The 72,089-nt window shown below is 44.7% G+C and overlaps 2 protein-coding genes across 2 annotated transcripts; both read right to left on the bottom strand.

Moving 5' to 3' along the window:
- Positions 1-14,611: 14,611 nt before the first annotated feature.
- On the bottom strand, positions 14,612-45,586 carry LOC306660330 (ventral anterior homeobox 1-like; the record flags this gene model as incomplete). Its single annotated transcript, XM_079138433.1, has 2 exons — positions 14,612-15,146; positions 45,582-45,586. The coding sequence occupies 2 exons, from the start codon at positions 45,584-45,586 to the stop codon at positions 14,612-14,614; spliced, it is 540 nt and encodes a 179-aa protein (XP_078994559.1).
- Positions 45,587-47,216: 1,630 nt separating this feature from the next.
- LOC306660329 (ventral anterior homeobox 1) lies at positions 47,217-51,280 on the bottom strand (the record flags this gene model as incomplete). The annotated part of the gene is made up of 4 exons (XM_079138432.1): positions 47,217-47,222; positions 47,436-48,026; positions 49,764-49,951; positions 51,040-51,280. 4 exons carry the CDS (start codon positions 51,278-51,280, stop codon positions 47,217-47,219), a joined length of 1,026 nt encoding a protein of 341 aa, XP_078994558.1.
- Between the last annotated feature and the right edge of the window lie 20,809 nt (positions 51,281-72,089).

Here is a 72,089-nt window from a genome sequence, read left to right as displayed (position 1 = left end):
CTACTTATCTTACCAACAAGGAAAGTAAGACCCACATACGTTGTAAAGTGCCATACCCGAAGCCAAACTACTACCCCTCCGAATCTTTAGGTATTAAAAAGTCAGCGTCTTTTATGATGTTTTGAGTTATTTGACCCTCGTTCAAAATCTTCCAGAATCTGACTCCAATTCAAATTGTTGGGTACTTAAACAAATTCTTCCTTCCCACCAAAATTTATTTTCCAACTTTTGAATGATGGGGACTTTACTCCTCTAAGGCCAAGACTGGAGCTGCCCAATCACTGCATTTCCAGTACCTGGAAGTGACCACAAGCATCAGCAGCGACTCTGCTCAGTGGCATTTAGGGATCAGTTAAATCAAATTACTCTTCCATTCCAGCATTCATTTGACCTTCATAATCATCGTGTCATTATGTCAGTTATCTTTTTTATGTTATTTAGCAGCCAGAAAATATTGGTAGAGCATCTACCATGTGCCAGGGACTATGTTAAGCATATATTTCTTTATATTCCCCCATTTTATCTATCTTAGTATAGACTACCTACCAGGAACTCGGTAGAGGTGGGATAATTATAATATGGAACTAGTCTCTTCCTCAGACCAATTGAGAAGATAGTTGCAACATATCACCTATGAAATATTCTGGCCAACTATATCTAAGAAATATGGTAACAAGAAATACAGGGGATAGAAAAACAAGTTAAATGACACCATGAGGAAACTATCAGACAAATCCGTCTGTGACACATTTTATTCTGTAAGACAACTGATCTGGACTTCCCCAAAGTCAATATTATGCAGGAAAAAATAAATCAGACAACTCTTCTAGGGTAAAAGCAATACAAATGTCATACCAAGCAAATACAATCCCTGAACACATAGTGAATCCATACTTCTGGATTAAAAGACAAAACAAAGGGCTGAGGGCATTGCTCAGTGGTAGAAAGCTTGCCAAGCATGCCCGAGGCCCTGGGTTCAACCCTGACACTGAAAAATAAAAATAAAAGAGACATTATTGACCTTGGTGAGGCAATCAGGAAACTTAAAATATGTAGAGGATGTGAGGTGATATCTCAAAATTATTAATTTTTTAGATTTGATAATGGTATTACAGTTATGTGGGAGATACATTCTGACCTGTCCAACATGAAGTGTCATGATGTGGGCAGCATATTCTCAAATAGTTCAGCAGGGGACATGGAGAGTGATGTATGCTGTGAGGGTGAGGGAGATTATGCACATGGACAATGTGTTGAATTTCTTCCTCCAGCTTTATTGAGACATAATTGACAAATAAAAAGTGTGTATATTTAAGGAGTGCAACATATTATTTTATATTCATATATATTGAGAGGTGATTACCACAATTAAACTAATCAACGTACCCCTCACGTATTTTGTTTTTTCGGTGTGTGTCGGTAAAAACACTTCAGATGTACTTTCTCAGCAACTATCAAGTACACAATATATTACCATGAATTACAGTGACCCTCTTTACATTCAATTTCCAATCAATGAAAGTTTGTACCCTTTGATCAAAATCCCATTTTCCTCACCCCTGACCCTGGGGAACCACCCTTTGGCTGTTTCTGGGAGTTCAAATTCTTCAGATTCCACATATAAGTGACATCACACAGTATCTGACTTCCTTTGTCTGATTTATTTCATTTAGCATAATGTCCTCTAAGTTCACCCAATTTGTCAGAAATGGCAGGATTTCCTTCATTTTTAAGGCCGAATGATACTCTTCTGTGTGTGTGTGTGTGTGCGCACATGTGCCTGTGCACACATGATGTTTTCTTGATCTGTTCAGACCTGCATGCACACCTAGGTGGTTTCCTTTTCCTGGCTATGGTGAGCAATGCCTGGCTGGATGTGGATTGCCGATCTCTCTTCAAGCTGCTGATCGTCAGCGCTTCTGTACGCTGCATATTCAGAGCTGGGGTCAGTGAATCCCAGGGTCATTCTAGTGCTAGGTTTTTGAGGAATCGACATTGTGTTTTCCGTAATGTCTACCAATTACAATCCTACAAACTGTACGGGGGTTCCCTTTTCCCCACACGCTTGTCAATAATCATTAGCATTTGTTTCGTAATGGCCATCCTAATGGGTATGAAGTTAACTCATTTTTGACAAAGTCACTAAGAGTACACAAGTGGGAAAAGACATTCTCTTCCATACATGGTGTTGGGAAAACTGAATATCTGCTTAGAAAATAATGAAATTAGACCGTACACAAAATCAACCCAAAATTTGTTAAAAATTTAAACATAGACCATAAAAATCCTAGAAATAAATGGGGGAAAAGCTGCTTGACATTGATGTTAGCAGTAATTTAATGACTGTGACCCTCATGACGCGGGCAACAAAAGCAGAAATAAACAACTGGGACTTTATCAAACTAAAAGGATTTTGCACAGCAAAGGAAACAGTCAACAAAATAAAAAGGCAACCTACGGAATAAGAGAAAAATATTTACAAACTGTATGTCTAAGAGAGGGCTAATACCGCCCCCAATATGAGGAACTTCTAAGACTCAACAGCACTGAACCAAAAAAGATTACAAAATGGTCAAAAGACCTGAACAGACTTTTTTTTCAAAGAGGACATTCACCTGGCCAACAGGTGTAGGGGAAATGATCCAACAGGGGGCTGGGGTTGCGGCTCAGTGGGGGAGCGCTCGCCTAGCAAGTGTGAGGCACTGGGTTTGATTCTCAGCACCACATAAAAATAAATAAAAAAATGAAAGTCCATTACAACTACAAAATATTAAAAAAAAAAAAAAAAAGAAAATGATCCAACGATGCTGGCCATTAGGGAAATTTGAATCAAAACCACAAAGAGAAATCACCTCACACCTGTCACGAAGATGCTTTTTTTAAAATACTTTTTTAAAAAAAATTTCTTTACGTGGTGCCGAGAATTGAACCCAGCGCCCCACGCATGTGAGGCAAGCACTCCACACTGAGCCACAACCCCGGCCCCATGAAGATGCTTTTAAAAGTATAATTTCATACTTAGAAATCACTGGGACCCAAATAAGCTGTCCTAATAAACTAACTTTTTCGTTCCAGACCTAGGCATAGCAATGTGAACTGTAAGAACAAATTCAGGAGGACAGTGAGAACTCTCAACCTTTCTGTAGATCGTTAAACTTAAGATGGATAATAAATTAAAGCCCTTTATTAGAGTTCAGTCAATGCTTCTACCACTTAGGGAAGTTCTGCGAGAGGCAACTATGCCTCTGGTCCAGAGAAAAGTGAGGATGTAGCCTGATAGGTGAGGACTTCCCTGGGTGCATCGCTCTCCACCCTTCTTTCTACCCTTCTCCACCTGTGACTGGATGGGTCAATTCAATTCCAGATGGGAAGCTGGAGTCAACCTTGACAAGTTGAAAAAAAAGAAAGAAATGTTAACCGAGAGTGGGGGGGGCGTCAATTTCAAGAGACATTTGCTGTCAGTTATGTGTGGAGCTGTATTTGGCACATAGTTTTCAGCTGACTTGAGTCCAAAGGGACAGGAGGTGAGCAGCTAGTATCATTGGCCTCCATGACCCCTGACCTAGGGCCACCCAGCATCTCCTCCTTTCCAGATGACCTCTACCTGATTCTGCATTCCACGTTGCTGTTCCAAACATGTCACAGAAACATAACTGCTAGAGAACTGACTTGAAAGAATTGCTAAGCTTCAATGTAACACTGATGGTCCTGGCTCCAACCTGGGCTTAACGGACGTTGGACATTGAGTGAAGAGAAATCCAATTTAAGGCAAAAGCTTGATGGCAATAGCAAAACTCCAGGCGAGCAGGATCTTTGGAGTGGTACTGCGTCTCAGAAAAAAAAGTTAAAGTTATGCTGGCACACTGATTCTTCAGGTCTCAGGATCTGCAAGTTTAAAACAAACAGTGATTTGCTTTTCTCACTGAATTTCTCATGTTTACATGTGTGGGGTGGGGAGTTCTGGTTTGTTAAACAACATATGCTAAAGTGCCTATACACGTACATATATGCACACTTGTCCATACATACAAGTAATACATAATTTTTCACCTAGTATTTATTAACAATTACTACGATCCAGGTACTCTGTAATGGTGAACTAAATTAAATAAGATATGATTCCTGCTTTCCCAGGACTTATGGAATAGAATATTAGGGAAGACAGACAAGGCAACTAATAGTTACATTAAAGCATGAACAGTGATAGGAAAAGTGTAGGGTTCCAAGAGAAAAGCATCTGTTGCAGACCTGGAGAACGAGAGAAGGTTTCTCAACAGAAGAGACATCTAAGTGAGTCCTAAAAGAGGGTCGGAAACCATTAGATGAATGGCAAATGGGTGAGGGTGGTAGAGGAGTGAGTTAATAGAGAACAAGCTCTGCCACTGGGAGACGTTTGTGCATAATCCGAAAATGTGTTTGAGTCCATAAGACTGAGGTATAAAGCGCAGGGGTGTCGAAACAGAGAGAAATAGCCAAGGCTTGGTCGTCAGTGGACTTGTACGTTGGATTTGCACTAAAGTCAATGGGAAACCACTGAAGAGTTCTGAGCAGAGGAGTAGCTTGACTGCATCCACTCCTGAGAGGCATTTCTGGGGCTGAAAAATGGGGGACAAGTCGTGGAGAGGAAAAACTAGAGACGAAGGATGAGACGTCCACCCAGACCCAGACACTGCAGTGATGGCGGCCTACGCATGGTGGGAATAATGGGAATGAGAGGTGGTGTCCTCTCCTCAGAGACGTAGAAGGCGAGTTACAAAACCTACCACCATCCCTTTCCAGTGAGTTTTCTGTTGCCTTTTGTTATCTTGAGGAGAGAATTTCCTTTAGTCACCCAATATCCCTCCCTTCTGAGAAAGAGCTTACTGGATAAGGAGGATGCTGGCTCTTATAGGAAAAACAACAAAAAAAAAGAAACTCATTTCATTCTTCAGTAAATCCCAACTGCACTCACATTTTTTCATGAGGTGTCATAACTCATCTTGAAAAAATGAAAACATGACTTTCCACCCCAAATAAACTATCAAAACTAACATGTGGGGCTGGGGTTGTAGCTCGGTGTGGAGCACTTGCCTCGCACATGTGAGGCACTGGGTTCCATCCTCGGCACCACATAAAAATAAATAAAATAAAGATATTGTGTCCATCTACAGCGAAAAATATTAAAAAAAAAAAACTAAACAGATGAGTTCATCAGGGTTGCAGGGTACAAGATCAACACACGAAGAAGGTAGCTGGATTCCCACTTTGATCCTCTCCTCTACTCTGAGTAGCCAAGGGACAGTTTTTCTGTCACCTCGGCAGAAGATTAGAGGTTTATTTTCTGGACACAGTGAGCCAGTAATACTACTGAAAGAGTTATAGAAAAAAGACCATGTGAAAAAGAGGGAAAGAAAGCCAGGGATGATGCTCATCTGTAATTCCAGCAACTCCAGGGGTGGAGGCAAGAGGATCACAAGTTTCAGTTGGCTCGGCAAGTTAGCAAGGCCCTATCTCAAAATAAAAAATAGAAAAAGGCTGAGAATATAGCTCAGTGGTAGAGTAACCCTGGGTTCATTCCCCAGTATTGGAGAGAGAGAGAAAGAAAAGAGATATCATGAAAAAAAAAAAAAAAAAAATCCAAGAAAAATTTCCAATGACTTTCCAACCAAAAAGGCTCACTAAATAGTAGCACAATATAAAAATGACCAAATCTGAGCTATTTGGTGAAATTGTAAGATACTAAGGACAAAGAAAAGACCCTAAAACTTTCAGAGAGAAATAATAGTCATATTTAAAAGATCACAAATCAGAATAGCATTGGATTTGATAGCAAACACTGGAGGGTAGAAGACAATGAAATGATATCTTCTAAATGCTAAGGAAAAAGAATTTCCAACCAACTATTCTATATTTAAGTATATAGTTCTGTAAGTGCAAGGTTAGAACAGAAATATTTTCAGACATACAAACTTAAACAAAACAAAACAAAACAAAACCCTACCATTTCCCAAGGAACTATGGAAGGAAGTTCCCAGAAAAACACAGGAGTAATCATCAAAGAGAAACAAGACTTCCACCCCAGAGAAGATAACGGTGCTCAGAAAAAATGGTGAAGAAAATTTCTAGAAAAACAGCTATGTGGCAGGGCAAGTGAGCCAGAAATCTCAAACGGTACAGGACCAAAAACATCAAGATAGATGTCTCCAGAAGATGGAACTGGAGGATATTTGATGTGTATGAGTTTAAGAGAGGAGATTTACACTCACAGCAGAGTTGAAGAAATGAATTATGTAAATAATTTGAAACACAAGGAAACTATTATTCTAGGGAATACAAGAAAATAAATGGATTCATAAGATACATGGTACACAGCTCAACTGTGAATAGGCTTGTATTGTCATAATAATGTGAAAAGTGGAGGTTGATTAACTCCCCTCCCCAATTCTAAAACTAAACTGAGGTGTTTGGAGGAGAGGAGCTAAGGTAGAAAGAGGAGATGAATAAGAGGAATTAAGTCAAGGAAAATAGTTGATAAACTGTAGATTTGTTGGCCTCTTTAGAATGAGGAGCCAGAACAGCTTTGTCTTGTAATGAACCTTGGAAATTAGACTTATTATCACTTTGAAAATAAACCTTTTTAATTTTAATGGGCCTCAATTATATACAAGATGAACAATGAATCTAGAAAAGGAAAGGAATAAGCAGGTTTTGCAATAACTTCAGGAAATTTATGTTGCATGCATTTTGAACACTAATTTTTTGAGTAGATAACACAAAAGAGCCTCAAATGAATAATATCAAAACACTGCATCTAATTTTCAGAAACCGTGGGGTGAGAATATAAATGCATTCAGCTTTTGGTAGTACCTACTAAAATTTAAAAATATATATCCTTTGACCCTATAACTCCACTTTCAGGAATATCAGTATTTAGACAAGAAAAATTCTCAGAAATATGTTAGTAAAGGCAAAAAGGGGAAAGGAGGAAAGGAGGAGGAGAAGAACAAACTATGCCAAGAAGTGAAATGGCTAAACAAATTACCATACAACCGTACTCTAAATACTGTGTTTAATGTGATAGATACTTCTACAAAACAATAACAAGATCTCACAAGACACTCTCGGTTAAATGGGGAAAAAAAGTCACAAAATAATACATATAGTATGGAATCTATTTATATGAAAGAAAAATAGAATCTTAAAATGTGTGTGTGAGTTGTGTGGTGTGTGTGTGTGTGTGTGTGTGTGTGTGTGTGTGTAAATGCATAAAAATGCGCCGTGGAAACACCAAATTGGTGCAAGTATGTCTTATTCATATCTCCCAATTTGTCATTCTGTCTTGCTCTACTTCATAGTCAACAATTTAGTGACCTTTCACACATGTTGCAGAAAATACCAAGCTAGAGACTTTTATTCTGTAAGCCAAAGGAGAGGTTTCTGGCAGGACAATGATGATGGAATTAAATGCCTAGTTATGGGATCGTAGGCTGCCGCAAGGGAGAAAGGTTGGTGAACAGGCAGGTGTTGAGGTCAGAACTCAGCTCCAGTTGGGGAGAATGGAAGCTAGGGAAGGCATAGATGGCTGTGGTCCTGCTGCCTTCCCACAGGCCTCTGTAGGAACTCACCACGACCCTCCCCAGCCTCAGAGTCCCAGATACCTCACCCGGCCCTTCTTTGTTACAGGTTCCGCATCTAACTCCTATCTAACGCCAGGGAGACAGTCTCCAAGTTCCACCTGGACCCAGTCTTGAAACCAGTCACCTCCAGGCTGATCCTAAGCTGTGCTGATTTTATCTCAGCAAAATGCCTTGAGCCAGGCACGGTGGTGCACACCTGTAATCCCAGGGGCTACGGAGGCCGAGGCAGGAGGATCGAGAGTTCGAAGCCAGCCTCAGCAACTTAGCAAGGCCCTAAGCAACTCGGTGAGACGCTGTCTCTAAATAAAATACAAAATAGGGCTGGGGATGTGGCTCAGTGGTCGAGTGGCTCTGAGTGCAATCCCCAGTACCCACTCCCTCCAAAAAAGCCTTGAATCTGCCTCTCATCTCCGTTTCTGTCACCACTGCACCAACTGACCCACTGCCATCGTCATCATTCTCTCTTGTTCTTATGGGAGTGGATCCTCCAATGGGTCTTTGCCTCGGAGTCCTCGTGCTGTTTGTTCCCATACCTCTCCTGGAATTCTCCTAAACGGCCAGCGCTCTTTCAAAATGCTGAACTACGATGATTTCATGATCTTCCCTGGAGAACCTGTCAATGACTTCCCATCATCTTGAGGGTAAAATCTAGATGTCATCAACATGGTGTTCCCGGACCCACTCTTCTTCCCTTTGCTTTCAGTCACCCCATGCCGTAGGCCCCTCTGTGCTTCCTCCCCGCTGCACCACCTACCATGCTATTTCCACACCACTTCATTCAGCGCCGCTTCCCCAGGAAGCAAGGGGATTAGCACTCCGGAGGTTGCTCTGGAGTGCTTCACTCCAAGGGCTGAGGAAGGGGGTGGAAGGAAGCAGCAGGGAGAGAAGTCAAACTGCTCTGGGGTCTCAACAGAGACCTAGCCCACCCTTTGTGCATTTTGGAAGATGGGGTGAAGCAGTAAAGCTACCCAATTCAGGATGCGAGGCTTTCCCTTGCCTATCAGTCATTGGAAACTCTCCTAGGAAGTGGGACATGCCTTTGGGAAACATGGCTCTCTCAGATGAAGCAATCCTCAAAGGACTAAGCATGGTCCAATACCTGCCAGCCTGAAGTCTGTCTGACAAGCCATTAAAATAATATCATTTTTGGTAAAAAATAAAACAACCCGTGCTTGCTAATGGTTGTGATACCCAGTCTAAAGGCAAGGGGAGTAAATCCCATCATGACTGGTTCAAGCACATTCCAAAAGCTTCTACAGGAAGCCAACCCCCTCATCCCACAGATGGGAGACTGAGGCCCAGAGAGAGTCTCAGACGGTCAGCTGCCACACTGTTACACTCTTACGATGTTTGAGGGTCTCTACTAGGCTTGTGCTAGAGGTCTTATCCAATTAAATACTCCTGACAATCCTATGCAGAAGGAGCCTTAGAAGGAACAGGCTTAAGAGCAGCAAGATGAGTGATTTATCTGAGATTATACTCAGTGTATCTGAGTGGTGGATCTAGATTTGAACTCAAGTTACTGTGAGTCCAGAGCTCACAACTAGTACTCATTAAAATGAATTGCTTTTCCTCTGTGCCCCAAACAAGCATCCTTAGCTTCGTGAGATACAGAGGAATGTGTATGTGTGTGTAATGTGTATGTTGTTGCAATATAGATTTCTACCCGCCTAGCAAACTTTCATATGAAAAAGTCATGTGAAGTTTTGTATGAAGACTTTATATGAAAAATTATATATACATAGTGAAGTACATATATAAGATGCAATTTATTTCTAAGAATTGAGTACAGCACTACCCACATAGAGCACAATATTTATTTTCTGTTTGGGGTTAAGAGGTTCAGCAAATATGCTTCTAAATGAAAGATACATGTCATATGGACTATAAATCAGAGACTACCCAAGTGATTTTCTGCTTCCATTTTCACTCCATGCCAGCTTCCAACCAGAGTGGTGCATCTGAGTCCTTCAGCAAACCTGAAGACTTGTCCCTTATCCTCTCCAAGCCACCGGTTCTGAAAGGAAGCAGCCTGTCCAGCAAAGTGGTCCAAGTTAAATTTATAAAAAGACCCATTAAACCTGAGAACCACCAAAGTTGATCCCTCTTTTCTCTCACTGCTCCATTAAGATGAAACATATTCCAGTAAAAAGACTCCAAGATGTAAGAATTTCCCAACATAAAAACAGTGTTAAATTACAATAAGATGATGTGTCGCAAGAAACTTGAAACCATGTCAGAAAAGTGAATTCATCCATTCAAAAAGCATTTGTTGTATTGTTGCCAAATGCCAGGCCCTGAGCTGGAGGCTGGAGGCTGGAGGTTGGAGGCTGGGGGCTAGAGCTGCTATTTTGGGACTTGTCATTTAGTACACTGGTTCTCAATTGTTAGTGCAATGAGAATCACTTTGAAAAACTTGTTTTAAATGCACATCCCTGAGTCCCAACCCAGAGTTTGTGATTCCTCAAGTGGAGTTGAGGCTTAGGAATCTGCCTTTAACCTGTTCAGGTGATCTGAAGTGGTCGGTCTTCAGGTTGAATCTTTAGAAAGCTTCTAGCAATTTTAAAGCTCTGATCAGCTATTTAATTAAGTCACTTAAACTCAAGATGTCAGGGGATTGGAAGGCATGATTTATAAATCCTTCAGGGAACCTTAGAAAAACTTTCTGAAATGGTTTTCTGTGGAACAACAGGCCTACCAGTAAGATGCCATCTTAGCTGAACACTGTGTCATCATGTGGGAGATGCTAAAAGGAATTCATTGAATGAGCGTGTATGGTGTGTAAAGATTTATCAACTTGTGAACTTATGTTTCATGTACTTTACCATAGGGTGTTTACAACATGAATGCTGTACCTCAATTTAAAAAAAAAAAAAAAAAGGTGTTTTTGTTTTTGTTATTGTTGTTGTTTTAAAGGAAGTATAAGACCAAAGAGAATATGGGGTTTAGAGAAGCTGTTCCAGAGAGAAGTGAAGGAGCAATTAGGAGACTGGCAGGGAGAAATTCATATGCCTTGATAAAGGCACCAGGTGAAACTCAGGAGCGGCATGGTAGAAAGAGGGTGGGGGAGGGGGGATGGAAGCAGGTAGGTTAAAGGTAGCATGTGTGAGGACATCATGGGCAGGGAGGGAAGGAAGGAGAGAAGGGAGGAGGGAGAGACAGATGGAGGGAGGAAAGGAGGGAAGGGAGGAAGGGAAGGAGAGAGGGAGAAAGAATCCAAAAGAGGAAGGCTCTGTACCAATAGAGAGCTTAAAATCTTGTGGCTGTGAATTATCATGTGATTTTGAGCAAACAATTTGCTCCAATCCTGTATGTGGATCTTTAAAATGGGGTTGGACTTCCCAAAGCCACCATTAGGAATAAAAGAATGGTGTATGTGAAATGCTATTTGTAGACCATAGAGAGTTGCTAAATACTACTTTGTAGGAATCTGTTCTGACTCAAGGTTAAGCCAACTGCAAGTGTGAATATGAACAAGTGCCATGGCTCAGCTCCTCAAGTGACTTCCCATCTTTCCCACCTGACCACCAAACTGCACAGGGGTTAATGAGAGGATTTCTTTCTTTTTCTGCTTTGAAACAACTTGGATGTTGCTTTGTGCAGCCTGAGTGAGAGATTCCTTTTAGCTCCACCCCTCCCGCCTCCCAGGCAGAGCCAGCTGTTGCCACAGAAGCTCTCTGCCTCCTCCTTGGCCTGTGAGTGTCCAGTTAGAGGCCAGCGGCCTCACCAAGGCAGCTTTCTGGGGCCCTTGGGGAAGGAGGGAAAATAAGACTGGCACTAAAATTAAATGAATTGTCTACAAATGTTTTCTAATTAAATTGTGATTCTTTTTCTGGGCAGAAGAGGCTCTTTAAGAACAATTGCTCTTCCTGAATGGCAGATGAAGAGCTCAGCAGTTCTGCCCAAAGCCAGTGAGGAAAGGGAGGTGTGCATGGAGAGGTGACAGGTGATGGGCTGATCTGCTTAGAAAGGTCCCAGGCTCAAGCTCCTGAGAAGGGAGGCTGAGCCGTTTGGGAACCCAAAGCTGGATTTTGTTTTTTTGTTCCATAAAATTATACCACCTTCTCCCTCCCTTCTCACCACTGGAGGACCCCAGAACCAACCTTGAAAATGCAGCCAGAGTCACCCACTGACTTGGCCTTGGGGCCACCAGGGCAGAAGAAGCAGGAGAAAGAAGAAATCCAAAATGGTGTGTGTGTGTGTGTAAGAAAGAAAGAGAGAGAGAGAGAGAGAGAGAGAGAGAGAGAGAGAGAGAGAGAGAGAGAGAGAGAGCTCAGAGACACTGGGGAGAACCAAGGAGGAGGGGGGGAGACAGCCCACTAGAGAGGAAGGAAAGGGGACAGGAGTAGAAATAGAGTAGAAATGAGAAGCATTTTCAAGAGAGAAAAAGAAGAGGAAAGAGAGGACGATCCAAGAGCAGCAAAGAAAAATAAGAATCAACTGTAGGTGGATGGCTGCTCTGAGATCAGCTCAAGGCCAAGACCCCAAACCAGCAGTGTCCCAGTCCCACAGAAGGATTCCACTGCCCACACTGTGTCGCAGCCACCTTCTGGATGCCTCAAAGTGGGGGTGCTGGCACACTACGCAGGGACTATGCAGATGCACCCAGATGTGCAGAGGTCCAGAGCCGGGTCGCTGTACCCTGCTCCCGCTGCACGGGCAGTCCGCCGGAGCAGAGTTGTCCAGGAGCACCCTGCTGCGCCCTCCACCTTCCCCAGATTTCTGTCTACATCCATTACCATCGCTTAGGTCCCAGGACCAAGAGGAGGGAGAGGTCTTCTTGCAGGAATTAATATCTATTTCATTCTCTTACTCTCAAAGTTTCTCTGATGACAGACTTTTTCTAAGTCAGAAGAAAAGACCATCTAGCCTGTTCTCCGCCCCCCGGTAATTGCATAATTCCAAAGGCACATGCAACTGGAAAACTCTAGAAACTGACAGTGTTAAGAGGCAGGAACTTTTGGTTGTCCCTAGACAAATTCCTAAATAAACCAAGAAACTTGTGGGGTAGGATCCAAGGGGGTAGGATCTAAGGGACCCAAACCACAGGAACAAATAGAAGCCAGGAAGGAGACAAGAAGTGGACCAGGTCCTTGCAGCCAGGCGTCTCTGACTCTCTGGGAACCGAAATCCTCCCCAGACCGCATCCCGCGAGTTCACGGCACTAGTCGCAAGGCCCCGGTACTGCAGGGACTGCCACCCTCCGACCCTGGAGTCCCTACGCCGAGACTCATCATTTGCTGGGTCTTCTTTTTCTTCTTCTTCCTTTTTTGGTTTTTGTTTTTATCCTTCAAATATAAGACAAAAGTACACCTCATTTATCTCATAGATATATATATTTCACTCTCACCACATAAATACAAAACATCCAAATATCCAAAACATTCAGAACAAAGTTAGTAGCCAGGATTCAGTGACACCTACCCGCGTTTGCAACGTCCATTATTTTCTTCCGCAAGAAGGGGGGGAAGAAAGAAAGAAAGAAAAAAAAAAAAAAAAAAAAAAAAAAAGGAAAAAAAAGGGGGGGGGGAAGCTTCCGACGTAAATAATTTACAATAAAGTTACTATTTTTAAAATGTTTTGCGTTCGCTTGGGATGGATGAATACATTCTAGACACTGCGGCAACTCGCGGTCTGGGTCTGTGATTTTGGTTAAAACGCGTATGGCTGTGGCTGTGGGGACTGCTGCTGCGGCGCCGGCTCATGGGTGAGACCGCGCCAGCGCCTGGCGGTCACGGTTCTGACTTGGGACCATTGAAGCCCTGGGGTTAGGGTGCGGGAGGGGACGCCTTTCCTCTCAGTCACGCAGGGAGGCATCTGGACAAGGAGACTAGGACAGAGGAGGCCAGACCACCCGGCGATCCGGGCTGCGTCCCTACCTGCCCTTCCGCAAAGATCTGCTCTGAAATCCAGGCGTTTCCTGCGTGACTGGATTGAAAGGTTTCGTGAACCAGAGGGTCTGACACAGGAGGCAATGGGTGTTGATTCGTTTCCAAACCCAGCAATTCTGCCCTGAGCCACGCGTCTGGGAGGCGGTGGGGCGAAGCGCTGGTGTCCAGGCCACTGTTCTCCCAGAGGAGCAGGAAGCTGTCGGCCACCGCCCCGAACAGCCTTGGAGAAAAGATTCTAAATTTTCTTTCATTAGCGGCGTTTACTTTTCTTTTGCTTTCCCCACTCACAAATTTTTGCTTAAAAAATCACAACACCCGGAACTTTAATTTTGCATTGCCCCGTGGCGCATTTCCTATCCTGAATTTTCTTACCCCTTCCAAAAGTCATTATCATCAGTATTTAACTGGTTCCACTTCATCTATTTTACGTAGTAATTATTCTTTATTGCTGATTAGATTAAATTTATTACCACCATGCCTACCATGATGCTCAGTTTATTGTTTCCTGGGGTTAGGGGACACGGTGATTGGAGTTTTCCTAAAGGGGAGAAAACTCGGCAGGATGTGTCTCGCCAGGAAGCTGAGTGTGCACGACTATCCAAAGAGGTCTGCAAAGTGGGGCCCTGGGACTTCCGAAAGCCCTACTTTCTCTGGCAGGAGGAAGGAGTGTCCTCCTTTTTTGGTCTAAAGAAACCTGTAAGCTTTTTCATTTGCGTGCAGATTTCCTCTCAAATATTCATAGGAATAATTCGCTCGGCGGCAGCAGCCCGATCTAGACCAGGTGTCCTGTGCCTTGGACTTAAAACCAGTCTCTTCCCTCCAGGGAGTGGCATTGGTTGGCTAATTCGGGCATTTTCCCCAATTCTTTGGATCACTCCTGGATTCAGAAAGAAGTTTGAGGGACTGGAACAGGGAGGAAAGGTGGGGGGGAGGGGGCCTAAGTGAGATGAAATTGGTAGCAGAGCCTGTGGGATAGATGAGCTGTCAGAGGCCTGGTGGGAGCCAGGAGGCCTGAGCAGGAGCCCTGGGCGCCTAACGCGCTTCAGTCCATAAATAATCACCACAATAGATACTATAAATATAAATACAGGGAAACACTTAAAATCAGTCCAGCGCTTTTTTCTCGGCCCCTTCTTTATTGTTGGTCCGGGAGTAAGGCTCGAAGGCCGAGGAGCTCAGATACCGGGCGGAGAGTTCTTGCAAATTCCCGGCTAGCGAACCGGCCATTGTCAATGGGGCGGAGGACAGGCGGCTGGCGACCGAGCCAAGCAGCGAGGGCACCGGCAGACTGAAGAGGCCGTGGCCGGCGGCCGGCGCTCCTGCGTGCAGTCCCCCCGGCCCGGCAGGCCCGGGCCCGGGAGCGCCGCCCACAGCCGGCGGGTGCTGAGATGTGGCGCCCGCGGGGCCTGGGGCGGCGGCAGCTGCGGCGGCTGCCGAGCCCGCGGTAGCGCCCGCGCCCAGGGCGGGTAAGCTAGGCCCGCGCAGCGCGGACCCCAGAGCGCCGGTGGCACACGGTGGCAGCAGCGCGGGCAGGCCAGGCGGCGACAGCAGGCGGCCCTGCTCCAACAGCCGCAGCACGCTGCACGTGGCCGCGGTCTCCGAGTTTCTGCCTTGACTTATTTTGGTGTCACAGATGTTGCTGCATGGTTGCAAACCGTATGATAATATTTGCTGATTACAATGGCAGGTTACAGACTTCAGTTTGGATTGAAGTATTATCAGCGCTGCAGGAAACTACAGATCTTCCGCTGCAAAAAAAATGTTGAAATTCAGTCCAATCTGTTAGTTCTTCCTAGGGTTTCACCTTCCCCGGTTTTCCCCTCCTCAGGAGAAAATCTTTAAAACCATTTTGTAGATAAAAATGGGTTTGGAGTTTCACAGGGGTAGCCTTGTAATTTTGTGCCTCTACACTATGCGCACATCTCTTTAGAATACTTGGGTCAGTCGTCTAATTGAAAAGCTCAGCCGACATCCCAAAGCGTTTGTTCTGATCATTGCTTAACACGCTCCTAAGAAGCTCCCTAAGATAAGCCAAGTTCCAGCCTCATTTCTCTGGTTTGCACTCGGAAAGAAAAAGTAAGTATTCGTTATCATTCAGTGAGTTGCGATTTTAATTACTGGAAAAAATGTTATTAATTCTGATCAGGTTTACTCCAAAGGTAATAAAGATAAAAGCTGTCAAAATTAATTAAGCACATATTCATTAAATCCAAGGTAGCGTCAGTTTCTTTATTGCTCAAATACGATTAACACTTAATCTTGGTAAGTTACATAATCATGTGCCTGAAAATAAAGGGAGGATACAACCTTGGCCTTCTCCGTTTTACATGGGAAAATATTAATGACGCTGACATCAGAGACAATTAGACAGTGTCAGGCGATTGTTTTTAGCCAGCTTTCTCTCACATCTGTGGTGTCTACAAGCAAGAAGGCTCATTGTTTCCACAGGCCTCCTTCGGGCCTTGGCTTTTTGTGTAAACCGTCAATCTCTTGGCGAATATCAAAGCCGTAGGAAATTAGAACAGACCAGCTATGCTGGCCCACACTAAAGCTTAGCAGGGTGCATCCACTATGCTACTAATTAGGCAGTGACCAACAAAATAACCTGTCAATGTCCGCTAGCCATTTCCCACACACCTGCATTTCATACCCTAATAAGCATACAGCAAGAGAGAAAAAGGCATAACTGTTGAAGTGTGAAAAATGAACAAAATATAACAATGTTTCCATCCCCACCTATACTTCTGGCAATTACCATTTAACATTAGGGGGACTCAACACGTCTGAGGACTCACAATACAGTATCTGAAACTAGAACCCAGGGGGCAAACCACACATTGAGACTGTATTAAGGTTTGCTTCGAAAATATCACACTAAGAAGAATCTAGAGTTATGTATAAAACCCAGGAAACTGAAAATGACCATAATTTAGATTAGGGACCAGGAGGCTGACTTTTTAAAAACATTTTCCATTCAAGCCATTGAAAGAGAAATGCATACTATTCTCTTCATCGTTTCCTTCCATAAAACCAAAATATATAACAGGTCGGGAACTAGAATATCAGGTGGTCCCACTTTTCCTCATAAGTGCCACCCCGATTCAGTAGGTTTGGGATCCATCATTCTTCTGGTCTACCATATATTAATTAATTTCTCTTTTCAGGTCTCTATTTTTTCCCGTGGGTCCCCACTGTCGTCTTTTAGACAAGATGCTGAAAGCAGCATTTTGTTTTCTAGGACTTCCTTTCGTAGAGAAAGCAACATGCCTTGCAACAGAGGAAGCCGAGAAGGTGCCACATTAAGTGGATTTAAAAACACTCCTACTTTGTCCTTGAGCTTTAAAATGTATTTGGAAACTCATCACCCACGTGTAGAAATAGGTCCCATTACATCTTTAACAACAGTCATCTTAAGAGATTCCACCCAGATCTCTTTTTAAGACTCTGCCCAATTACTTAGGTCACAAAAATCTCTTTGTTTTTACTCTAACATCTTTACTGATTCCAGTCTTCCTGAACACAGAAAGATACAGTGCTGCTACCAAAGGAAAAAAAAAAAAAAAAAAAAAAAGCCCCAAACATAACAATTTGGTTTCTGTGCTTAAAAAGGAAAACAAAAATACCTCGACCTCTCTCAAACTGAAGGGTTAAAAGTAAACAAACTTTGCACAATGACTCCACTTTATTTTGCCCCAAACAAAGATTGTATGGTACAGGTATCCATGTGATAGACTTCTTATGAAAAGGCTTCTGGCTTTTAAGACCATATATCTTTGGAGTAATTCCTTTTTGTGTTTTTCGATCCAGCTGAACTTTTCTTCTTCTTCTTTTTTTTTTTTTTAATTTAAGCAGGAACAAGAGAAACAGAGAAACGTAAGGACAAAATTGTCATGGGGAGCCCCATCACCGCATCTCAGTGTGTGCCAAGGAGGTGCTTGTATTGTAAGTGCATCCTCCTCGATGGAACTGCAGACAATCTAGACCCACATCCAAATGGTATTTGTTAGATACTTCTGAACACTGCTTTTCTTTTCATTCGACTTTATCCAAAAACAGCGTTTTCAATTATAAATAAAAACTTTCTCCACCTCTTCCTACTTGAACCCAAGTACAGAAGGCCCCTATTTAAAATGCAGCTCCGGAGCCGCCACCAGGCTGCCTGTTCAGCTGCCAGTGGCTTTTGTGTACAAAGATGTTAATTGGTCCTAATCCCCTCCTAGAAGCTGTTTTGGTAGCCTGACCTGGCACCCTGAAGAAGGACACCTTGGTGTGAAGAACTAAAGGGTCCATTGAGGAGGGAGTGAAAGGCAGCCACGCATTCCAACACATTTTAATTTCAGGAATTAAAAAAGAGGAACATCATCATGGAGATCCTAGAGAAATCGCACAAAGCTTTAATACCAGTGAAGTGAGTTCTACAAACACCCAAGCTGCACGCACGCGCACGCGCGCGTCCACACAAAGAAAGGAAGGAAGCCCCAGAGCCGGGCAAAGGGAAATTCAGATTCTCAGATTCTCCATTTTATTACTGCAGCTCATAATCTGGCTCTTTGAGAGCTGAACTTGGCTTGCTGTGACATTTGTTTTTTCCATCCTAATTGACCAAACTGACATGCTTATGAAAATCAGATCCCCATCCTCTTCCACCCGCAAGGACTCTGCTGGAACGCATGGTCTGATTTGGTTGAAGTATAACATCTAACTCAATGACTTCCTTTAAATTTGTATGACAACTCTCAGTTTCCGGAAGAAAAGGTGAAAAGAAAAGAATGGTAATTCTTGCAGAAAACTTCTAATTCACTGGATCACCTGTCAAATAATAAACGTCCTCCTTAGCACATGGTCAAATACTATCTATGCTACGTGCCAATTTAGAGAATCTACATTTACACCTTGGGTGGCACATTATGCTAATGAGATGCCTGATGGGCAATGGTAAGGTTTTGAGGTTTTTGACAGAGTTCAACCATCACCTTCTTGGTTCAAAGTAGCTTGCCTTTCATCTGATAAAAGCAGAAAGAAAAGGTTCTGGATTACTGAAAGTGCACCAAGTGCCAGATTTTCAACATTGAACCAGTTTATACTTTAATCTCCTGGGCGATTTTTGAATGCACGCCGCCCCCCACCCCTTAGCACAACTGATGCAGATAAAGGCATGAGAGTTGGGAGACCCTGCTGAGGACACTTGCAAGGTGCTTCATGTGAGAAGCTAAGGGCCTCACAACTGCAGAGGCACAGGAGGACGGCAAGGTGTTTTGCCTCTAGGAGCAGAGAAAAATACTTCTGGTGTGCTTTCAAGAGAGGCCTACAATGTGCAATGTGGCCTTGTCTATGGAATAGGACATTCCACCCATCAACATCCGGTCTCTTTAATGTTACCAAAGACTAAAGACAAGACCAAAGTCACAGAAGTCCTGTTTTGGTCAGGAACCTCTTTCCCACAAACCACTGAACTTCTTCAGCAGCAATTTTTTTTTTTTGTTGTTGCTGGGGATTGAACCCAGACCTTGTGCATGCAAAGCAAGCACTCTACCAACTGAGCTATATCCCAAGCCTAGCACCTTGTTTTTCATTGTCTACTACTTGTAAAAAACATGGAATAAGTGTACCAAAGTCCACTCTGAATATGAGCATATATCACTTTGAATATAAAATCTCATTTAAAAATTATTTAACGGAGGCCTAGCATCGACCAATATTGCTTTGTTTGCTTTTGGTCTCAGGCTAAGAACTAAGGCTAGAACTAAGGTAACTTTCCCAATTCACAAAACTGTTAAAATATAATGAGGTTAAGATCTGAGTCATATCTGAGTCACAAAACTCACATTTTTTTACCACAACTTGATGCCTCCCTCAATTATTTTAAACTCTTACTAGAGATAAGTGAGATATAAAGGTGCTAGTCATTCCAAGTGTCTAACTCTACTATAATCACATAGCAGATGCCCAATGAGTATTTGTTGAATTCAACTCTACTGATCACTTCCTTGCTCTAATCTTTGAAGTCTGGTTTAGAAGTCTAATTCTCTCTTTAACAAGGTGAGTGGCTTCAGACAAGTTACTTTACTTCTATATAATGGATAAATAACTATCAGATTGTCACGGACAATAAGTGTAAGTGCAAAAGGATAAGAAGCAGGCCTCAACAAATTCAGGGAAGCCTTTATTCCTTCATGGACTTGGGTGGTTGGGACCCATTTTCCGGATGGGAAAATGACCCATCAGTTACAGAGGGGATTTTGGTTTTGTACAGTCCAATGAGGATGATGTACTCACTGGAAACCAACACATGCAGTGTTGACCGTCAGGGGCTAGTTGTACAGGTTAAAACCAGACCCCAAGGGATGAGTACTCAAATCTTGCCCATTGTCATTTAGGACTAATTTGCCATGGGAGAAGGTGAAGGTTTAGGGCCCAGCATTCCACATCCACCCCTTTCCCCCAGGGTCCATTGTTATCAGGAAAGAATGCACTGGGAAAGGTTAATGTTGGGCCAATTTTCCCTATCTCCTCCTGAGTCACAAGTCCCTCCATTTTTCTTGGGGAACTGTCTTAGAAGAATATTATTTTCCATAACTCTTCAGTAAGTACATGTAAACCATTCAGCACACACAGGTCAGAGCCCAACCACAAACGTCAGGCCAATACCACCTGTTCTGTTTTGTTTTTGTGGCGCTGGGGGGTTGAACTCAAGGACATCCATGTGTGAAACAAGTGCTCTACCACTGTGCTATTTCCCTGGCCCCCCACCTGCTTTTATGAATAAAGCTTTATTGGAACACTGCTATAACCATTCCTTTCTGCAGTGCCTCTGTCTGCTTTCACACTGTGATGACTGCAACAGAGACAGTAGGCCCCAAAGCCTAACATCTCTACTACATGACCTTTTCAAAAAAAAAAAAGCCGTGACTTGGAGTAAATAATCCCATACTGGGGCCAAGTTTCCAGCACATGAACCTTTGGGGGAAAATGAAATCCAAGCCATAGCAGAAAAAAGGTAAAAATGAGGCGGGGTAGTAGACAAGATCACAGAGGACCTTTTAGGCCTCAGGAAAGATTCAGGATTTGGGGCTAAGACCTAAGTAGGAGAATTTAAAGTGACATAATGCAATTATGTGATACTTGAAGATCACTTTGGCTGTTACATAATAACTAGGTGGATAGAAGAAAAGGAGGTGAAATAGGGAGCTTCCACAGCTGAGCGAAGGCTAAAATCCAGGTCTCCTAAATCTCAGTTGAATTCTTTTTACTACACTGGGCTGTTTTGGAAAGGCAGCCAACATAATATGCTTCTGAGTCCTTCTCCAAGCTTTGATTAGTTCATCCGATGGGGCCTTCAGGACAGGCAGCTACACAGATCAGTCATGTGGTATGAAGACTTCAAGGATAAGATGGGGGGCTACAAGGTCTTCTGTCACAAACCTCAGGAAATGAGGCAAGTTGGAGGAATAAGGTTCAATACTCAAGGGACAAGAGAACAGCTGGAGAGTGAGGAGCCGCAGCCCTGGCCACGCCACGGAAGCCAAGCAGCTTGTCTCTAGGATGGAAAGGGCCAGCCCCTAAAAGTTCTCGATTTTAATTCTGAGAACTCAGTGAAGATTCTCAAGCAAAAGAGGGACCCGAGAGGACAGAGCTGGGGCCAGTGGGTGACAAGGTAGAAGAAGGTCCCCGGGGGTAAAGGAAAACAAGAGCAAGACACAGTTTTATCTCACCAGGAGTCAGAACTTTCTAACCCAGAGCTGTCCAGAGAGAAGAGCCTGCTCCTGGCAGGGTGGCTGAAATTACCTACTGACCTCATTCTACACCAAGTGCTAGAAGGAAGCTCCTGGCTGCTGAATGCTTTGGGGCCAGTTGGCTGAATTAGGGGACTATGAAGTTCATTTCCCACATGAGATTTTGATGGTTACCACAAAACCTGAAAATGGCCATGTGCCAAAGTATACCTTTCTTTTACCTTTAATTACAAAATAATCAATTTTTTTTAATGGTTACCACAAAACCTGAAAATGGCCATGTGCCAAAGGATACTTTCTTTACCTTTAATTACAAAAATAATCAATTTTTTTTTTAAAGTGGTAGACATAAAGTCATCAGCCATTGTCCCTGTTTTAAAAAATGACCTATCTCCATAGCAAGATTAGGATTCTGGCTTTCTCGCGTCCAGCTGGGGAATGGGCACTGCTGTATCTTAAGGAACACCTGAGCCTGCTGTAGGCTCTGATCAGAGTGGCTGGCGTGACAGAGGACACCCCAAGGACTTACAGTTCTAAGAAGACTGTAAGTCAGTCATCCTTTAGATTCTCGAAAACCAAATCTCAGATATCAAAGTATTCCTCTTAGGCAGGGACCAAGATTAATTCCTGATTAGGATCTGCAGAGACTGAAGCCTTGCTACTTAAATCTGACACGCTGAAATGAATTTGGCCAAATGTTCAGGGACTTATTTTTCCTCTCACTTCAAATACCTGAGGAAATGGGCTGCCAGTGAAAAGCCCTGCATTGTTAGAAAATCCCAGCCGGGACGTGCTTCCTGGGATCTGAAAATTAGCAGGCGCACCCCGAGCTTCCTGTCCTAGTGTTTTCTTGCTTGTTTTTTTCCCTCCACCAAGTGGATCTGGTTACATTTGTTTCACCTCTCAGATATTTTGGCAATTTTCCTTTTTGAACGGAAGAATTCAGTTCCTTTCTTAAGAATCCAAGCAGGAAAGGCAGGTGAAAAAGTTAACTGAAAAAACTTAACAGTGCCAGTACCATAATTACCCAAGGCACATAAAGCGCTATTCTCTCAGTGATGAAAAAGAGGAATTACACATGTAACTTCCATTAACATTAATGGGACTTACCTCCATAAATCCCTTCAGCATCAATGGGAAGAATGGACCCCACCTAACTATTGGCCCGAAACCTTCACTCTTTCAGTCGCTTCTATTATCTGATTAAAGGGCCAGGAGACCGGTGCTGGGCAAACCAGACCCACGTGAAGAGCCACGTCGCTGAATTTATCGTCACCTGCCTCTCTGGGACCATTTTGGCAGAACAATTATAAAAACTGAGGCCTTTTATTTTCTTTCTTCTTTCCTTCCTTATTCATTTTTACCTGATGGAAACAGAGCCCAATAAATTACATGAGATTTAGGTACGTTGGCTGGGTGGTTACAGGTTTTGAGAGCTCTTGCTCTGGCCCTGGAATGCAGTTATTAGCATTCTATGCTGGGCAGCGATGCGTACCTGGGTACATAGCTGAGTATCAGTCTGATCCGGAAGATCCTGTTATACCCAAATATCACCAAAAAAAAAACAAAAAAAAAAAAAAGTTGTGGTTCATTGTTGGGCAAGTACAAACTAAAAATCCTTACTTTTTTTTTTTTAGTTGTAGGTGCACACAATATCTTTATTTTTATGTGGTGCTGAGGATCAAACCCAGGGCCTCATGCATGCTAGGCATGAGGATGCTACCACTGAGCCACAACCCAGCTCAGAATGCATACTTCTTGACATCCTTATGAAGAAAAACTGCAAACTGGAGATAAAGGGGAACTTTCATGAAAGAGGTACTATCTGGACAGGGCTTTGGAGGCCAAGTGAAATGATCTCTACCACACCCCTTAGATAGAAATGAATGCAGAGAACACTTTAAAAAAAAAAAAAAAAACAAAGAGATGAGGGGGCACACAGTAATGGAAGACAGTGGATTGGTCCAGATAAACCGGCATTTGACTCCTGGTTCTGACCAGCCAGGGGCTCACAACAAGCCTGTTTCCCCACCCACACGATGGGGATAATAATATTACATCGCCAGGTTGTGAGAAACGTAAATGAGGCAGTTGTGGAATTTACTGAAAGTTTCAGCCCTAAGACTGATAATATTAATTTCTCATTAATTTGCAATTACTATTAAAACTATTTCATTAATAGCCTCCAAGGTAAAAGTCTGACATGCCTGACTTTCCATGGGAAGTACATGGTTGGAAGAGATTCCAGCTGGTCTCATCTCCCTTACCTCTGACACACACTTTCAGGACCACTGCCACCTCTGGTCACCACCACACAAGGCTCCCCTGACCTCAGATGTACACAGCTCCACACGGCCCAGATCCACATTCCAGCCCAGAGAGCTGTCCCAGACCACCTGAATCCACAGTGACATCCACAAAGCTGCCCCTGCCCATCTCAGGTGTGGTTACTGTGTCCATGTAAACACATCACGTTCTCAGCTGGACAGCCAGCTCTCTGAAGCAGAGCCTGGTCCTTCACCGCAGAAGCTGCAGGGACACTTAGCACATCTAAAAGGTCCACAATACGTATTTGCCCACTGATAGGTCCTAATAAGCAAATGCTATAAAATAACTAATTCATTAACAGGTGTGCTTTATGGTAAACAAAGGGCTTTTGCGTGGAGGATCATGCTGAGTATTCCTGAAAATCTTATTAAATAAACAAATTTGGAATTCTTGTTCTTATTTAGAGATGTAGGAACCAAGGTCCAGAAGGTCAAATGACTTGCCTACAGTCACATGGCTGGTATTTGGCTGGTCTTTTCATCCCAGCCCTGTTCCTCACACACATAGGACCTGTCTGCTACTGTAGGTTTTGCCAAATTCGTCCAGTATAAACCACGATGATGATAATGTATTTTCTAAACAAGGTAAGAACACTTATGCATAGGCTTCTTTTTGGTCTTTCTGTTTTGGTGTTTTCCCCTCATGATCAAGATTTTAAAATACCAGATCAACTAACTGAACTTAATAACACAACGGTTCAAACGGTGTCCTGTGTTGAGGCCCGAGCCACCGAGGGGCCTCAGAAACAGCCTCAGGATCATCGACCAGGAAAACAGTTGGGAGTCAAAACAGAAGCAGCAGCTCCTGTAGGCTGCAGAGTGGGCTTCCCAGCCTGACAGTCACAGTCAACAAAAACAAGTGCCCGTCCCCTTTCACACTCGGCGTTGACTCCTCCCTTCCTTATAACGCTGAGGAGTGGGTCAGGTGTTGAAATGTTCCTTATGCCTCCCTCCCTGTAACTGAGTTGAATCTTTCTCTCCAGGATGCTTTTCTTGCCTATGTCTCACAAGATTGTCCTTTAAAAGCTGGTAAATCGGGGCTGGGGGCTTAACTCAGTGGTAAAGCACTTGCCTAGCATTTTCAAGGCCCTGACTTGGATCCTCAGCACTGCAAAAGATAAAAAACAAAAAAAAACAACAAACCCTGGCAAATGACAGCCTCTCTGTATCACAGTTCCCTCAAACTTAAAAGGGGGGGGGGGATGGCACTATCTTGCACAGTTGTTTTGAAAAAATAATGCTAATGCATATAAAGTGCTTCAAACAATGACCAGCGTGGTAAATTCTCAATAAGTATTTGCAATGAAGAGGCCCTTTGAGAGAATAACTTGGCCAAAATCCTCCACTTCTTTCCCCAGCTTTAGCTTATCTCTAGTAATGAAGACCATAATAAAATTAGCGATGCACTCAGCACGTGCTCTCTGTGGATGGCGAGCAGAGTGATTAAATGATTCCCATCACAACTCTAAAAGGCAGGATGTCGGTTATAGTCATTTACAGATCAGGAAATAATCTCAGAAAGGTGAAGTCCTTTGCCCACAGTCACACTGCTCAGTGAGGCTGAAAGACCAGGATATTGGGGCTGGGGATGTGGCTCAGTGGTAGAGCATTTGCCTAGCATGTACAAGGTTCCTGGGTTTGATCCCCAGTATTGCAAAAAAAAAAAAAAAAAGTCAAACAAAAACACCCAGGATATCGATGACCACATGATGTCCTCTGCAGTCTGTCCCTCAGATTGCAGCAGCAAGCCAGTGTGTCCTGAAGCCCTCCCCTGGAGAGAGAACCATGAAATACAACTGGCACACACCCCTCTACTGTCACCAAGGTGGGCCACACCAGCTCCACTTCCATGTGACTTTCAAATCAGTTTGGAAATTGTGTGCAATTATCTAATTTATTTCAGATATGTTTGCCAATCTGGGTTTAAACTGTCACAATATGATGAAAACAAAAGACTGAAAACCATCAGAATGTGCTTGACAGCAGCTGCAACTGAGGCAAAGCCCTACCTGCCCATGTCTCAGGGGAACCCATGAAGTTGACTTGCCTAACAGGCAGGAAGAAGAGGCGAGAGTAGCACATCGGGGCCTCCAACCCTAACTCAGTGAAAAGCTTGCTGGAAGTCTCTTCAGAAGTCTGAAGAAAAGCCAAGGGGAGTTTTCTTTCAGCGGTTCTAGGAAGTTTCATAAATTAACTTTTGCCCTAGCTGCCCAGTGCTGGGCACTTTCGAAGACTGAGTTAAACCTTGCAAAATATTACCCTGTGCTTCTGACTACTGCTTTGTCCCCTAGCCTAGCTAGGGAAGCTCTTTTCTTAACCACCATTTGGAAGTATGGAGAGCCGGGAGAGGTGGCACACACCTGCAATCCCAGTGACTTGGGAGGAGGAGGATCCAAGGATCCCAAGTTCTAGACCAGCCTTGACACCTTAGGGAGACCCTGTCTCAAATAAAAATAAAAAAGGGCTGGGGGTGTAGCTCAGTGGCAGAGCAACACTGGGTTTAATCTCCCACCCAAAAAAGGACAGAGAGATTGGGAGACTGAAAAGTCTGCATTATCACAGATAGAACTATTTTAAATTAATGGACATTAGCAGACACCCCCGATGGGATGAGGGAAATAGGGAGGTACAAAAAAAAAATTAGACATTGTAACAGGCCCAGGTTCATATTCTGAGCTCTAGAATCTTTAGTTGTAAACCTTAGGTAAATTATTTAACATGAGCCTCATTTTTCCCCCTCATCTATAGAATGATGTCTATATAATCTCCCTTACAGAGTGTCAAAAATGGTGTCTGAGCCAGCAGCGTACACATTACCTAGGAACCTGATAAAAATGCAGGATCCTCAACCTCTCCTGCAGACCCACAAATGAGAAGCTCTGGTGGAGGGGACCAGCCACATGCATTTCACAAGAGACCCTGATGCAAACTGAAGTTTGAGAACCAATGGTCTAGAACAGAGTTTTAGTATTGATTGTGTATTATAATCACCTAGACAACCTTTAAAGACAATGATGCCTTGGTCCCAGCTTCAGAAATTTTGATATGATTAGTCTGAGGCCTGGGCCACCCCCACAACACACACACACACACACACACACACACACACTGCTGCTGCTGCTGCTGCTGCTGCTGCTGCTGGTGATTCTAACATGCAGTCAAGGTCAAAACCCTTCCAGGGATATTGTGAGCATTAACTGATTATATATATATATTATATAATTGCTGATATCTTCAGCAATTAGCATGTTGTCTTGCTAGACACTCAATACATATAAGCTTCCCTTGACAATATCTTTTGATTAGACACTGTTTTCACTAAAATTCCATATGAGAAGGAAATTCACCAAAACACTAACAGTGGTTTTCTCTGAATGGTAGAATTAGGGTGATTTTTTTAGCTTTCTTTTTTATACCTTTCCAAAGTTCTACAGAGGCATGGCCATGTATTACATTTTTAATCACAAAATTAAATGAAACTAAATTTTAATAGAGGAAAAAGTCTTCTGAGGCTCCTTAACTTATAATTATCCTCTCTCTGCCAATTATCAATGAGGAAATCACATTATTTTAATTTTACAGATGGAAGAACTGAATCATAGGAGCGTGTGCCAAGTTTGCACTGAATTCTGCTGGTAGTTATGGTCAAAAGAGATAATATGATAATTGCAAACTAATTACTCTTCTTTGGAATATCTCTCTTATCCCTCAGGAGAACAGTCTTCTCCCTCCGTATGACATAAAATGGGACCGACAACACTATATCAGATATATGCAGGCACCAGCTTCTTCAATGAGACCTCTAAAGCTAAAGAAATAAAACCAAGAATCAAAAGTGGGACAGCATCAAATTTAAAAGCTTTCTCACAGCAAAGGAAATGCTAAGAGAGCCTTCAGAATGGGAGAAAGTCTTTGCCAGCTCTTCCTCCAATAGGGGATTAATATCCATATATATAAAGAACCCAAAAAACTTAACATGAAAAAGAAAACAAATAACCTGACCAATAAATGAGCAAAGAACTAAACAGAAACTTTTCAAAAGAAGAAATGGTGAAAATAAAAAAAAAAAATGTTCAACATCCCTAGCAATCAGGGAAATGCAAATCAAAACTATACTAAGATTTCATCTCACTCCAGTCAGAATGGCAATTATTGAGAACACAAATAATAATAAATGCTGGTGAGGATGTAGGGGGAAAGCTACACTCATACATTCTTCGTGGGGCTACAAATTAGTACAACTCCTCTGGAAAGCAGCATAGAGATTCCTCAAAAAACTAGGAATGGAACCACAATACAACCCATCCTTGGTACTTAACCAAAAGAACTAAAATCATCATGTTTTAGTGATACAGTCACTTCAATGTTTATAGCAGCACAATTCACAATAGTCAAATTATAGAATTACCCAGATGTCCATCAACAGATGGATGGATCAAAGAAATGAGGTATATATACACAATGGAGTTTTACTAGGTCATAAAGAAGAATGAAATTATGGCATTTGCTGGTAAATGGATGGAAATGGAGAACATTATGCTAAGTGAAAGAAGTCAGGCTCAGAAAATCAAGGGTAGAATGTTTTCCTCTCATATGTGGAAGATAGAATGAATAAGGGGAAGACGGTGGTGCAGGGGAGAGGGGAGGTATCTGATATCCTAAATCTACAAGGAAGATCACTGGAGTAGAAACAGGAGATGGAGAGGGAGGAAGGACTGAGAAGGGGAGGAAATATGGAATGAATTTAACAAAAATCATATTTACATATCTAAATGTACCACAGGGAATTTTGCCTCCACGTATATGTAGACAGTACCAATCGAAAATAAATAAATAACGAGCAAAAGAAGAGCATTGGAGTAGAGGGAGGAGGGGCAGAAAATTTGAGGGGAGACGAGGATTGAAATCAAATTCCATGCCTCTACGATTTTGTTAAAATGAACCCAACTACTCTGTAAAACTATAATGATCTAATACAAACAGGACCGAGGACTGATTCCATCTACTCCTAAGCGCTACCTGAGTCTCTACCACCAACTGGCCACGTAACCCTCCTCTTCAAAGACAGCCCAGCAACTGCACTCGCAAGTTGCTGTCACAACAGAAGGAACTGGCACACCCATGCAACTTGGATGGCTAAGGAGTACTGCAAAAGTCACCGCCAGGAGCTCCAATTCTGGTTTTATAGCAACCACTGTCACATATGCACTGTTCACTAGGCACCAGGCCCTAGGCTCAACATTTTACAAGAATTTACAAAATGAGGCCAGCTGAGAGCAGTGGTTCTCAAACTCAGAGTGCATCAAAGTCACCTGGAGGGCTTGTTAGGTAGGCTGCCAAACTTCAGCCTGAATTTCCGCTTCAGCAGGTTCTTAGGTTGGAGCCCAAGAATACATTTCTCACAAGTTCCCTTCCCTGGTGATGCCGATGCTGCAATTCAACCACACTTTGAGGACACTGTAGAATCCTTCCCAGCTCTGATATTCTGTTTGAACTCAAGCCCCCAATTCTTATCCTACAGTCCCACACTGAGATTTAGAACTGAACCTCACAAATTCCCAATGTTCTGGTCAAAATACCCCGTGGTCTCCAAATGGTCCAAACGGACTATTCTTTAAATATGAATCCAGCAAAAGTCAACACTTCAGCACCTGAGGCATCTTCAGGGACCCTCGGCAACTGGGAAGGCACAAACCAAGTCCCAACCCTTGGAGCACACAGCACTTCTCTTAACAATAGACCCCTGGTCTTCAGAAGCAGCACCTCCAGTCAATCACAGACACAGCCGACAAAGCACCTGATCTTGTACATTAAAGTTTTTCCTCCTTCTACCAACAGAGGGCCTGGCCTGCTCTGGGAAGAAAAGAAAGCCCCGCACTGTAATGCATCAGGACCTTACTATGCTTTAAGATTTACAAAGCACTGCCACACTCAGCCTTTCACTAAGGCGGATTATTATTCTGTTTTCTAACTGAAGAAACAAAGGTTCAAATAGGCTTAGCAATTTGGTTAAAGCCCCACAGTTAATGGGAAATAGAACTGGGCAACTAGAACCCGGTTCTCCTGTCCCCCCAGGCTAGACATGTTTCCACAGCCTCTTGATCCAAATTACAAAAAAGTTCAAATTAAATTTCTCTCCCCGGCTCCCTTCTGTCTTAGCATATTAGCAAGAATGAATCATGGGTAAGTAGACGAAGAACTCTAATTGCAGGTCTTGGAATGGAGATGTTTAATTACATAGTTACATATGCGATTTATCAACCAGTTTTGATCCTTGACAATTCTCTTTAAAGAATTCTTTTCTGCTAAAAATTAAAATAGTATATTTTTAATCTGCCCTGGAATGCTTTGTTTTCATTCAAATAAAGAGATGACTGTTTCTTATGAGTGTCATGATTTCTAGGCAATTGGTCTAATGTCAGACAGGCATTATTCCTAGTAGATTTATTGCGATCAGATCTGAAACTACAGAGGCTTTAATCTAGAGACAATAATCATTTTCTGGACAAAGCAAAGTAGCAGGAACTTCTCTGAAATGGGAGGCACCATTTTTAAGAAACCCTAAACCTTGCAGCGCTGATTCCCTTGGGGCAGGAATATCCTCTAGATACAGCTCAAAGAATGACACCGACACAAATTTGATTTTGCCTGGGAGAGGGGAAAATTGGAGGGGTTAATCGAGTCAAAGAAGTGAAAAAGGTCAAAGTTCCCCAGTGTTACTGAGGCAGGACAAGAATGAGGAATGAGCTCCACGTTCATCAAAGCAAGTTCCGACTTAGTCCTAAAAATCAGATCTCAAGGACACTGACCCACCCCTGGAGCATGTTGGAGCAATATTGCCCCCCAACCCTAACACACAAAAGATTGGACCCAGGTAGAATCTCATCCATTAATTAAGTCACTAAATACCAATTAGAAGCCAGCAAGGTGATGGGTAGAATAAAATGATCCTCAAGAGTAAAACGAGGAGATGGGGCTGTAACTTGCTGGAACAGCACTTGCTTAGCATGTCCAAGTCCTGGGTTCTATCTCAGTAGCACAGGTGGCAGGCTGAGGCAGGAGGATTGCAAGTTCAAGGCCAGCCTCAGTAAATTATCCAGACTTAGTCTCAGAAAAAATAAATAAATAATAAATAAAAAGGGCGGGGGGGGGGATGTAGCTCAGTGGTAGAGCGCCCCCTGGGTTCAATTCCTAGCACCGCAAAAGAGGTGCAATGAGAAGGGGCGGAGGTTTCGGGCTGAGAAGAAGGTGGGGATAAAAAGTGAAGGAAACGTGAAGCCCGATTGCACTTCCTTATGTTAAAGTCACTCCTGCATCCAGACAGAGCCCGGGCTGGTGCAGAAAGCAGCTGGTCCGGCTTCCCCGTCATGGCAGCTTCCTCTAAGGACGCCTGACTTCCCACGACACATGCAGCGTTTCCTCCACCTGGGGAGAAAACTATACACTCGGCAGGAAGCAGGCCCTTGGGTAGCTGGGTTGCTCTTCTACGTCGCAGCTCACATTAGAGCAGGCACTTACTAATGGTACCCTACAAAGTGGCAATTTACCAAAGGGTACTAATTTAATACCTGGTCCTTGAAGAGTTAACTCACCTCCCTCCAGAGGTGCCTAATTGACTCCTTGCCAGAGAGGTGGTTCAGAGCACTGCAGTACTCCAACCTGCTCCAGACTTCTGCTGCCCTCCCGCGAGGCATCAAAAATCGAAGTGCAGCCAGTGGTGGTGCATGCCTGGCATCCGCGCTACTCAGGAGGCTGAGGGAGCAAGATCGCAAGTTTGAGGCCAGCCTGGGCAACTCAACGAGACCCTGACTCAAACTACCAAGGGCTGGGCTCAAGCTCAGCGTTAGAGAACTCATAGGGCAAGGCCCTGAGTTCAATCCCCAGGACCACCAAAAAAAAAAAAAAAAAAAAAAAATCTTGTTTTAAAGTAAGTGCCAGTGCTTTCAGGAGTCCAGAGGACAGGGTTCGAGTGCTAGCTCAGTCACTGAATCCCTCTGTGACAAATCCTTCCCTCTCTGTGCTACTGTTTACCCAAGTTCAAAATGAAGGCAGTGAGATTTGATTATTATGGTTCTTCTGACAGTTTTAAGACAATGATTCTTCTCTCTTTTGGGGTCATGGATTCCTTTTAGAATCTATTGAGTGCCCATCTCCTATAAAATTGGGCCTACAGTTTCAGAAAATGCATGGAAATTTTAAAGTTTGAACGAAGGATTCTTGGTCCAATATGGGCTCTGAAGTCAGATGGGTCTAGGATTGATCTCTCTCTCTCTCTCTCTCCTCTCTCTCCTCCTTCTCTCTCTCTCTCTCTCTCTCTCTCCTCTCTCTCTCTCTCTCTCTCTCTCGTCCTCCCTGCATTCCTCCCCACCTCCTGGGGCAAAGTCTCTTAGAGCCTCTATCAGAAAAATAGCACCAATAATACCTAACTTGCAGTATTGTTATGAGAAGGAAAACTAATTACATACAAGAAACCTAGCTCATAGAAGGTGCCCAATACATGACAGCTAAAGAAAAAGAAGCGGCACCTGTCCTATGTGCTCCAGACCTGTCAGTGTGCTTCTCCCCCACAGTCTCCCTCAGTTATCTGTGCACCTCAGGGTTCCACACGTACTGTCGCTGAATTGTCGATGCTGTCTTAAAACCCCTTCTCTGGAAGGTAGTTCGTCACTCTCCTTACACTCAGCTGGACTATCACAATCTCTACCATCTTCGTGTTAGGGTCCCTCTTTCTGTTCCATCCTTCTCAGCAGTGTCACACAAATCTCCAGAAATTAACACCTCAATTGTGACACATGCCACAGATCACATGGATTCAAGCATTGCTCTAAGTATATCTTCAAGGAAATAAAAATGGCACTCACTTCATTGAGTTTTTACTATAAACCAAGCACTAATTAAGTCAATAGATTCGATTTGATCCTTTCACTGTCTTATGGCCACGTATGTATTGTGTATAGTGTATGGAATTTAATCTCTGAGATCTACTTGAGATTGACTCTGAGTCTACCATTCACTAGCTATATAATCTTGGACAAATTGTTTGTCCTCTGTGCTTCCTTAGCACCCTCATCTGTAGAGGGGAGATTGAAACTGGCTTACGAAACCATTATGACCACAGAGATTAGACATTTCCTAATTATATGTCATATGCATTATATTTTATAGAGAGAGTTTATATTTATATGTGGAATTTAGAAAATCTAGATTGGCATCTGCCATATTGGTAAATGCTCAGTAGATATGAGCTGTGTGAGCAACTATTGTTCTACTTATCTTACCAACAAGGAAAGTAAGACCCACATACGTTGTAAAGTGCCATACCCAGAGCCAAACTACTACCCTCCGAATCTTTAGGTATTAAAAAGTCAGCGTCTTTTATGAGTTTTGAGTGTATTTGACCCTCGTGTCAATAATCTTCCAGAATCTGACTCCAATTCAAATTGTTGGGTACTTACACAAATTCTTCCGTCCCACCAAAATTATTTTCCAACTTTGAATGATGGGGACTTTACCTCCTCTAAGGCCAAGACTGGAGCTGCCCAATCACTGCATTTCCAGTACCTGAAGTGACCACAAGCATCAGCAGCGACTCTGCTCAGTGGCATTTAGGGATCAGTTAAATCAAATTACTCTTCCATTCCAGCATTCATTTGACCTTCATAATCATCGTGTCATTATGTCAGTTATCTTTTTTATGTTATTTTAGCAGCCAGAAAATATTGGTAGAGCATCTACCATGTGCCAGGGACTATGTTAAGCATATATTTCTTTATATTCCCCCATTTTAATCTATCTTAGTATAGACTACCTACCAGGAACTCGGTAGAGGTGGGATAATTATAATATGGAACTAGTCTCTTCCTCAGACCAATTGAGAAGATAGTTGCAACATATCACCTATGAAATATTCTGGCCAACTATATCTAAGAAAATATGGTAACAAGAAATACAGGGATAGAAAAACAAGTTAAATGACACCATGAGGAAACTATCAGACAAATCCGTCTGTGACCACTTTTATTCTGTAAGACAACTGATCTGGACTTCCCCAAAGTCAATATATGCAGGAAAAAATAAATCAGACAACTCTTCTAGGGTAAAAGCAATACAAATGTCATACCAAGCAAATACAATCCCTGAACACATAGTGAATCCATACTTCTGGATTAAAAGACAAAACAAAGGGCTGAGGCATTGCTCAGTGTAGAAAGCTTGCCAAGCATGCCCGAGGCCCTGGGTTCAACCCTGACACTGAAAAATAAAATAAAAGAGACATTATTGACCTTGGTGAGGCAATCAGAAACTTAAAATATGTAGAGGATGTGAGGTGATATCTCAAAATTATTAATTTTTTAGATTTGATAATGGTATTACAGTTATGTGGGAGATACATTCTGACCTGTCCAACATGAAGTGTCATGATGTGGGCAGCATATTCTCAAATAGTTCAGCAGGGGACATGGAGAGTGATGTATGCTGTGAGGGTGAGGGAGATTATGCACATGGACAATGTGTTGAATTTCTTCCTCCAGCTTTATTGAGACATAATTGACAAATAAAAAGTGTGTATATTTAAGGAGTGCAACATATTATTTTATATTCATATATATTGAGAGGTGATTACCACAATTAAACTAATCAACGTACCCCTCACGTATTTGTTTTTTCGGTGTGTGTCGGTAAAAACACTTCAGATGTACTTTCTCAGCAACTATCAAGTACACAATATATTACCATGAATTACAGTGACCCTCTTTACATTCAATTTCCAATCATGAAAGTTTGTACCCTTTGATCAAAATCCCATTTTCCTCACCCCTGACCCTGGGGAACCACCCTTTGGCTGTTTCTGGGAGTTCAAATTCTTCAGATTCCACATATAAGTGACATCACACAGTATCTGACTTCCTTTGTCTGATTTATTTCATTTAGCATAATGTCCTCTAAGTTCACCCAATTTGTCAGAAATGGCAGGATTTCCTTCATTTTAAGGCCGAATGATACTCTTCTGTGTGTGTGTGTGTGTGCGCACATGTGCCTGTGCACACATGATGTTTTCTTGATCTGTGTCAGACCTGCATGCACACCTAGGTGGTTTCCTTTCCTGGCTATGGTGAGCAATGCCTGGCTGGATGTGGATTGCCGATCTCTCTTCAAGCTGCTGATCGTCAGCGCTTCTGTACGCTGCATATTCAGAGCTGGGGTCAGTGAATCCCAGGGTCATTCTAGTGCTAGGTTTTTGAGGAATCGACATTGTGTTTTCCGTAATGTCTACCAATTACAATCCTACAAACTGTACGGGGGTTCCCTTTCCCCACACGCTTGTCAATAATCATTAGCATTTGTTTCGTAATGGCCATCCTAATGGGTATGAAGTTAACTCATTTTTGACAAAGTCACTAAGAGTACACAAGTGGGAAAAGACATTCTCTTCCATACATGGTGTTGGGAAAACTGAATATCTGCTTAGAAAATAATGAAATTAGACCGTACACAAAAATCAACCCAAAATTTGTTAAAAATTTAAACATAGACCATAAAAATCCTAGAAATAAATGGGGGAAAAGCTGCTTGACATTGATGTTAGCAGTAATTTAATGACTGTGACCCTCATGACGCGGGCAACAAAAGCAGAAATAAACAACTGGGACTTTATCAAACTAAAAGGATTTGCACAGCAAAGGAAACAGTCAACAAAATAAAAAGGCAACCTACGGAATAAGAGAAAAATATTTACAAACTGTATGTCTAAGAGAGGCTAATACCGCCCCCAATATGAGGAACTTCTAAGACTCAACAGCACTGAACCAAAAAAGATTACAAAATGGTCAAAAGACCTGACAGACTTTTTTTCAAAGAGGACATTCACCTGGCCAACAGGTGTAGGGGAAATGATCCAACAGGGGGCTGGGGTTGCGGCTCAGTGGGGGAGCGCTCGCCTAGCAAGTGTGAGGCACTGGGTTTGATTCTCAGCACCACATAAAAATAAATAAAAAAATGAAGTCCATTACAACTACAAAATATTAAAAAAAAAAAAAAAAAAAAAGAAAATGATCCAACGATGCTGGCCATTAGGGAAATTTGAATCAAAACCACAAAGAGAAATCACCTCACACCTGTCACGAAGATGCTTTTTTTAAAATACTTTTTAAAAAAAATTTCTTTACGTGGTGCCGAGAATTGAACCCAGCGCCCCACGCATGTGAGGCAAGCACTCCACACTGAGCCACAACCCCGGCCCCATGAAGATGCTTTTAAAAGTATAATTTCATACTTAGAAAATCACTGGGACCCAAATAAGCTGTCCTAATAAACTAACTTTTTCGTTCCAGACCTAGGCATAGCAATGTGAACTGTAAGAACAAATTCAGGAGGACAGTGAGAACTCTCAACCTTTCTGTAGATCGTTAAACTTAAGATGGATAATAATTAAAGCCCTTTATTAGAGTTCAGTCAATGCTTCTACCACTTAGGGAAGTTCTGCGAGAGGCAACTATGCCTCTGGTCCAGAGAAAAGTGAGGATGTAGCCTGATAGGTGAGGACTTCCCTGGGTGCATCGCTCTCCACCCTTCTTTCTACCCTTCTCCACCTGTGACTGGATGGGTCAATTCAATTCCAGATGGGAAGCTGGAGTCAACCTTGACAAGTTGAAAAAAAAAGAAAGAAATGTTAACCGAGAGTGGGGGGGGGCGTCAATTTCAAGAGACATTTGCTGTCAGTTATGTGTGGAGCTGTATTTGGCACATAGTTTTCAGCTGACTTGAGTCCAAAGGGACAGGAGGTGAGCAGCTAGTATCATTGGCCTCCATGACCCCTGACCTAGGGCCACCCAGCATCTCCTCCTTTCCAGATGACCTCTACCTGATTCTGCATTCCACGTTGCTGTTCCAAACATGTCACAGAAACATAACTGCTAGAGAACTGACTTGAAAGAATTGCTAAGCTTCAATGTAACACTGATGGTCCTGGCTCCAACCTGGGCTTAACGGACGTTGGACATTGAGTGAAGAGAAATCCATTTAAGGCAAAAGCTTGATGGCAATAGCAAACTCCAGGCGAGCAGGATCTTTGGAGTGGTACTGCGTCTCAGAAAAAAAAGTTAAAGTTATGCTGGCACACTGATTCTTCAGGTCTCAGGATCTGCAAGTTTAAAACAAACAGTGATTTGCTTTTCTCACTGAATTTCTCATGTTTACATGTGTGGGTGGGGAGTTCTGGTTTGTTAAACAACATATGCTAAAGTGCCTATACACGTACATATATGCACACTTGTCCATACATACAAGTAATACATAATTTTTCACCTAGTATTTATTAACAATTACTACGATCCAGGTACTCTGTAATGGTGAACTAAATTAAATAAGATATGATTCCTGCTTTCCCAGGACTTATGGAATAGAATATTAGGGAAGACAGACAAGGCAACTAATAGTTACATTAAAGCATGAACAGTGATAGGAAAAGTGTAGGGTTCCAAGAGAAAAGCATCTGTTGCAGACCTGGAGAACGAGAGAAGGTTTCTCAACAGAAGAGACATCTAAGTGAGTCCTAAAAGAGGGTCGGAAACCATTAGATGAATGGCAAATGGGTGAGGGTGGTAGAGGAGTGAGTTAATAGAGAAACAAGCTCTGCCACTGGGAGACGTTTGTGCATATCCGAAAAATGTGTTGAGTCCATAAGACTGAGGTATAAAGCGCAGGGGTGTCGAAACAGAGAGAAATAGCCAAGGCTTGGTCGTCAGTGGACTTGTACGTTGGATTTGCACTAAAGTCAATGGGAAACCACTGAAGAGTTCTGAGCAGAGGAGTAGCTTGACTGCATCCACTCCTGAGAGGCATTTCTGGGGCTGAAAAATGGGGGACAAGTCGTGGAGAGGAAAAACTAGAGACGAAGGATGAGACGTCCACCCAGACCCAGACACTGCAGTGATGGCGGCCTACGCATGGTGGGAATAATGGGAATGAGAGGTGGTGTCCTCTCCTCAGAGACGTAGAAGGCGAGTTACAAAACCTACCACCATCCCTTTCCAGTGAGTTTTCTGTTGCCTTTTGTTATCTTGAGGAGAGAATTTCCTTTAGTCACCCAATATCCCTCCCTTCTGAGAAGAGCTTACTGGATAAGGAGGATGCTGGCTCTTATAGGAAAAACAACAAAAAAAAAGAAACTCATTTCATTCTTCAGTAAATCCCAACTGCACTCACATTTTTTCATGAGGTGTCATAACTCATCTTGAAAAAATGAAAACATGACTTTCCAACCCCAAATAAACTATCAAAACTAACAGGTGGGGCTGGGGTTGTAGCTCGGTGGTGGAGCACTTGCCTCGCACATGTGAGGCACTGGGTTCCATCCTCGGCACCACATAAAAATAAATAAAATAAAGATATTGTGTCCATCTACAGCGAAAAATATTAAAAAAAAAAACTAAACAGATGAGTTCATCAGGGTTGCAGGGTACAAGATCAACACACGAAGAAGGTAGCTGGATTCCCACTTTGATCCTCTCCTCTACTCTGAGTAGCCAAGGGACAGTTTTTCTGTCACCCTCGGCAGAAGATTAGAGGTTTATTTCTGGACACAGTGAGCCAGTAATACTACTGAAAGAGTTATAGAAAAAAGACCATGTGAAAAAGAGGGAAAGAAAGCCAGGGATGATGCTCATCTGTAATTCCAGCAACTCCAGGGGTGGAGGCAAGAGGATCACAAGTTTCAGTTGGCTCGGCAAGTTAGCAAGGCCCTATCTCAAAATAAAAAATAGAAAAAGGCTGAGAATATAGCTCAGTGGTAGAGTAACCCTGGGTTCATTCCCCAGTATTGGAGAGAGAGAGAAAGAGAAAGAGATATCATGAAAAAAAAAAAAAAAAAATCCAAGAAAAATTTCCAATGACTTTCCAACCAAAAAGGCTCACTAAATAGTAGCACAATATAAAAATGACCAAATCTGAGCTATTTGGTGAAATTGTAAGATACTAAGGACAAAGAAAAGACCCTAAAAACTTTCAGAGAGAAATAATAGTCATATTTAAAAGATCACAAATCAGAATAGCATTGGATTTGATAGCAACACTGGAGGGTAGAAGACAATGAAATGATATCTTCTAAATGCTAAGGAAAAAGAATTTCCAACCAACTATTCTATATTTAAGTATATAGTTCTGTAAGTGCAAGGTTAGAACAGAAATATTTTCAGACATACAAACTTAAACAAAACAAAACAAAACAAAACCCTACCATTTCCCAAGGAACTATGGAAGGAAGTTCCCCAGAAAAACACAGGAGTAAATCATCAAAGAGAAACAAGACTTCCACCCCCAGAGAAGATAACGGTGCTCAGAAAAATGGTGAAGAAAATTTCTAGAAAAACAGCTATGTGGCAGGGCAAGTGAGCCAGAAATCTCAAACGGTACAGGACAAAAACATCAAGATAGATGTCTCCAGAAGATGGAACTGGGAGGATATTTGATGTGTATGAGTTTAAAGAGAGGAGATTTACACTCACAGCAGAGTTTGAAGAAATGAATTATGTAAATAATTTGAAACACAAGGAAACTATTATTCTAGGGAATACAAGAAAATAAATGGATTCATAAGATACATGGTACACAGCTCAACTGTGAATAGGCTTGTATTGTCATAATAATGTGAAAAGTGGAGGTTGATTAACTCCCCTCCCCAATTCTAAAACTAAACTGAGGTGTTTGGAGGAGAGGAGCTAAGGTAGAAAGAGGAGATGAATAAGAGGAATTAAGTCAAGGAAAATAGTTGATAAACTGTAGATTTGTTGCCTCTTTAGAATGAGGAGCCAGAACAGCTTTGTCTTGTAATGAACCTTGGAAATTAGACTTATTATCACTTTGAAAATAAACCTTTTTAATTTTAATAGGGCCTCAATTATATACAAGATGAACAATGAATCTAGAAAAGGAAAGGAATAAGCAGGTTTTGCAATAACTTCAGGAAATTTATGTTGCATGCATTTTGAACACTAATTTTTTGAGTAGATAACACAAAAGAGCCTCAAATGAATAATATCAAAACACTGCATCTAATTTTCAGAAACCGTGGGTGAGAATATAAATGCATTCAGCTTTTGGTAGTACCTACTAAAATTTTAAAAATATATATCCTTTGACCCTATAACTCCACTTTCAGGAATATCAGTATTTATACAAGAAAATTCTCAGAAATATGTTAGTAAAGGCAAAAAGGGGAAAGAGGAGAAGGAGGAGGAGAAGAACAAACATATGCCAAGAAGTGAATGGCTAAACAAATTACCATACAACCGTACTCTAAAATACTGTGTTTAATGTGATAGATACTTCTACAAACAATAACAAGATCTCCAAGACACTCTCGGTTAAATGGGGAAAAAAAGTCACAAAATAATACATATAGTATGAATCTATTTATATGAAAGAAAAATAAGAATCTTAAAATGTGTGTGTGAGTGTGTGTGTGTGTGTGTGTGTGTGTGTGTGTGTGTGTGTGTAAATGCATAAAAATGCCCTGGAAACACCAAATTGTTGCAAGTATGTCTTATTCATTCTCCCAATTTGTCATTCTGTCTTGCTCTACTTCATAGTCAACAATTTAGTGACCTTTCACACATGTTGCAGAAATACCAAGCTAGAGACTTTTATTCTGTAAGCCAAAGGAGAGGTTTCTGGCAGGACAATGATGATGGAATTAAATGCCTAGTTATGGGATCGTAGGGCTGCCGCAAGGGAGAAAGGTTGGTGAACAGGCAGGTGTTGAGGTCAGAACTCAGCTCCAGTTGGGGAGAATGGAAGCTAGGGAAGGCATAGATGGCTGTGGTCCTGCTGCCTTCCCACAGGCCTCTGTAGGAACTCACCACGACCTCCCCAGCCTCAGAGTCCCAGATACCTCACCCGGCCCTTCTTTGTTACAGGTTCCGCATCTAACTCCCTATCTAACGCCAGGGAGACAGTCTCCAAGTTCCACCTGGACCCAGTCTTGAAACCAGTCACCTCCAGGCTGATCCTAAGCTGTGCTGATTTTATCTCAGCAAAATGCCTTGAGCCAGGCACGGTGGTGCACACCTGTAATCCCAGGGGCTACGGAGGCCGAGGCAGGAGGATCGAGAGTTCGAAGCCAGCCTCAGCAACTTAGCAAGGCCCTAAGCAACTCGGTGAGACGCTGTCTCTAAATAAAATACAAAATAGGGCTGGGGATGTGGCTCAGTGGTCGAGTGGCTCTGAGTGCAATCCCCAGTACCCACTCCCTCCAAAAAAGCCTTGAATCTGCCTCTCATCTCCGTTTCTGTCACCACTGCACCAACTGACCCACTGCCATCGTCATCATTCTCTCTTGTTCTTATGGGAGTGGATCCTCCAATGGGTCTTTGCCTCGGAGTCCTCGTGCTGTTGTTCCCATACCTCTCCTGGAATTCTCCTAAACGGCCAGCGCTCTTTCAAAATGCTGAACTACGATGATTTCATGATCTTCCCTGGAGAACCTGTCAATGACTTCCCATCATCTTGAGGGTAAAATCTAGATGTCATCAACATGGTGTTCCCGGACCCACTCTTCTTCCCTTTGCTTTCAGTCACCCCATGCCGTAGGCCCTCTGTGCTTCCTCCCCGCTGCACCACCTACCATGCTATTTCCACACCACTTCATTCAGCCGCTTCCCCAGGAAGCAAGGGGATTAGCACTCCGGAGTTTGCTCTGGAGTGCTTCACTCCAAGGGCTGAGGAAGGGGGTGGAAGGAAGCAGCAGGGAGAGAAGTCAAACTGCTCTGGGGTCTCAACAGAGACCTCAGCCCACCCTTTGTGCATTTTGGAAGATGGGGTGAAGCAGTAAAGCTACCCAAATTCAGGATGCGAGGCTTTTCCCCTTGCCTATCAGTCATTGGAAACTCTCCTAGGAAGTGGGACATGCCTTTGGGAAACATGGCTCTCTTCAGATGAAGCAATCCTCAAAGGACTAAGCATGGTCCAATACCTGCCAGCCTGAAGTCTGTCTGACAAGCCATTAAAATAATATCATTTTTGGTAAAAAAATAAAACACCGTGCTTGCTAATGGTTGTGATACCCAGTCTAAAGGCAAGGGGAGTAAATCCCATCATGACTGGTTCAAGCACATTCCAAAAGCTTCTACAGGAAGCCAACCCCCTCATCCCACAGATGGGAGACTGAGGCCCAGAGAGAGTCTCAGACGGTCAGCTGCCACACTGTTACACTCTTACGATGTTTGAGGGTCTCTACTAGGCTTGTGCTAGAGGTCTTATCCAATTAAATACTCCTGACAATCCTATGCAGAAGGAGCCTTAGAAGGAACAGGCTTAGAGCAGCAAGATGAGTGATTTATCTGAGATTATACTCAGTGTATCTGAGTGGTGGATCTAGGATTTGAACCCAAGTTACTGTGAGTCCAGAGCTCACAACTAGTACTCATTAAAATGAATTGCTTTTCCTCTGTGCCCCAAACAAGCATCCTTAGCTTCGTGAGATACAGAGGAATGTGTATGTGTGTGTAAATGTGTATGTTGTTGCAATATATATTTCTACCCGCCTAGCAAACTTTTCATATGAAAAAGTTCATGTGAAGTTTTGTATGAAGACTTTATATGAAAAATTATATATACATATGAAGTACATATATAAGATGCAATTTATTTCTAAGAATTGATACAGCACTACCACATAGAGCACAATATTTATTTTCTGTTTGGGGTTAAGAGGTTCAGCAAATATGCTTCTAAATGAAAGATACATGTCATATGGACTATAAATCAGAGACTACCCAAGTGATTTTCTGCTTCCATTTTCACTCCATGCCAGCTTCCAACCAGAGTGGTGCATCTGAGTCCTTCAGCAAACCTGAAGACTTGTCCCTTATCCTCTCCAAGCCACCGGTTCTGAAAGGAAGCAGCCTGTCCAGCAAAGTGGTCCAAGTTAAATTTATAAAAAGACCCATTAAACCTGAGAAACCACCAAAGTTGATCCCTCTTTTCTCTCCTGCTCCATTAAGATGAAACATATTCCAGTAAAAAGACTCCAAGATGTAAGAATTTCCCAACATAAAAACAGTGTTAAATTACAATAAGATGATGTGGTCCAAGAAACTTGAAACCATGTCAGAAAAAGTGAATTCATCCATTCAAAAAGCATTTGTTGTATTGTTGCCAAATGCCAGGCCCTGAGCTGGAGGCTGGAGGCTGGAGGTTGGAGGCTGGGGGCTAGAGCTGCTATTTTGGGACTTGTCATTTAGTACACTGGTTCTCAATTGTTAGTGCAATGAGAATCACTTTGAAAACTTGTTTTAAATGCACATCCCTGAGTCCCAACCCAGAGTTTGTGATTCCTCAAGTGGAGTTGAGGCTTAGGAATCTGCCTTTTAACCTGTTTCAGGTGATCTGAAGTGGTCGGTCTTCAGGTTGAATCTTTAGAAAGCTTCTAGCAATTTTAAAGCTCTGATCAGCTATTTAATTAAGTCACTTAAACTCAAGATGTCAGGGGATTGGAAAGGCATGATTTATAAATCCTTCAGGGAACCTTAGAAAAACTTTCTGAAATGGTTTTCTGTGGAACAACAGCCTACCAGTAAGATGCCATCTTACTGAACACTGTGTCATCATGTGGGAGATGCTAAAAGGAATTCATTGAATGAGCGTGTATGTGTGTAAAGATTTATCAACTTGTGAACTTATGTTTCATGTACTTTACCATAGGGTGTTTACAACATGAATGCTGTACCTCAATTTAAAAAAAAAAAAAAAAAGGTGTTTTTGTTTTTGTTATTGTTGTTGTTTTAAAGGAAGTATAAGACCAAAGAGAATATGGGGTTTAGAGAAGCTGTTCCAGAGAGAAGTGAAGGAGCAATTAGGAGACTGGCAGGGAGAAATTCATATGCCTTGATAAAGGCACCAGGTGAAACTCAGGAGCGGCATGGTAGAAAGAGGGTGGGGGAGGGGGGATGGAAGCAGGTAGGTTAAAGGTAGCATGTGTGAGACATCATGGGCAGGGAGGGAAGGAAGGAGAGAAGGGAGGAGGGAGAGACAGATGGAGGGAGGAAAGGAGGGAAGGGAGGAAGGGAAGGAGAGAGGGAGAAAGAATCCAAAAGAGGAAGGCTCTGTACCAATAGAGAGCTTAAAATCTTGTGGCTGTGAATTATCATGTGATTTTGAGCAAACAATTTGCTCCAATCCTGTATGTGGATCTTTAAAATGGGGTTGGACTTCCCAAAGCCACCATTAGGAATAAAAGAATGGTGTATGTGAAATGCTATTTGTAGACCATAGAGAGTTGCTAAATACTACTTTGTAGGAATCTGTTCTGACTCAAGGTTAAGCCAACTGCAAGTGTGAATATGAACAAGTGCCATGGCTCAGCTCCTCAAGTGACTTCCCATCTTTCCCACCTGACCACCAAACTGCACAGGGGTTAATGAGAGGATTTCTTTCTTTTTCTGCTTTGAAACAACTTGGATGTTGCTTTGTGCAGCCTGAGTGAGAGATTCCTTTTAGCTCCACCCCTCCCGCCTCCCAGGCAGAGCCAGCTGTTGCCACAGAAGCTCTCTGCCTCCTCCTTGGCCTGTGAGTGTCCAGTTAGAGGCCAGCGGCCTCACCAAGGCAGCTTTCTGGGGCCCTTGGGGAAGGAGGGAAAATAAGACTGGCACTAAAATTAAATGAATTGTCTACAAATGTTTTCTAATTAAAATTGTGATTCTTTTTCTGGGCAGAAGAGGCTCTTTAAGAACAATTGCTCTTCCTGAATGGCAGATGAAGAGCTCAGCAGTTCTGCCCAAAGCCAGTGAGGAAAGGGAGGTGTGCATGGAGAGGTGACAGGTGATGGGCTGATCTGCTTAGAAAGGTCCCAGGCTCAAGCTCCTGAGAAGGGAGGCTGAGCCGTTTGGGAACCCAAAGCTGGATTTTGTTTTTTTGTTCCATAAAATTATACCACCTTCTCCCTCCCTTCTCACCACTGGAGGACCCCAGAACCAACCTTGAAAATGCAGCCAGAGTCACCCACTGACTTGGCCTTGGGGCCACCAGGGCAGAAGAAGCAGGAGAAAGAAGAAATCCAAAATGGTGTGTGTGTGTGTGTAAGAAAGAAAGAGAGAAAGAGAGAGAGAGAGAGAGAGAGAGAGAGAGAGAGAGAGAGAGAGAGAGAGCTCAGAGACACTGGGGAGAACCAAGGAGGAGGGGGGGAGACAGCCCACTAGAGAGGAAGGAAAGGGGACAGGAGTAGAAATAGAGTAGAAATGAGAAGCATTTTCAAGAGAGAAAAAGAAGAGGAAAGAGAGGACGATCCAAGAGCAGCAAAGAAAAATAAGAATCAACTGTAGGTGGATGGCTGCTCTGAGATCAGCTCAAGGCCAAGACCCCAAACCAGCAGTGTCCCAGTCCCACAGAAGGATTCCACTGCCCACACTGTGTCGCAGCCACCTTCTGGATGCCTCAAAGTGGGGGTGCTGGCACACTACGCAGGGACTATGCAGATGCACCCAGATGTGCAGAGGTCCAGAGCCGGGTCGCTGTACCCGCTGCTCCCGCTGCACGGGCAGTCCGCCGGAGCAGAGTTGTCCAGGAGCACCCTGCTGCGCCCTCCACCTTCCCCAGATTTCTGTCTACATCCATTACCATCGCTTAGGTCCCAGGACCAAGAGGAGGGAGAGGTCTTCTTGCAGGAATTAATATCTATTTCATTCTCTTACTCTCAAAGTTTCTCTGATGACAGACTTTTTCTAAGTCAGAAGAAAAGACCATCTAGCCTGTTTCTCCGCCCCCCGGTAATTGCATAATTCCAAAGGCACATGCAACTGGAAAACTCTAGAAAACTGACAGTGTTAAGAGGCAGGAACTTTTGGTTGTCCCTAGACAAATTCCTAAATAAACCAAGAAACTTGTGGGGTAGGATCCAAGGGGGTAGGATCTAAGGGACCCAAACCACAGGAACAAATAGAAGCCAGGAAGGAGACAAGAAGTGGACCAGGTCCTTGCAGCCAGGCGTCTCTGACTCTCTGGGAACCGAAATCCTCCCCAGACCGCATCCCGCGAGTTCACGGCACTAGTCGCAAGGCCCCGGTACTGCAGGGACTGCCACCCTCCGACCCTGGAGTCCCTACGCCGAGACTCATCATTTGCTGGGTCTTCTTTTTCTTCTTCTTCCTTTTTTGGTTTTTGTTTTTATCCTTCAAATATAAGACAAAAGTACACCTCATTTATCTCATAGATATATATATTTCACTCTCACCACATAAATACAAAACATCCAAATATCCAAAACATTCAGAACAAAGTTAGTAGCCAGGATTCAGTGACACCTACCCGCGTTTGCAACGTCCATTATTTTCTTCACTATTTGCCTAAGGGAGGGGGGAAGAAAGAAAGAAAGAAAAAAAAAAAAAAGAAGAAAGAAAGAAAGAAAGGAAAAAAAAAGGGGGGGGGAAGCTTCCGACGTAAATAATTTACAATAAAGTTACTATTTTTAAAAATGTTTTGCGTTCGCTTGGGATGGATGAATACATTCTAGACACTGCGGGCAACTCGCGGTCTGGGTCTGTGATTTTGGTTAAAACGCGTATGGCTGTGGCTGTGGGGACTGCTGCTGCGGCGCCGGCTCATGGGTGAGACCGCGCCAGCGCCTGGCGGTCACGGTTCTGACTTGGGACCATTGAAGCCCTGGGGTTAGGGTGCGGGAGGGGACGCCTTTCCTCTCAGTCACGCAGGGAGGCATCTGGACAAGGAGACTAGGACAGAGGAGGCCAGACCACCCGGCGATCCGGGCTGCGTCCCTACCTGCCCTTCCGCAAAGATCTGCTCTGAAATCCAGGCGTTTCCTGCGTGACTGGATTGAAAGGTTTCGTGAACCAGAGGGTCTGACACAGGAGGCAATGGGTGTTGATTCGTTTCCAAACCCAGCAATTCTGCCCTGAGCCACGCGTCTGGGAGGCGGTGGGGCGAAGCGCTGGTGTCCAGGCCACTGTTCTCCCAGAGGAGCAGGAAGCTGTCGGCCACCGCCCCGAACAGCCTTGGAGAAAAGATTCTAAATTTTCTTTCATTAGCGGCGTTTACTTTTCTTTTGCTTTCCCCACTCACAAATTTTTGCTTAAAAAATCACAACACCCGGAACTTTAATTTTGCATTGCCCCGTGGCGCATTCCTATCCTGAATTTTCTTACCCCTTCCAAAAGTCATTATCATCAGTATTTAACTGGTTCCACTTCATCTATTTTACGTAGTAATTATTCTTTATTGCTGATTAGATTAAATTTATTACCACCATGCCTACCATGATGCTCAGTTTATTGTTTCCTGGGGTTAGGGGACACGGTGATTGGAGTTTTCCTAAAGGGGAGAAAACTCGGCAGGATGTGTCTCGCCAGGAAGCTGAGTGTGCACGACTATCCAAAGAGGTCTGCAAAGTGGGGCCCTGGGACTTCCGAAAGCCCTACTTTCTCTGGCAGGAGGAAGGAGTGTCCTCCTTTTTTGGTCTAAAGAAACCTGTAAGCTTTTTCATTTGCGTGCAGATTTCCTCTCAAATATTCATAGGAATAATTCGCTCGGCGGCAGCAGCCCGATCTAGACCAGGTGTCCTGTGCCTTGGACTTAAAACCAGTCTCTTCCCTCCAGGGAGTGGCATTGGTTGGCTAATTCGGGCATTTTCCCCAATTCTTTGGATCACTCCTGGATTCAGAAAGAAGTTTGAGGGACTGGAACAGGGAGGAAAGGTGGGGGGGAGGGGGAGCCTAAGTGAGATGAAATTGGTAGCAGAGCCTGTGGGATAGATGAGCTGTCAGAGGCCTGGTGGGAGCCAGGAGGCCTGAGCAGGAGCCCTGGGCGCCTAACGCGCTTCAGTCCATAAATAATCACCACAATAGATACTATAAATATAAATACAGGGAAACACTTAAAATCAGTCCAGCGCTTTTTCTCGGCCCCTTCTTTATTGTTGGTCCGGGAGTAAGGCTCGAAGGCCGAGGAGCTCAGATACCGGGCGGAGAGTTCTTGCAAATTCCCGGCTAGCGAACCGGCCATTGTCAATGGGGCGGAGGACAGGCGGCTGGCGACCGAGCCAAGCAGCGAGGGCACCGGCAGACTGAAGAGGCCGTGGCCGGCGGCCGGCGCTCCTGCGTGCAGTCCCCCCGGCCCGGCAGGCCCGGGCCCGGGAGCGCCGCCCACAGCCGGCGGGTGCTGAGATGTGGCGCCCGCGGGGCCTGGGGCGGCGGCAGCTGCGGCGGCTGCCGAGCCCGCGGTAGCGCCCGCGCCCAGGGCGGGTAAGCTAGGCCCGCGCAGCGCGGACCCCAGAGCGCCGGTGGCACACGGTGGCAGCAGCGCGGGCAGGCCAGGCGGCGACAGCAGGCGGCCCTGCTCCAACAGCCGCAGCACGCTGCACGTGGCCGCGGTCTCCGATACCACCGAGCGCAGCTCCGAGTCCTTGCCCTGGTCTTTCTTCTGCTTGGTGCGCCTGTTCTGGAACCAGACCTTCACCTGCGCGCGGGGACGCGGAGAGGATGGGAGAAAGGGGCAGGGAAGATGAGCGTCAAAGGGAGCGGGCTCCTGGGGCCCTCCCCCTGCCCCAGCCTAGCCACAGCCCCACCCCGAAGCCCGAGAGGTCCGGGCACCCGAGCTGCTGGGGAAGCTGGCGCCACCACGAGGGGGACACAGCTCCACTGGGCTGCGCTTCCGGGTCATGGAAGCAGGCCTGGGCCGGCGCCGTTTACGAAAAAACAAAGTGATAAAAATGTCCACGACCAGAAAGGATTTCACCGGGCTGCCGCCCTGCCCCCAGCAGGATTCGGGGCTCACAGACGTGTGAATCAGCTCGGCCTAAGAGCTCGAATTTCCGGTAGATGGTGTGAGGCCTTCAGCACGCAGTGCTGTGCGGGAAACTGGGAGAATGGGAGGGTGTTTCTTAGTCTTCCTGGACCAGGCTCTGGCCCGGGGCGCTCAGATTTAGCTCCAGAAGTGCTACTCCTGTTGAAGGCTGTAAAGCCAGCTTTTTAGGTTAAGACTTGACCATGAACTAACAGCAAGCAGCAAAGGGAGCTGTAGGAGAAATAATTTGTGCAAAGATGTACTTTACAGGCCAAACTTTCTCCACTTCCTCTCACTGCCAGCCGGGTTGCAGGGTCTGATGATACTCTTAATTTGTCACTCGGGCTGCTCTCCATCATGAACTTTGGAATCATGGGAGGAAGACCAGAGACTAGGATAGACTACTACCCTCCACCAACCTCTCATCTCACATCCTCTTCTTCTGCCCCTCTCTGGCCTAGGGTTTTCTAGAATGGGATGTAGCAGCTATATGGAAAGGGTGTCCTGTATAGTTTAAGAAAAGCTATGATGCCAATTCAAACTCTAAAAGAACATCCCACCTCTTCTATCCTCAGTCCTCAGAGTTCCTCCCAGATTCCAGGTCTAAATGCTCCCCATCTGCTTCAGAGCTGGGCATAGGGAAAGGATTTGTCATCAGAAGAAGGCTGCCTTACTAGGTCAGACTGGTGGCATGCCCTGGTCAGCCCCCAAATGGCCTTTGCAGGACAAAGTTCTCAGTTCCACAGTGATTCTGGGCCCAGAGTTCACGAGGCCAGCTTCAGGGACAATATATGGATTTAATGTAAAGGAGAAGACCTAAAGCACAGTCAGCAGTGCTGGCTCCCTGGACCCAAGATCTTCCTGTACCTCTCACTACTGGCACAGCAGACAGGGCCTCACAGCAGCATGACTGTGTGCAGAGCAAACCCAGAGGAAGCCTTCCTTAAGGGACAGGACAAATTTGCACAGGCAGATCTCTGGAGTTGCACACCTTTCTAATCTCACTCTCTGCAGAATGGGTTTGAGAGTTGTGTAACGCCCCTGACACTAAGGGGGCAGTGACTGGAAATCTGGCCAAAATGGGACACCCAAAGAGGCAAAAAGTCCATCTTTATGGAGTAGAAGCAAGCAACAAATTCTTAAGTCTGGGAACCAATGAAAATCCCTAAAGGACAAGATTTGGTGCTGCCTGGGCCAGTCCAAAGTGCACAAGAATTGGGGATACAGAGGGAGGGGGACGACTTGTGGAAGGGGAGGAAGCCTCTGTCCTTTCTCTCCCATCAGCCCATCTCCTCCACTTCCCTTGGGAGGTTCTGCCCAAAGCCAAATCGGCTAGTGAGAAAGAACAAGCGGGGGGGTGTGGATGGAGGGAGCCTGCTGCAGAACAGTGAGCAGCCTGGCCGCCGGTACCTGAGTTTCGGAGAGGTTGAGCTGCCGCGCGAGCTCTGTCCTCTCGCGGCCCACCACATACTGGCAGCGCTGGAACTCCATCTCCAGCCGGTAGAGCTGCTCCGCCGTGAAGGACGTGCGTGTCCTCTTGGGCCGGTCCAGGTCCAAGCCCTTGGGCAGGATGATCTCTCGGATGGACCCCTTGGCATCTGGGGAAGGGGAGATGTCAGCCACTAAGAACCTCCCCCCTCGCCTTCACCTCCTTAGCCAGAGCTGGCTAGAGGACACAGTCCCCAGCAGTCTGCCGGGGGCGAGGGTGCGACCACAGCCGGGAATCAAAGACCATATGTTTATGGGGGGCAAAGGAGCTAACTCCACACCACTGATAAGAGGAGGGACCAGACTTGGTCTCTGTAGAGCTCTCCAGACAAGGGGTGGGGGGGGCGGAGGTGGTGGTTGGAAATCAATTCCAAACAGACCTATGTTCCTTCCGGCCTAGGGGACCTCGGCTGCGCGACCCGGGCTCCCTGTAGCCAGAGGGTGCCTTCACTGACCAGCCCGGGTCCTGCGGGCATCAGGCGGTTGAGCAGCCTGCGCTCCAGAGATTCCCGCCCCCACCCCGGGTCTCTTGCCCTCCCGAGTCCGGGCGGCGGAAGGAGGAGGGAGGGAATCCCAGCCGGCGGGGCCTGGCTCTGTGCTGGCGGGGGCGGCGCCGACCCGAGGCCCGGCTTCGCCGCCGCCGCTGCCCGGGCTGAGCGCACGCTGCGCCCCAAGTGAGGCCAAACCAAGCAGTAAGCCGGCATCCGCAGCCTCGCAACCCAGCTCGGCCGTTTCTTCAGGCAGCGGCGACCAGGCCCGGAGCGCAGCGCCAAGGCCCTCGGCCGGCGCTCCAACTGGCCCGGCCGAAGCCCGCGCTCCCTGGGGTGTGCTCAGCCTGCCAGGGCGCAGGAGCCCGCAGGCCAGCGCCCTGCAGGTCCTCCAACTCGGAGGGCGCGCGCAGGTCCTCTCGGAGTCCCTGGGTCGGAGGCCGCAGCCTGGTGGCCGGCTTCGTCCGCTCAGCCCCTCGGCTCTCCCGGCAACCTGGCCGGCGGGGCCCCTCCGAGCTTGGAGGGCCGAGACCCTTGGAGAGCGCGCCGGGGAGCCCCACGCTCCAGTCCCAAGCGGCTGGCCGCACCCTGGTAGGGGAGGGCCAGCAACTTTCTCCGAAGTCCCAGCCAGCAACCCTCCCCGGCGGCGCGCAGCTCGGGCCCTGGAGTCGCCCCCGAAGAACGCGCCCAGCAGCTCTGCCCATCCCTACCTCGGACCAGGATCCGGCGGCAGTAATCCGGGTCCGCTGCCGAATTGGATTTACTTTTGTTACAATCTTCCGCAGCGCCCGACGCCGAAAAGGCGCCCTGCGGCTCCTTGAGGAAGGCGGCCGGGAGGTTCCCCTCTGCGCCCTTGATCTCCCGGCTCTCCTTATGCGCGTTCTTCGAGACCCGGGCGGCCTCGGTGTCCGAGTGGCACCGGACGTCCATTTTGTCTGGTTTCCCGAACATAGGCAACACACAGAGGGGAAAAAGGGAATAATAAAACAGGAAAGAAAAAAGGAGGAAGGAAAAAAAGCAAAAGGGGACAAAACCCCTACAACGCAGCCTCTGAGCTCAGTCTGGCGAGAGGCAAGCGGCAAGAATGAATGTCCCCGCGGGGCGGCTTCGGCGGCCACCGGCGGGTCAGCGGCGACGGAAGAGTGGCGCGCTCTCAGACAGGCGGCGGGTCTGGTCCAGGATCCCGGTGCAGCCGCGGCGAGGCCGCTTCGTCAGCGCCCGCGTCTTCTGAGCACGTCCAATGTCCCCAGCCTGGCGATCAGGTAGCGAACAGCGCAACTCCGAATGCTGCGGCTCCCGCCTGTTACTGAGATGGCGAGTTGTAGTTGTCCGACACCCGGGGGGGACGCACACTCGCTGTTGCAATTGATTACGGGTAATTTCGCAGCCCCCACGTTTCGGTTTACCTCATGAATACACTAAATTGTTTGGATAATATATCAGATCGTAATGGATGGTTTCTGTCCTGTCCCCAATCAAGTAGGGGTTTAGCCAGTGAATAAACGGAAATGATTGGGTCTTGCTTTCAGGAAACACACAATCAAAGACCTACACTTCCAGAAAAACTTTTGACAAGATTCATCCTGAATTGTTAGTACCATTAGCAGGCATTATTAACTTTCCCTTTGCCTTTGACCCTCCTGTTCACATACTGGCTAGAGGGGTTTTCTCCACACTCGCCAGATAGCGCTGAATGAGGGTGGAGGGGGAGGGAAAATACCCCTCGCACACCCTGCAGCAGAGAAAGCAGTTGCCTCTGGTGGAGAGAGCAGGGGAGGAGAGAAAGTTTTCCCCAAAAATATATCCCCCACACTCAAAAAAGCCAAGCTTTCTCCCCAAGCAGCTCCTTAACACACCTCGACGCTGACAGCCATCTTAAACTGCCACCCTCTCTTCATTTAGTTCCAGTTGGATTTTTTCATGCCTGCACTCCAGCAGCCCTGAGGCAGCCCATTCAAAGGGCAGCTTTGTGCTCTGAGTCCAGCAGGAGAGAGAGGGGAGAGGGAGAGGGAGCAGAGAAAATCTCAACTGTGAGATCTGCTTCAAAAAAAAAAAAAAAAAAAAAAAAAAAAAAAAAAAAAAAGTTTTCCCCTAGCTATTTCATTGTCTCTGCTACAATATCTTTGAGAAAAGCAACAGCCAGTAATCCAATAAGAGCATTGATTAGGCTACAATGATTCAATTCAAGCGCATGGCCTTGTGCAAGGAGCATGCTCCAGCCCTTCTCGTCACCTTGCCGGGGCAGAAGCCCTCTCCACGCCGCTCTCCCCATTCATTCCTTTATGGGAAATGCGGAGCAAAAGGAGTGAAAGATGGCAATTATCTAATTGGACTATTAACAAACAGTCCTCTGAGTGCGGCGGTCTGGCGTGGCTCCTGGGCGGGGGAAGGGCCGTGTTCCCTGCCCTCATTCACAAAGAGTGCAGGGGCCGCGGAGGAAAGGGGGCTTTTGAAAGGGGGTGGGGGGAGAGGAGAGGTGGGAGGTTTGGCTGAGAATTTTTCCACACAATTCCAAGAATGGGGCGGAGGCGGGCGGGGGAGGGGCGGGGGCTGGGGGCGGGGGTCGCGGCGAGCGGGTGGGAGGCAGCGAGGGAGCGGGGAGGGCTGCCAGTGTGTGTGGCGGGCCCCGAGGGGCTCGGCGCTCGGCGCCCGCCCCACCGTCCCGCCACCACCTCCCCGGCCTCGGCCGCCGTGGCGCGGGACCCCCTCAAAGCCCCGGGCCCGGAGGGGGCGGCCGGAGCAGGGTCTCGCGTCCCCTCCAGCCCCGGCCCGCAGTCCCTTAGCAGAACCCACGCTCAGTCGGTTCCGGAGGGCGTCTGTGGCCTGCAGGCAGAGCTTGGGGGCAGCGGGAGGAAGATCCTGAGCTGCTCTCCACTGGGCGGCGGGTTTCCCAGGTCCCCAGCGGACTGAGGCCCGACGCCTACCCCGCGGCTCCAGGGAAAGTGCCTTTGATGGCTCGCTGTCCCCCGGCAGGCCAGTGGAGCGGAGAGGAAAGGTCATCGCGGCAGCCGCGTTCTGAAGACCTAGAGTGGGATTTTGACAAAATCCTGCCAACTTTCGGTTACTTCCTGTAACGCTCAAACACCCAGGTTGGCGCCTGGAGGCCCCCAGGGCCTCACGCCCATGCGGGCTCAGCAGTCGCGAAGTGCGACCGCGGGGTTTGTGTTCCCAGCGAGGCCACTCAGGTGCTTGCCTGGGGGTCGTGGTTCCCTGCAGCTCCTGAAGGCGGGGCTGGCTCCTGAATCCCCGCCCGAGGGTCCTACCTAACTGCCACTAGTTCGGGGGTGGGAGTGGAAGTGGGACCCAATGGCAGCAGGTCGGGTGCGCAGGAGGATGTAGTATTCCCCTCCCCCACTTAGGAGTCCTGTGGGCCGCGTAGGGTCCCAAGCTAACGCCCCGACCAAAAGCGGCCACCTGCGGATGGCCCTGGGCTCCCAGCCTGACGGCTCTGCGGCCTCCTAATTTCCTTTCCTGGAGGGCCTCTGCAGCTTGCAAATCCCACGCGGACACCTGTGGCACCCGGTTTTTTTAAATAAAAATAGCCCATCCCACCTTTTCTTTTACGTCTGTGGGGAGGAGGCAGCTGGGGCGCAGACTGTGACCTATAGGAAGGAAACCGCCACCCGTCCACTCACGGCGGACAGTGGCGATCGAACTGGCCAAATCCCAAACGCAAATTTCAGTTTGGGTTTTGGAGAACCCTGCTCCTCCACTCTCCTTATAAGTTGAAACTCCCTACTGAGCACTCACTTGGGGTGCATAGTCCCGTCTTCCCGGAAGTAGCAATACCCCGGTTTTATGGATAAAAGAATGGAAACTCAGAGATCAATAACTTGCCCAAGTTACAGGGTTAGTAAGTTCAGAATTCGAACTCTGCTTGTCTGATCTCAAAACTATTCATGCTCTTCTTTCCCAGCCCCTGGGACTTTTTTTTTTTTTTTTTTTTTTTTTTTTTTAAGCTTCAAGCCTGCCCCTGCTTTGAGTTTTCTAAATTTCCAGGTGGTCAGGGTGTATATCAAAGACACACAGAGCAAGGACCTTAATGTAAATGCCTAGAATTCTGATTATTAGGCTGCAAATTTCATCTGTTGTGTCCAGATAACATGAAATAGAAGTGGAAATATGAATTTCTTGTTTCTGATAATGCCGTTTACTTCTAGCCATGAACATTCTTAGGAGCCTACCGCCCTTTGTATCAAGCTAACCTGGAGTGAGTAGAGTTCAGTTTCCTGGGTCTCCTACTTGCTGATGAATGCCTGAGAGAGTGTCCCAGAATTTGCACTGCTAGGTGATCTTCCTGTAAGTTAAAGTTGGGAGTCAGGGGTACCCTCCACACTCATTGGAAGTGAAATGCATATTGGGGAAGGGAAGAAGATGGAAACCTCTGGAAAAACATCCAGTTTTATTAGGCAGAATTTACCAAGAATCTGGAGATGTTAGGACCCGGATTAGGACTCAGGGAGGCCTCTAAAGCATATAGGATTCCCTCTACATCTTCCAGGACAACCCTGTCAACTAAGGGAAGACATGGTTCCAGGTTGGCAGCACAAATGGTACTGCTGACCAAATGCCCCTTTAGGTTCCAAGCCCATGAAGTAACCAAACTAAATAAGAACTGCTCTTTCCATAACCTGGTTTCACCTTTTGTTACACACAGTACTTTTTATTCTCCCTTTCCATTTTCCCTTTTTTCTTTCTTTCCTCCTCTCTTGTGTGTGTGTGTGTGTGTGTGTGTGTGTGTCTGTGCACATGCATGCGTGCATGCGTGCACGTGTGTATGTGTGTGTGTGCGCGCTTGTGACTGGATTAAAATTCTGTGGGCATCCATCCAGAAAAACCATGACAGGTTTCTGAGAGGACACAGTGGAGGACAGAAGCCCTGGGATGGAAATTTCAGAAAAGCAGCTGCTGCTCCCGGAAAACTAAATCTGTGTGTCCACTGGCAAAGAAAGGAGGGAACTCAATCAATGATTTGGATAATCTGAGGGCCTCTACTGCTCAGTGCACATGAGCACCCAGGGCTGCTCCAGGTGAAAGTATTTTATTCTCTTGATGAAACTGCCTCCCTCCCCAGTGCCCTTCCTACCCCCACATCACTGTCTGCAGGTGCAGACAGACCCAGAATAGAACTGTAGAGCTGGAAGGATTTTTAGAGATCATCTATTCCATAACCCTCATCGGACTTGACAGATGAGGAAAATGAGACTGGAAAGATAAAAAACTTGTTAAGGATTAGACAACTAGTTAGTGGAGACCTCTGTGCTATAATCCCCGTCCATCCAGCTTTCAAAGCCCAAACAGGACGAAGTTGCTCTTTGAGATTGGGTGAAATGATGCCAGGTAATGAATTAAATCACAGTCTGAGCCTTGGTCTGCTTTGCCCATTTGCTGCCTCTGCCCACTTGCTTCACAGTCCCAAAATGCAGAATTCAAGATGGTGCAGAGTACTTTCCTTTTTATCCCAGAAAGAAGTAGGAGGTGAAACTCGCTGGCAGAAAATCCAAGATCCTCTTAGACTGTGAGTGGTTTGGGGACAGCATACTTAACATCTGAAACATTATTTTAAAAAGAACTGCATCAGAGGAGATGATACAACCAGAAATTAAGTCTCTCTAACAGTGACTCAGGGTACCTGATGGTAATGATTAATTAAAAGCAGAAATACCTGGTATTGATACAGACATTCATCTCCCATCAAAGATGCTGATGATGGGGAATTATCTAATTGTTATTATTTCTATTTTGCAGAAAATAGTTGAAGTACTGGAGAAGTTACTGAAATAAAAACCAATGTTGAATATCCAAATGTATATTCAGCATATCCATTTCATATGGCTATGAAAATGTAGCCATACATCCAAATAGTACTTCCCCATTTTAGCTAAAGAGATTATTAGCCAATGTGCAGAGAGCTAAATTCTGAATGATTCTAAGCAATCCTATTGGACTCCATTTCTCAACTTTGCCATTTGTACCAAGAAGCTAAGTTCTATCAATTATGTGTATATTTTGCATATGAAGCATCATATGATTTTAAAGGCTCTCCAAGTGATACAGCTCACTCATTCTATAGGCTCAGTTGTATAATAAACCAAACAAATGTGGATTCTGAGGTCAGCCACACTGCCTGACCTGTATCTCAGCTCAGTTACTTGCTAGGTGTGAGTTTTTAGACATGTTCTTTTCCATGCCTCAGTAACTTATCTGTAGGATAAGCCCTCATACTTATGAGGCTGCCCTGCAACATAAATGCTTAGAATAGTGCTTGGCACATAGTGAGCACGGTCAGTAAATATTTGTTATTAATGTTTTTATCTGGGTATCTCCTATGGGGCCAGTCCTGTGTAGATAGAACCTAGAACCAGAGATGCCAAGAAAGAACCAAGAGCCAGGCAGGGTACTGACTGTTCCAGGTTGTAGGTGGCAAAGCTTATTGGCTTCCTGCTAATTCAATATTGTACAACAGTGATAAGAAACCTAGTAATTATTAAGTATTGACTGCCATTATCTCATTGAAATCTTATAACAACTCTTGGAGAAAAAGAACAGTTATGCAGGCCTACTGTTTTGGATTAAGAATGGCTAATAATTCTTTTCCATTCCTCCCATCAAGAACTAGAAGCTATTTACCCTTCGCTAAATTTGGCAGAGGGTAAATAGCTTCTAGTTCTTGATGGGAGGAATGGAAAAGCTTTGTAACATGCTTTGATCAATAAAATGAGTTGGTAGTGACCTCGTGCTAGTTCTGGATCTAGACTTTAAGAGGTCAGGGAGATTCTGTTCTTTGTAGACTCCAGTTTTTTTGCTGTAAGGTAAGCAGCCTAGACTACTAGAGAAAAAGAATCTATATGAAAAAATGAAGTGCTCTTCCTAATAATACCAACTTCCAGCCACACAAGTGAGGCCATCTTGACTTTCCAGCCCCAGCTGAACTTCCCCCTACATGGCCTTAAGCGGGCTCCCAATAATAGCAGGTGAGGCAGGGATGAACCATCCATGCTGAGCCCTGTCCAAACTGCAGAACTTTTTAAAGAAATATGGTGGTGGTTGCTTCAAGCTACTAAACCCATCAAAGGTTTGTTACATAGCAATAGGTAACTGAAACAGCCATATTATGGATGAGAAACTGAGGCTCAGAAATGCTAAGCAACTTGTCCATGGTGTCCCAGCTAGGAAGCAGCATGGATGTAAACCCAGGACCATCTGGCACTAAAATCCATTAGCATAAGCAATGAACTCCCTAGCACCTGCTACAGAATAACCAAATTCCAAAGAACAACTTATAAATTTATTTTGGTTCTTTCCCTATTTCAGATATTACCCAGCACAGGGTGGACTAATAAAAGATTTAAAATGTCAGTATTAGCAATTTAAGAGAATAAAAGTGTTAGAACTGGAAATGAAAAGGTAGTCTTGCCAAGACCTTTCTCTTCCTGCAAATTGAAAGGGGGCATCTCACTGGGAAATGGGTACAGAACTCTGAATTTACTTTCTTTTTTTTGAAAAAACCAAAATGCAAATGAACATGTTTTGCTCTCATTTTTAAGAAATTGTAGATACATTAACACTTAGGTTGGTGAATGGAAAATGACAACAGGTGGTTGTTTAGCTCTTTGAAATTCTCCAAGTGAAGATTTCTGGGAGCAGGAAAAAAAAAAAAAGGTGATTTTATTACATTTTCTGGGTCACAAAGAACTTTGAGGTTTTCCTGGAAACCTGGCTTATAAATTTGTATCTTTCTAACAGGAGTACATTTGTGTTTCAAAGCGTCTTTCAACCCATCATTTTCTAAAATTTCTCCCTGCCCCCAAAGCTGCTGGAACCATTTATTCTATAAGCATCTAGGGACACCTACTCTGTGCAAGTCTCTAAGAACTCCCTGCATCGAAACTGTGAAGTGCTTTTATTCAAGGTGCAGGATTGCTTGTCCAAAAGTCACTTTTTCAACACAAGTCACTTCATCCAAAAGAGAGCCACAAATGCAAAAGGAAGAAGATGGGGTCACTGAGTGGTTAAAGTCTGTGCATTGCAATCTGTAAATTTCAACTTGGATCATTCACTCACATGGAATCCTCTCAGTCCCTCATTCAAAGCCTGTTTATGCTTATTTTTTTACCTCGTGCTACTTAGCGTAGTTCTTCCATTTCCCAGCGGGCAGAAGATGAGAGGCAGCAAATGGGAAGGGAAAGAACAGGTTGAAGCAGGAACACTGAAGACAGTGGAAATGTCCACCAACAGCAGGTCTTGGAGAGAAACAGAAAAGAAACCAACTCCAAAAGCATTGCTCTCTAGGGTCACTTTGCTTGGATGCAAGGAATGACAACCTCAAGAGCTCTTGAGGGCATGAATGCATTAGAATGCAGGGTGATGATTGATATGCAGGAAGATGACCCTTGAGATTAAATTACATTTCATTTGAGAAGGCACATAAAACACTGGAGAAACATTTTAATGTAAAGCAAGCACAGAAAACATTACATCTGTGTCATACCTTTTTCCTGTACAATAAGGGAGAAGTCACCATAATTGTGGAAGGCACAATTGTACCATGTGAAGGCACTGCAGGCAACCTGATTTTCCTTCCTTCACTTCTTAAAACTGGCCAAGGTGAGGTGAGTAATCCACGAAGATGGAACTGAACATGAGTGTGTTTTTATCCCAAGAGATTTTGTGGGATCTCCCTTGCATCACAGCCAAAGGGATGGAGAAAGCAGAGAGACAAAATGATTGGTTCAAGGGCGCTCAGCAACACCATTAGCTCAGACAAGAAAAGGGAAAGACAGTGCCTGGTGCATGATGGGTACTCACAAAGAAAGTTGGAAGACTCTCAGCTGTAAGAAAAGTGGAGACCTGTGGTCACAGGGCCACAGACAGATATAAGGGACCTTGGAACCCAAAGGAACCCAAAAGGAAGCAGAAATACTCTTGGTGGGATGAAGCAATGAGTGAAGCTGCCCACACATGCAATGAGATAGGAGGAGGACACTTACGGACCGGAAGTGTTTTAATACAGTGTGTGGAGTGACTCCTAACCCTACCCCTTGGCACTTCTGTGGCACTTTCCCTCTTCAAAAGGGCTTTACAAACATCAACCAATTATATCAGCATGCCTTCTCCAAGGGAAAATTGAGCCTCTTTAATCTGTTTGAATTCTCTGAAAAAGCCAATGAAATTAAGGTGTAATGTTCACAAGGAGAGTACACGGAACCATAAACGGCTTTTGTGAGAGGTTAAATATTGCAGTGTGGCAGTGGCATTTGATGTCCTCAGAAGCTGTTGATGGAGATGTCGCGTCACTGCCACGACGCGGATCCTTGTGTACCGAGTTGCCATCACCATGGAGATTCTCTCTGTGGACAGCCTGGATGGCTGTGGCATGCCAGGGTTCCCTGTCCCTAAGGTTTCTTCTGGATAGAGTTCGTCTGAGCCCTGGAAAGGTGGAAGCGGGAATGAGGAGGAAGTTGCCTCATGAGCAAACCAAATTCTCTCTGCTGTCTTCACAGGGGTCTTCTAAAGAGTTGTACGGAGCAGATGTCCCAGCCCAGCGCTCTGCATTAGCCAGAGGTCGAATTCCTGGTGCAGAGCAGGACATTCAGCCCCATTCAGGTGTTTGGTTGCTGCTGTAAAACACATGATGTTTGAAAATAGCCATAGTTTTGAGATCTCTACAGTGCCTTCTCCCATTGCATTCTTAATCTGGACAAGTTATTTCACCTGTTTTTACATTTCACCATATTTTTCTAAAGATAAAAAGAAGAAGTTGCTACTCAAGGGCAGGAAACAGGAGGCAATCAGTTGAAGAATACACAGAGGGGCAGATTTGTATAAGCATTCCTGAGATACGCTGTTCTGCTGGTTCTGATCTTGACTTCAGCCACAAATAGCAGACCACAGTCCTGGCCACTCATCCATTTTTTCTTCCTTTCTCAGTGGCTTGGACTCCTTTCTCAGTGGCTCAGAGGAATGCTGCTTCTCAGGAGAATGTGTTTGGGGCTGAAGCAAAGATAATTATTATATAGCTAATAAAGGAAGCTCTTGGAAAAGAGGAGGAATCTAGAACCAGTGATTGGGAGACTGCACTATTGCTCCAATAGAATCACAAAAAAGCTGAGTGACCTCATGCCAGACCTTACTCCATGTGGCTCTTTTTTCTTTCTTTCTTTCTTTCTTTCTTTCTTTCTTTCTTTCTTTCTTTCTTTCTTTCTTTCTTTCTTTCTTTCTTTCTTTCTTTCTTTCTTTTCTTCTCTTTCTTCTCTTTCCTGGTGAGGGGACTGGGGATTGGACTTGGAGCACTCAACCACTGAGCCACATCCCCAGCCTTATTTTGTACTTTATTTAGAGACAGGGTCTCACTGAGTTGCTTAGTGCCTCACTTTTGCTGAAACTGACTTTGAACTTGCAATCCTCCTGCCTCAGCCTCCCAAGCTGCTTCACTGTCTTTCTTGCTGAAGCAGGTCAGGGTGACCCAAGAGGCCTCTGAGCTCCCACATGCTCACATTCTGTGGTCGCACGTGCTAAGCCTGAAGAGTTGGCTCCTTAGGTAGTGACATCAGGCTGTAGGAACTGTATGACTGCTGCAGGATATTTAGGCAAGTGTGGCCTGAAGGTGGGATAGGTAGCTTTCCTTCCATGTGCTGTGACCAAAATCATCTTCCCCTCAATCACCCACAATGTCTATCAGCAGTGCTATGATGGGGCACCAAGGCCCCCATAAAGATGCAGATAAGTCACAGGTAACAGCAACATCGAACATCTGTTACATGACAATGTGGATTAATTTAATCAGAGGCTTAAAACCTGAGCCAAATCTAGCCTATGGTTTGGATTTTGTTTTGTCCACATTGAATTTTATTAATTTAATTAAATTTCCAATATTTCAATAAGGAGATTTCATCTGAAAACTTGAATGTCCAGTTTCTCTGGAAAAAATAGTTGACCTGTTTGCATGGGGCTTGTTCCTCCCTCCCCCCACATGGATCATCAACTGGAGAAGTACTGGACCCACTGGAAGGAGAGGCTGTGTGCCCCAGTTCCCCTCAGGCTCTGCTGTTACTTGAATATGTTCCCCCCATTACAAGTTCACACTGGTCCTCAATGTGGTGGTATTAAGAGGGAGTGGAATCTTTAAGAGGTGGGTCCTAGTGGGAGATAATTAGGTCTTGGGTGGCAATGAGTTAGTTCTTCCAAGTGTGCGTTGTTATAAAAGAGCAAGACTGGTCCCTTCCTGCCCTCTGGCTTCCTATCTCACCCTCTGATCTCTTTCATATGCACTTCCACCAGTGCAATGCCATCTGCTGTGAGGCCCTCACCAGAACTGAGTGGATGTTACTGCCATGCTCTTGAATCTCAGAACCGTGAGCTAATTAAGTTACTTTTCTTTATAAAGTAGCCAGACTCGTACTTTGTGTTATAGCAACAGAAAATGGATTGATACAGGCCTGGAGGCATCTGAATCGAAGAGAATACTGTGAGGAACAGTCATTCTGGATATGTCTGGCAAGTTGGCAAGTACAAGAAGCTGGGAGTGTGAGCTGCCTTTCTCTGAGGAGATAAAAAGGCGAGACAGCCTCAGCATCAGGCTTGGCTTTGCTTGTCACACTTTAAAAACATCTTGCAAAACTACACACTGGGATTTGTACCATCAGTGGGGTACTTAAAACCCCAAGTCACTAAGGGACAAACTGTATCAGGGAAAGAGGCCTGATATCCAATGGAGGCCCACCAGTTCTTCCTCTCTGGAAAGAGATCCAGCCATGTGGCCAGGGAGTGTAAGAGAACAAATGACAGACAGTTGGTGGAAGCCTCGGGAGCAACCACATCCACTTGGTATATTACGAGATGGGAAGACCTTTCATGTTGATCCTCCCAGAACTTGTGCCATCTTACAGATGAGGAAACTGAGGTTCCAGGATCTCAGATGACAAAGCTATAGGAAGCAGAACCACTCAGGAGGCCAGACAGGTCTTTATGTCCCAGGGTCTCAAACCTGTGAACTGCTGTTTGCCATGCCTGCATGGGGAACAGTGAAAGAAGGCAGGGACATGTCCATGGATGCACAAGAGAGCTCTTCAGCTCCAAAAAGGGAGAAAAAAAAAAAGAAAGGTAAAGACAATAACTGACCTGGAAAGTCAGACCCAAGCCTGCTTTGGTCTGGTAGCTGGAAAGGAGGATTAAAGGCACTATTATTGTGTATACAGATCAATGACACTAGTCCAACGTTCTAGTTAAAATTCTCTTTAAAGATCAAATCTTTGCATGTCAAAAGTTGGGGGGAAGGAACAGAAAAACAGCCATGTCTGTAGATTGCAGCTAAAAAATGGAGTGACACACACCTCCTCACCATATGTGTGACCGGAGACTACATATTAGAGACTTGGTCCCCAGGGTGGTGGTATAGGGAGGTGATGGGACCTTTAAGAGATGGGGCCTAGTGGGAGACCCTTAACCTGCTGGCAGTGCTGCCCTCAAAAGGATTTAAAGTAGTTCTCGTGGGACCCTTGGGTGTCATGAGAAGGTGATGTAAAAGCCTGGCTCCTGTCCTTGTCCTGGCTTCTTGTTTGAGATGTGAGCCTTTCACACATCCCCTGCCTTCTGCTATGGGGCCCTCATCAGAGCTGCAACATGCTGGTTGGACTTGCCCCCTCCAAAACTAAGCTAAATAAACTTCTTCTCTTTTTAAAGTTAGTTCCTTCAGGTATTTTGTCGTGGTAATGAAAAACTGATAAATACAGATGCAGAGCATCCTGATAGGCAGAAAAGAGATGTGGTGCCAAGAAGGGAGAGCAGTGTCAGTTGACACTAGACAGACAGAGTGCATCTGTTGACAAACCCCAGAAGGCTGGTTAAGGGCATAGATTCACTACCAATGTAAAACATGTTCAGAACTTTGGTTGTTTTCTCCTGTGCTTCCTAACACTGGTGTTTTATACAAGTAAAACTGAGAGGCTGTCCTCCACAGACACCCTGCTCAAGCCAGACAACCTAGATGGCCACCCTTCAACACATCACATGACCCGCCTCTCCTCTGAACCTGCCTCCCCAGAACATCTCCTCCTCCTCCACCCCTTTGCATCTGTCCATTAGTTTAGGACCTCTCCAAACAACTTCCTTCCCAGGAGATGTTTTCTCCCAGATGTCTGGTTCAGGAGTACATCATCAGCAATGCTATATGACTGTCGCTCACTAAATTTGACTAAGCCTGCTTTACTCGTATGAATAGCTAATGCTACAATACTATTCTAAGGGCCTTGCACATATCAGCTTAATTTTTGAGCATGCCTTGATGAGGTAGGGACATTTTTTTGAGCTCCGTTTTGTAGATGAGGAAACCAAGGCACAACAGAAGCTGTGACTTGTTTAAGCCAACCAGCTGGTAAGTGATGGTGCATGTTTAATCCTCTAGGGCTGCCCCAGTGAAATACCTCAGGCTTGCAGCTAACAGGAATTTATTTCCTCACTGAATGAGGCTGGAAGTTCAAGAATCAAGGTGTCACCAGGTTGGTCTCTGGTGAGGACTCTCTTCGTGACTTTAGATGGACACCTTCAGACTGTGTCCTCATGAGCTTTCTTCTCTGCTCATGTGGAAGGAGAAGAAGGCCATCTGTATCTCTTCCTCTTCTATAAAGATTCCCAGTCTCATTGCATTAGGACTCCCTTTATGACCTCCAGCAACCTTCATTACCTTCCTAAATTCTCTCCAAACACAATCATCTCGGGGCTAGGGTTTTCAACACGAGAATTTGGGGGAAGGGTGCAATTTGTTCCTTAACAGAATGACATAATTTGTTTCATTTGTACATTTACTGAATGTCTACTAATTACCAGAGACTGTTAAGTGGCTAGACACAGTAAGTAAGGAAGGTAAATATGGGTGGGCCATAGACAAGGCACACACACATCAATTAAGTAGATTCAGCTCAGGCCAATGGTAGTGCTATGAGGAGACAGGTAGTAAAATGGTGGCTGTCACTCTTTTGGCCAAGCATCTTCAGAACCAGGAAAGGAGCTTCCCAGGCATGGAAGACAAGTGCCAAGACCCTGGGGTAGGCCCTCAGAAACGAAGCGAGGCTGGTCTGTGCTGAGTCATTTGGAAAGGAGGGTGGGTGCCAGGTCCTAGGGAGTGTGTGGGTCATGGAAGGAGTTTTTGTATTTATTCCAAGAGCAATGGGCAGCACATGAGGGTTCATGATCTTGATTTTTGCTTTTAAAAGACCTCCTTTAGTAGGATGAAGAATGAGTCATAGGAGGTTAAAAGTGCAAGCGGGACCTCAGCAAGAAGGCTCCTTGCTTATTTACCAACAGATTTTACTGAGCATGACATGCCAGATGATGTGCTGGTACCTGCTTTCAGGGAGCAGGAGCCTCCTTGGTTATAGAAGGAGCCCCTGAACATGATGCAACCAGCTGAGGATGCTTCCAATCTCCATTAAAATATCAGTGGGTGGCCAGGAGTGGTGACTGGTGGCACAGGCCCACCTGTGATCCCAGTGATTTGAGAGGTTGAGGCAGGAGGATCACAAGTTTGGAGCCTAGCCTTGGCAACCTGGCAAGACTCCTGTCTCATAATAAATGGGGACTGGGGTGTAAACTTGGTGGTAGAGCACCTCTCTGGGTTCAATTCCCAGGATGGAAGGATGGATGGATGGATGGATGATGGATGGATGGATAGACAGATGGATAGATAGGATAGATAGGTAGGTAGATTAAGACCTCCCTGAGGGTTGAACTTTGTGGTTCAGGCTGAAATTGGGGAAGGAGTTTAGAAGAAAGAAGGGCTGGAGCTGGAGATGTGGCTCAGTGGTAGAGCTCTTCCTGGCATGTGTGAGGCCATGGGTTCGATCCTCAGCTCCACATATAAATAAATAAAGGTTCATTGACAACTAAAAAAAAATTAAAAAAGAAAAGAAGAAGAAGAAGAAAGAAGTGCTGGCCAGAGGGAGAGCTGCAGCTTGGAGTGTAGCTTCTTTGAAGATGCAGGACTTAACCTGGATGTTCAAGGATGGGCTTGGAGAGTCCTGGGTATCTTCCATCTGAGGCTAAGAAAGGCACCTGTCGGCAGAGCCCAGGGCTCTTTCCTGGCAGGGCCCCAGGCTCTGCAGTGGACGTGCAGAGACTCAGCATCAGCTCCTAGCATCAGAGGATTTCCATCCAACAAGGAGGGGAGGCAGGGTTGGTGATGCGCTCATGCCACAGAGAGAGAGAGACGCTTCCTGAGAAACTCAGAGGGACAAGAGTGGAGTGTCGTATCCCCCGTGTATAGCAACAGCTGTAGAAGGTGTATGTCCCCCTTCTGTGCCGACACACATGCATAAAGGACACTTGATGCCTTAGTGAACCTTTACATGAGCGCCTTGTGAAATATATAGAGAAGATGTGTGGTCTCCATGTCTCCTCGTGAATAAGTAGAATACTCACCCAGGTAAGACCCAACCTGGAAGCCTGGTCGAACAGCCCTGCCCAGTCCCCCCACTTGTCTGCACCAAGCTCAAGCAGACGCTGAGGAAGTGCACCCACCAGGGCAAAGGGCAGCCAGAGAAGGGGGATGGGACTCGGGACAGTCAGAAGATTACAGGGGACAGAGAAAATTCATACGGAGGGCGGAGGAAACAATGGTGTATTGGTGGAAAATAATAACTGTTTTGAGGAAATAAGAAAACAGCTTATTCTCAGCCAAATATGAGTGTCCTTGCTCCAGGAATCAAACTCAAGTTAACAGAGGCTCCCAAAGGAGATGGTTCCCCAAGGACATATCCCTCTGTGAAAGAAATTACTGGGCTTTTAGAGTCACAAAAGAAAGTAGGCAGGGTCATCAAGCAGGTGGACTTACAGAGAGACCAGGAAGCCTACAAGATTCAGATGTTGTTTTCAACAAGAGTGGGACATTCCTACAGGACTCAGGTGCCCCTCACACCCAACCTCAGGTTGGGAGAGGCCAGAGGTCTGCCAAGCAGCATGTATTTATCCAGTGATCACAGAAATGCTAGTTCAAACACAGCCTGAAAAAATGGTTGTCAAAAGGGAACAAAGTCTGACAGCCCCTTGGCCTCCTAATCTCCTCCATCTCCCCACAAGGTCTGGTTGCTACAGTCTGCAAAATTCAAACAACCTGGAAGTGCCCAAATACAAATACAGCCTCTGGAAAACTTTGGTTCACAAAAGATAAAGCACTAGCCAAGTGCAGTGGTACACAGTGCAATTCCAGCGACTTTGGAAGCTGAGGGAGGAGGATTGCAAATTCAAGGCCAGCCTCAACAACTCAGCAAGGTCCTAAGCAATTTAGTGAGACCCTGTCTCTAAATAAATAAATAAATAAATAAATAAATAAATAAATAAATAAATAAATAAATAAATGGGGCTGGAGATGTTGCTCAGTGGTTAAGCACCCCTGGATCCAATTCCCAGTACCAAAACCAAAATCCTGTGGTTTAGTTAGGAAAAGGTTGTTTGATTCTAGACAATTGTTTTCTTCTTTCTTTAGACCTCAGTTTTCTTTTTTTCCTTTTGTCCTGGGAATTAAACCCAGGGACACTTTACCACCGAGCTACATCCCCAGCCTTTCCCCGCCGCCTTATATTTTCCCCTTATTTTCATTTTGAGACAAGAGTTCAAATAGCTGAGGCTGACCTTGAACTTGTGGTCCTTCCGCCTCTGCTTCCTGAGTTGCTGTGATTACAGGTATGTGCCATTGCACCCAGCTTAGACCTCAGTTTTCTCATCAGTAAAATGAAATTATTAAGACTCAGTAATGCAAATCATGCATATATGCACAGATATTGTGCTATTTACTGTATAACATACTAAATGTTATAAAATGAGATGATGAGCATTTGAATAGCCACCATCAAGCACGAGATACAGAGGAGACCTAGAACTTCTGTGCACCTGCCTGCTCCTATGGACCCCTCTTCCTTCTATCCCTGAAAGAACCCTGCTCCCATGTTCCTGAACCTGACATTGATCATCTCTCGTACCTTTCAAGTTTTATAAGAATGCTATTATTGTCCTGCATTTTATGATTTAACAAGGTCTTCTATCTTTTTTTTTCTTGGTATAGTTGATTTGTCGTTGACAAAAAACTTCTACAGACCATCTCATCTGATTGCCACCCAAGTCTTGGGGTGTGTGAGGGGTCCTGGCTGTGGAGGGAGCTCCAGCTATCCAGCTGACCCAGGTGAGGTCAGGGTGGGGTCTGCCATCAAGCTTCTCTTCTTGACCACACTTCCATCACATCTCATGCCTTGCTTTCTACCTCTAGGTACCCTCTTGGGAACATCTGTACCCATAACTAGACCATGAGTTCTCGAGAGCAGGCATCGCTCCTGTGGCCAGTGTGGTGAGGCTACTGGGCTTGGGCTTCAGTCCAAGAAATAGCAATGAGGGGAAGCAGCCCATGTGATGGGGAGGCTTCTGCAGCCTGTGTTAACACAAAATAAAGGATGTAGGAACTGGATCTAAAAAGAGGAATGGGACAAATGATGTCTAGCTGAGTAACCATGAAAGAGCTTCATGGATCAGAACCCAGGGCAGAACGTCCTGGGCACAGTTTCTCTCTTATAAGCCAAGCTCCTGATGTTTGAAAAGACATAATGAGAAAGTTTTTAGAATAGTTAAAGAAATACAGGGGTTATCCAATTCATTTGTTAGCTTATCTACAAATACAACACACAGCCAGTGATGTGTAATGGGATTTTATAATCCAACCAATGTAATTTCATCAAAAGCACAACACTTTCATTTCTCTATAGCACTTCCAAATTAGTAAATTCAGGATGAGGAAACTCCAGAGCAAGAGGATTAAAGACAGCCATAACCTTAAAAAAATATTTCACACAAAACTGGAGGGTATCTCTCTGGTTCATAGGCTTCTCTGAATTTCAGCCCAGCAGTGGGGAAATAGGAACTTCTTACAAGCCGCCAATCAACTCACACAGTTGGGGTTTACTTGAAAAGAAGGTCTCTCCAATTTTAGGCATCCCTTGTGACACAAGTCTGATATTCTTAAAGAAAAATAAAATGTGATGACCTCAATGATCTCAACCCTTAGGCTTGCTTACATGGAACAATTGAACACTCCTATTTATTCCTGCTTCTAAAAGCAAGATTTAGGGGATGGATATGTAGCTCAGTGATAAAGTGCTTATCTAGCATGCATGAGACCCTGGGTTTCACCCCCAACACCATTTCTTTTAAAAAAGTCAGAAAGATATCTGGGATTTCTGAAAAGAAAGAATCATCATGGCTGTGAAGACCACTGTGATTTGCAGAATGTAATCATGAATGTGTAATTCAAACGGACCATCTAAACAAAGTTCTCCTTGAACCCAACCCTAAGTCTCTGGGACCTAAGAGCAAAATGTGCAATGGCAGCATCCACTGAGTGAGATTCCAGTGAGAGGCAAAGGCTGAGGAGAACTACAGGGCTGCCATCTTGGATGGATGGTTCTGTTCTTTGTATACACAAATCACAATGATGATCAATAATATTGAGTATTGAATGCTTTACATGTGCCTTGTCATTTAGGCTTTCTAACACATAATGGAGCCCTGTAACTTTTATTTCTCCTGTTCTTAGAGATCAGGCAACAGAAGCTGAGTGGCAGATCTCTTCCCCAGAGAAAGCCATGGGGAGCCAGTATTCAAACAAATTTGTTTACTTCCTGATCCCCAACTTTTTAGTCCTGTGCCATCTCTTCTCCCCAGTGGCTCTCTTGCACTCCAATAGGACCTGGGCTCTAGCTGTCTCTCTGCCAGTCATCTCGGGGGGTGGGTTTGACCCATCAGGCCACGGGGCTGCTGGAGACAGGGTCGTTCATCACCATTTCAGTGCAAAACCAATCAGCATAAGACCTTGGTCTTATTAGCATGGGATTCAATCTCCTCAGGTACCCAGTTGTGGCCAATTATACTTTCATTATATGCAGCTGCTACATTTGGACTTCTCAAGTTACTCATAGCTAAGTAAGAGTAATAAAGTGATAGCAACAACTGGAGCCATGCTGACAAGGAGTTTGCCTCAAGTTCAAGGGCAAAACAAAGTCGTAAGTGTCCTACTGACTTCTTAGCTCCAGGGCAAACAAGATTTTCTGCCACTAGTACAATGGAACATTTTCCAGGTGAAAACCTTTAGGGCTGGAGGCCCGAGTGGGTTCAAGTGAGGAAGGAAGGGTCCGAGGGTCGATCATCTGTGGTTCTATCCTACTTTTTATGGGAGAGCTCAAGGATGATGTAATGGCTCCAAGGAGTTATCGCTCATCAACATTGGTCATGAATGTTAGAAATTTCATGTTCCTATGATTTATGTACCTCTGTATCCTCTAATGTGCTTACGCATTTAAAAAGAGACAAATGAAACACCATAGTCTAATGGGAAACATCTGAGCTCCTCTGGTTTCTAAACTTTTGAGGTCTAGTATTCAGCAATACAATGTTACAAAACCTTTCAAGGTTTGCTATTCAATAACAAAACAAACAGAAATAAGACCACCATAAATAAATCCTATCTGGTTGATTGAAATGATAGTGCTCACTGCGGCTTGAGCAGATCCTCTCCTCTTAGCCAAAGTGTGATTCCTCTTGATGGAGAATCGAGTTTCTAGGCTATTTCTCAAAGAATGAAATTACAAAACACAAGATAGCAGGTTTAAAAAAAAAATTGTCACCAGGTATTCCTGCTGGATATCAAGTGACTGGGTCAGAAACTCAGTCGGAAACTCTGCTTAAGCAAGAGCCGAACAAATCCCCCTCGCCTGGGAGGCCAAACAGAGCATTGTTTTAGTTCCGTAGGAGATAATGACAATGGAATAGACATTGTCCCGGGTAATGGTCCCCCGCTGGTAGGGAAATGCCGAAGCAAAAACAAACCAGGGGTTGAACCACTACCTTCTTTTTAAAGCAAAAACTGTTGATCCAGCAGTTGAGCCCCTCCGAGCAGCTTCCATCTGGCTGTAAAAGCCTGGCATTTGGAGGTGCTCAGAACTGGGGTGTCACTGGATAGGGAGAGGGCAGGGTACCCAGGATAAGTGAACTACCGAATCTACAGTTTTTGAATTGCTGGTTTCAGAGAGAGGCGTAGGGGACCATTTTGAATTTCATCAGCCACTGGACAAACAGACTTTCCATAAAAGCATAGTGGGCAGCCCACTTTGCTGGTGGCCAGGATCCTCTTGTTGCCATATCCCACCCTGGTCCCCACCGCCCCACCAACTTGACAACTGATGATCAGACTGACATACTTTGTGTTCATATAGTTCCGGCACTTGTTGGAGAGAAGACCTTTATTTATTTATTTTTAAAGTATCAATTAGAAGAAAGAAACCAATAATCTATTTGACTCAGAAAGTCAGTGCCTCCTCTCTCTCTCTCTCTCTCTCTCTCTCTCTCTCTCTCTCTCTCTCTCTCTCTCTCTCTCTCCCCACACACACCTCTTTGCCCTGTAACATAATATAAAATATAGAGACTATCTAAAGTGTATCTCAAAACAAAATTTAAAACAGATCCACAGTAAGACATGATTCAAATGTGAAATTTTGGGAAAATAACAAATACTTTTTCATTTTTGAAACAAAAATAAATGAAAATTCAGGGCCAAAGTCGTCCTTCAGCCAACTGAAGTTTTTGTAGAACACCCCATTTAAACTCTACCACACAGATGGAAAATAGTCCAAATGCAAGCTGGCATTATTCTTTCATTCCATGAACTTCCATGAAACCTGCATAGCATTCAAAAGTTGAGGTCCAATTCATCTTTCCTGTTAATGAGACATTTTACAAATGCCCCCTCCCTTGGGAAATTTTTTTTTTAACTGAGCAAAACAAACGAGAAGGTGGATATTTTAAAAACAAACAAACAAACAACAACTCCTGTTTGACTAATAATTGACTTGCTTTGAATTCTCTGAGCAAGCATTTTATTTCCTGATAATAGCCATTTCCCCTCCCATTCCAAATTCTTTTCCCTTGGGGCTGACAGGGACATGGAAATAGTAATTTGTGCTTCTCTAATCCTTTCAAATATTTCAATAAGAGAACCATTTCATATTAGCGGTCAAGGTATCCCTCTAACTTTTCCACCTCCTTACAAATCTCTCTATAAAAAAGGACGCAGACAACTTGTTCATAATGGCAACTGAGCATCTGGGATTAGACACACAACTTTTTGATGGTTCATATGCATTTTATGGTGGACCAATGGCAATTTATATTTTATTACAATAATTAATTTGAGCTTTCTAATTTAAAAAAATCATTTTAAAAAAACCTCCAAAGGTGAGACAAAAACAATGTTTTTTGGCCTTGGTTGTATGTGATTATCTCATTTTTCTCCCTCACCTTTTTGGGTTGGCTAGGACTTCCTGGTAGACAGCTATTCCAGTAAGTGAAGTTACTTTTGGAAGTGCTTTGGAAATTTGCTCAGTAATGTACATCGCCTTCATAGAACCCTTAAATGTCGTGAGAAGAAACAGGAGAATAATAGGCAAAGAGAGTTGGTACAGGGATAAAGTTAAGGGGGACAACTGTAAAAAAAAAAAAAAAAGACATAGAGATAGAAAAACTCTTTAGTTCGAAAGTCTATTTGCTAAAGAACAAAATCAAAGTATATGAATTTGGATTAGGCAGACTCAGTTCAGTTTGTTACAAAAAATAAGGCAAGAAACCCCAGCAAATAGTTCTTTGGTGATCTCTCAGGTACTCAGAGCTGGCCAAACAAAATCAAGAAATGGAAAACGGATGATAATTAGTAATACATATAAAAGCATATAGA

This window comes from Sciurus vulgaris (assembly GCF_902686455.1).
Source record: "Sciurus vulgaris genome assembly, chromosome: 4".
Taxonomy (NCBI): domain Eukaryota; kingdom Metazoa; phylum Chordata; class Mammalia; order Rodentia; family Sciuridae; genus Sciurus; species Sciurus vulgaris.
Note: the sequence above shows the minus strand (reverse complement) of the source record. Positions and strands in the feature narration are given on the sequence as shown.